Here is a 72,089-nt window from a genome sequence, read left to right on the forward strand (position 1 = left end):
TAACAGCCTAAAAAAACGCCACAAAAAATATGTTGTCTCTATTTTTAAGGCTAATTTGCTAAAACGTTTTCATTATTACTTTGATATTCATCTGCACAAAAGTAGAAAAAGTCATAAAGACTGAATAACAGTGCTATTCAGTCATTCTTTCTGATTCATGCATGCGTGTATTCATTATTTAAAGGGCACATATGAAAAATTAACCTTTTAAGTGCTTGTGCACATATATTTGGCTATCTTGAGTGCCTACCAACACACCAACTGTGAAATAAGACAACTCAGTGTGATGGAAAATATTATTTGATCATGTATTATCATGTGATTCATATGTGATGATTCCTATATAATTATGCATTTGGCACAAAAGTAGAAAAAGTCATAAAGACTGAATAACAGTGCTATTCAGTCATTCTTTCTGATTCATGCATGCGTGTATTCATTATTTAAAGGGCACGTATGAAAAATTAACCTTTTAAGTGCTTGTGCACATATATTTGGCTATCTTGAGTGCCTACCAACACACCAACTGTGAAATAAGACAACTCAGTGTGATGGAAAATATTATTTGATCATGTATTATCATGTGATTCATATGTGATGATTCCTATATAATTATGTTAATCCTTTCCATCATATAATCCTATATGAATGGTTTAGTCTGCATACTCTGTCTCTGTATATTGTGTGAACAAATGATTGTGTTGTGACCTGCAGGGGTCGTGAAGAGGGATTAGGCTTTTGTTTTCTTGCAAATGGTGTCTGTCCTTTGAAGCGTCCTGGCATATGCAGGAATGTTCATCACCAAATGGAGCAGGGAGTGCGTGAACAAGATCACAGAGCACCACCTCCCTGGGGAGGGGGTTGAAGTTTAGACATAAGGAGTAGTCAGTCTACCCCTTTAGAGCTTTCGCTTTCGAGCATTAGCCCTCACACAGCTGTGTGTCCTTTTGTGTGTCCTATTTTCGTTATTAAATGACTCTCTTAATCACGTGTGACTTGCTGTTTGTTCCAAATTCCACCACATCAGTCAGCATTTTAGTGGGCTGCCTATGTCAGAAAACATGAACTAAAACAAGCTGTTCAGATTTGGCTTCCCTTTCTACCCCAAAAGGGAGCCATTCGCTTTATGCCACCCCCGGTCTCAGTTTCTTGATAACTTGATAACTACCTTTTTGCACAATTTATTTTCTCACACATGCCAGGTCCCCTATGATGTTGGAGGTAAGGGCCAACCCAGTTAGCAATTTTCCTCTCGCCATGATGTGGACCACGCTCTGACACAAATGAGAAAGTGAATGACAGCCCAAATCTGGCCTATGTGTGAACTACCAGGTCTGTATCTGTAACACAGCCAACTTCCATGAGGAGTAAGCCAAATGTAAATGCCCTCTTTGTGGCTCACACAGTGATGCAGTCTAGGCCATACACAGGTATATGCCGTATACTCACTAAGAAAGCTCCAGGATTCCTGAATTCCCACTTAACAGTGTGCGAGGACGCACATTTTAAATTTGTGACAGAACTTGCACATCGGTGATTTTCTTTCGCAAATGCCAGGTAGAGTACAACTACAGTAAACTAAGTTCTGTGGATGCTGTGACGCTGCTTCGTGTTTTTGAATCTGTTTCGCCCCAACACCACTGCTTAGACGTACTAGCTGTTGCTTGCTCTTTAGCTGTTTATCATTTTTTTTACCTTGGACATAGCTACATTCTACTTGGAAACTGGCAACTTCCACCAGTCAGCGAAAACTACCATATCATCATAAACTATATCTACAGAACTACCAAAAAAATAAGTAACTTTAACATTTAGCTTTTCCATCATGGCTTCCGTTCTCCTTCAGTGCACTGAGTGCAATATGTTTAGTTATTCTTCTTCTGCTGTGAGCGAGTTTTATTTGTGAGAAGTGTAGATTAATTGCTGGTCTGATGGTGAAGATTGTGAGGCTAGAAGTATGCATCCAGACCTTAGAAAGTGTTAGACCTATCAAGGAACTAGAAGTACAGTCTCTGGATGTCTTAGGGGAAGTTAGCTCTCAACCCCAGCACTACAGCCTTTGCAGCGGGGTGAATGGGTGATGTTATGCTGAAATAGCCAAGCTTCGGCTGGTTTATGGGAGCTCTACACATCCCCAATTCTCATGTCCAACAGGTCTGCCCCATTCAGTGAGGCACCCATTGAGAGCATTTACATTTACATTTACAGCATTTAGCAGACGCTCTTATCCAGAGCGACTTACAAAAGTGCTTGGTCATTTACTCATAGAATAAATCATAGTACAGTACAGTAAGGTAGAGTCCAACATACCAATGAACTAGAATACTGTAGAAATACAGGGATCAGTGCTGATACCTAGAAGTACAAAATACATAAGGTCTATCTTAAACAATGATAAGTGCAATAAACAATAAGTGCTAGAGTTTGTTAAACAACATCAGTGTAATAAACAATACCCTACAATAAGTACAAATTTAGTCAGTCAATATGGGAGCAGGGTCAATTGTCCTTTAAATATTCCACAAATAGATGGGTATTCAGTCTGCGTTTGAAGACTGCAAGGAACTCTGCTGTCCAGAAAGCAAGTGGGAGTTCATTCCACCATCTTGGATCCAGGACAGAAAATAGTCTCGATGCTTGTCTTCCATGAGACCTGAAGTAAGGTATTTCAAGCCGACCTGTACTTGAGGTTTGAAGTACTCAAGGTATGGATTGGGCTTTGACCACTGACCTCATGTATGAAGGGGCTGGTATATTTTTGGCTTTGTATGCAAGCATCAAGATTTTAAATCTGATGCATGCAGCTCCTGGAAGTCAATGAAGGGAGTGCAGCATTGGCGTAACGTGCGAACTTCGAAAGATTGAAGATCAGTTGTGCTGCTTCATTCTGGACAAGTTGTAGAAGTTTGATGGCTCTTGGAGGAAGACCAGCAAGTAGCGAGTTGCAGTAGTCTAGCTTTGAGATCACAAGAGACTTGCACAAGCACCTGGGCAGCTTCCTGTGAGAGAATGTTACCAAGGAGAACTCGGCAAGACTGGGTTGGATTTGAAACATGAGTTGAGAACAACAACTGGCAAGCGTTCCGTGACAGAACCCCATCCCAATGGGCGCGGCTCCCGATGCGTCCGTCCAATGAACGCGAACCTCTGGGCGCTGTGTATACGTAAACACAAAAAACACACAGCACGCCAGTGCCCGGCGCCCACCCAGTACCAGGAGGGCCAGGGGCCGCCAACAAGGGAGACCTCGCTGAGAGAGGGAGAAATGCAGCTTCCCTGCCTCTCTCGGGGCAGTCCAGTACGCTCCACACAACATTGCGCCTAGAAACACAAAAAGGCGCAAACAAACACACGATAGCGCCAACACACAAACATAAGGCACTGTGACGTGACACCTGCCATCCCCGCAGGCGCCTTGAGGTGCCCGTAGCCTCAACGGACACGCGGGGGTGCACGTCCGCCCCGGTTCCAGACATGCTACCTCCCCTAATGGTCCTCCTTTCTCCCGCAGCGGTGCAGGGGGTGTTGATGCACCTCCCGCGAGGAAGTCCGTTTTTTGCCGCAGAAGCGTGCGTCCTGTGGCGGTCCGTTATTCTGCAACGTGTGGTGGCCCGAGTGCCGCAGGGCAAGGGGCAGGACGCACAGACTCTTTTCAACATGGACGAACATTTAATTGAAACATAAAGATGGTGGCACTCACATGTGTTACAAACAATGAACGCAACACGGTTACCACTGAACAAACACGATTACATTTAACAACGGCAAGAAAAACATTTAACGTTCACACATTACGCCAACAATAACCGACAACACTGCACACAACGACAAGAGTTTAAATACACAAAGACTAACACAAGGCAGGTGTGTGCAGGTGTGGCTACGAACATGACCCTCCTAGTGCATGTGGCTGGCCAAACCACGTGCCTCGCAGGAGGCGAGCGTTCTGTGACACATGATAAATGAAATCCTAACAGATCATAGATTTAATTTACTTTGCATAACAGAAACCTGGATCAAGCCAAAGGAGTATATAGCTTTAAATGAAGCGTTTCCTTCAGGCTACAGCTATGTACATCACCCTCGTCTAACTGGCCTTGGAGACGGCATTGCAGTTATTTATACTGACACATTAGGCATAAACCAGAAAGCTGGTTATGATTTCAAGTCCTTTGAAATTATTTTTACTAACATAAATGATGTAGCCAGCATTAAGAAGCCCAGCCAGTCTCTTCCACTAATTGGCATCTACAGGCCACCAGGACCCTGCTCAGAATTTTTTAAGGAATTTGCCATTTCCTTTCTAATCTAGTCACTCTAGTAGAAAGAGCTGTTATTGTAGGTGATTTCAACATTCACTTTGATAGTGCCCAAGTCCTTCTGAGACTGGCCTTTACTTCTATATTAGAATCAGTTGGTGTGTATAAGAGAACCCACACGCTCTGGTGGACATACGCTTGACGGGTCTCTGACACATGCACACCATTGGGACAAGACTAGGCCCTCTAGAAAATTGGACTAGACATTAATTGCTTATTTTTTTTATCTTTTATTTATTTTTCTCTTATAATTGTTATTATTGTGGTGTCCGTTGTCAGCCACAGAAGGATGCCCCCCTCCCTTTGAGTCCTGGTTCCTCTGAAGGTTTCTTCTTCATGCTCTAGGGAGTTTTTCTTTGCAACTGTTGCCCTTGGCTTGCTCACTGGAGGCTTAGACTTGGACATTTGTAAAGCTGCTTTGTGACAACATCTGTTTCAAAAAGCGCTATATAAATAAATTTGGATTTTTTTCCCCTTGAGTCCTGCATCACAGGCCTCCATGGCAACATCTCCTGCACCAGTGGGTAGAGAAGGCATGGCCTCAGGGCAGGTCTCGCTGATCTGGAATGACTGCAGGTCAGCTGCGGACATTAAAGCGCGGCAGGCTCATTCTTCCTTCAGCACGGACTCATGCCAAGTCTCTTTCTGTAGCTGGTCGTGAATTGCTAAGCTATACCATGCTGAGAGAGTACACCCCAACATGCACGCTTGCGCTCAAACACATGTTCACACACACAAGGGGCAGGGGCAATAATGTGGTGCTCTGGGAAGATCGATTCAGAGGAATGGCTTTAACTCTTGTTTGCATTCCCTGATAATTTGAATATGTGGTTTATCAGATAGTGGGGGAATATGTGTAAAATGTTTGTTTTACCACTGGGATTGATAAGACAAAAAACAAAGTACAGATGTTTTTGAAAACAAAGAGACTAGGATTTAATTTGAGAAAAGAGAAAAAGAAAAAAAAAACATTAGGTGCAAGAGCACTGTACTGTACTGTTTAGCAAAAAACAGCAAATATGTTTTCTAATGAAATGCAGATCAATACATTTACAATATTTTAGCTGACAATTTTTTATCCAAAGCAACAGTTATGTCTGCCTACAACTTGAGCGATAAGGACCTTGTTCGGGGCCAAAACAATGTCAACCTGGCAGTGGTGGAGACTAAACTGGCTACCCTCTGATTACTAATCAAGTTCCATAACCACTGAGCTACCACTGTCCTACAGCTCTCTGTTGATTGCACTTCTTTTCATTTAGTCTACAATCTATAGTTTGTGTGTGTGTCTGTGTGTGAGAAAGAATGAGAGGACACAGGTGATGGATTAGAAGAAAGATAGAGAATGCCACTGAGACATGAGAGAATACTCCTGATAGAGAATGCCACTGATAAGAGAAACAAGGTAAAAACATGGCAGTGTTCACCTCTTTAGTGTTCGCTTCACCTTACCCAGAACTCTGTTGAAAAATGCCTTTTACAAAAGGTTCTGATACCTTTTGATCATGCCCAACCTCCACAGTTCCTGCCCCTTCCTCCAATTTGCTGCAATTCTACCATTTGGACCGAAGGAAAATACATCAGTTGGCTCTCAGGGAAATGTCCAAGGAAAGCAGATCATGTTCACTCAGGTAAGCAGGTGGAGAGCACGGGGACATTTGAAGGGATGAGACAGCTTGTATTCGTTCCTGATGTTGCTGCAGCTCTTCTGTCGCACCTGTTTGCTCCCAAACCCAGAGACATGTCCTTTTTTTCTGGGGTTACAAAAAATGCTAGTTTTTTTCATGGCCTCTCAAGGAGAAAATTCTGTTCTTGCTGGATGTTTAGTGAGTGTTTCGGAAGACTTCTATCTGTGCACTTTTTTGAGATACAGTTTGTTCAGCAGACTCACTGTCCCAGGGGCTTGTGATCATCTTGTGCTTTTCCTTTTCATTCTCTAACTAAAGTTCTGGAAGTGAGAAGTGCTTCTTTTTTATTTGTACACAAAGCTACTTGTCTGGCAGGCTTGTCTATGGCTTTGTAGACTGACAGAGCAGAAAGTTCTTTGTTGTTTGATTCAAAGGCATATTAATAGGGCAAGATCTCGGAGCACTGCAGCTGGACTGTTCCTCCATCATGCGCTGTTAACGACTGCCATCTGCTTCACTGAGCATCTCAGTAAAACACACCTGATGATCTCCCTGTCTTGCACCTCCGATCAATACCCTCACGCCTCATTCCTCCGATCGATACCTGGCGGTTTGTCACCTTGTTTTTTATTTCTGCCCGAGTTGAAGCGAAACCTGGGTGGCTCAGCCCTGGGTCCTAAGGAGTGTAAATGCCTTGCCCAGGCCAAACCCTGGGCTTCAATCTGATGTCTAATGAGTCAATTAGCACTGAGGGCCATCCAGATGGCATGTGTTTGAATTGTTTGTGAGAGAGAGGCTGGCACGACACTGAAGGACACTGGAAAGGAAATGGAACATGACAAAGGAAAACACTGAGAGATATGTGTCCTTCTGCTCTTCTGTTAACATGGATAAAGATCCTGCATCAGGGTCCTGATAATAGGCACACCCTGTAGGGGACTGGATAGGTTCGATTTTGTCTTGGGGGGCGGGGGGGGCTGTGAACTGAACTGCACAGGTCTATTATTGGTGCATGATAAAGGCTCTCTGTACAATTTGAAGCTCACTGAGCACTGAGCAAATCCATCCCTGGGTGGAAGTAAAGCAGTAAAGTTTACCAGTGCTTACAGTCTTGAACATAGTTTAATATACATAATTTTTATATTCTAAAATTGTATGCATTTTTTTTTTTTTAGTGATTTATCAAGATCCTATTTATCAAGTTTATGGCATAGGTCATCTCTCCACCATCTCTTCACTATTCACCATTCACGCTCTTCACCATTTTGTACATCCACCTCGAAATAATACATTTCACAGCAGACTACTAGCAGCTCCATTGATGTGAGTCTTGGCAACTGAACATTATTAGTAATGGTAGTAGACAATGCCTAACCATACCTATGGCCTGCTTGGCTACTGCACAGTTAAACCACACCCCCAGGTACAAACAACCGCAGATGGCAGATCCCAGTGCCAGGACTGACCTTCATGCTAGAAGCAGAACTTTCACCAGATCTGAAATGGATACGACTCAGACTTTTAATTGATTCCCAGAGAACACACATTAAGTACGCTAGAGCCTTAATCAGGTACCCTGGCCCAGGTGCACCTGAAGTAGCTTTCACCTTCTGTTTGTGTGCGTGTGTATGTGGGGTACATATGTACACTGTAGGTGAAAGGTTGAGCCAGGATGGAGTCCTAATTCCATGGCGCTAATGGCCCTGCTCTGTGATAGTCAGTAATTATCTGTATTGTTTGCCACATTGGCGAATGTTAGAGAGCACATTACATCCCCTCTTAGCTGGGTTTTAGCGGACAGAGAGGACTGCAAGCATAGCCCTAATTACACATCCCTAGAGAGGGAGGGGCAGTACAGAAATGAGCAGGACTGGCAAAGAGAAATATGGAGGTTGTGGAGTGGGAAATGGGGAATGAAAGAGAAAGAATGAGACAGACAAGCAGAGACAGGAAATTAATCAAGTATGATTTCCCCCCGCCACACTTGCTTCTGCATATACCTGTGCACTCTGAAGAGAGCATACAAAGCAGGCATGGAACAAGAATTAAAGAACACAATCTACATAAAAAGCAACACAGCTTTCGCTTTCTTTCTTTCTTTCTCTCTGTCTCTCTCTCTCTCTCTCTCTCTTTGTCTGATTGGCTCTGCTCAACTGCAGTATGATCTGACTGAGGCCGACAATGCTAATGAAGTTCGCATTAGAGTGACTACTTGATGAACAGCATACAAACAACACGCGGAGCTATTATGTGGGTGGCTGTTGATGAACTCACTTCGAGGTCTAAGAAGACACGTTCTCCAGCACCTCGCTTCTGTTCCTCGTTCGCGGTCTGCTTGTTTTTTTTTTGTGGTATATTGTATATAAGGCTTTACAGTGCAGTGATGATGGGCGCACGAGTGCTTTGTGAAGGTGGTTACGCAAGGCATTGACCTAGACAAACGCGTGCTGAATCGATTCCTTTTTGGCCTTGCTATTGGAAACACGAATGTTAAACAACTCTTATCAGCCCTTTCGCCATTATAAGCTTGGTTCGTTTCAGGCCCCCTTTCACACACGCACGCTCAGACTCACACACACGGGGAAAAAGCCCTGTGAGAGTTGTATGCCTTCTATTAACTATGTGTGCATTTACATTGTGTGCACCATTGCTGTTAGCTGCTGAGGACGCTTGCTGTATTTTATTGTGCACACACCGTTGATATTACTTATTTTGGTGCTTTGCTGGCAAAGTTTAAAACTGAGAATGTAGTCACCCCGGTCTTATCTTTATATGTAATATCTGATAAAAGTAGCTCCTGAAGTAGGCCTTCGGCTTCATGCTGTGTGGACAGCGAAAAAAGCGGAAAGAAAACGAAAAAAAAGGAAGAGCCTAAAAATATATTAAGTATATTATTCGCACAGACGATTAGAGCAATGCAACACTGTATGTATCCACGGTTTTGTTGAGACAGCATTTATAGCCAGGATATTGCCATTACCTTGTTTCTACGTCATTTGTTGTGGAGGCCCTTCTACTATCCAACAATAGAACAGCGCTGATTTCGAGAGGCATGTGCGATTATTAGGAATAAAGAGTGTTGCTTGATCGACAATGACACCCGAGTCTCCGGTCACAAAACCCCCGCTTTCGTTCGCGTAATAAAGAGACGGACAAAGCTGGGCCGCCCCTTTGCCTGGGAAGCGCGAATCATCGGGGAGGGCAATTAAACGTCTCGTACAGTAAATTCTCAGAACCGTCAGAATCACTTCAGCGAGCAGCGGACTCGTTAACCGGGTCCCATACGGGTTTGACCGCGAAGGAGCGCCGTGTATGCGGCTGGCTTTGCTTGTATGGCGAGGCTGACGGGCTGTCAACACCCCCGACACCGAAGGAAAACTACCAGCTGAGTGCGCATGAATGGGGTTAATCAAGACGAACAGTCTCAAACGGAAAGTGATATGTGCAACTCCTAAGTCCTAAAGGTGTGTGTGTGTGTGTGTGTATGTATACCTGTCCTGTAAGGGTCTTCAAATGACCTACAAACACTTTTGTCTATATATAACATGTAGTGCCAGAAGGTTTTTAAAGCTTGGTTAATGGCTCACACTATTTGAGAAGTACCCCTTAATTTAAAAAAGACTTAAATTAATGAATACATTGATATTCATTAAATAAAAATCAGAGTGCCAGGTCATATTTTATTTAAGGTCTACAGAACATCTTAATGTGAGAAACATTTTTAGTGCACATATGCTAAAATTTTAATAATAAACATTGTCTCAGCATTATGGCTTTAATTATTCATCTTAGTGCACCTGAATGTGCAACACACATTAAATGTGTGTGAGTTAAATGTGAACATTCATCATATTCGCTCATCTGCTCTTTATTTATTTTTCCACAGTGAATAGCAAGATTGTATATAGTGATCTGAACAACTCATAAACTTACCCATTCACTTTTAAAAGCCTTCCCACACTAATATAACAAGAAAATTGTCATAAACCTCTGAGGAGGGGAACATAGTCCCCGTCATAAAGAGAGCACAGCAGACTGTTCTTGCTAAGGAAGCTGAGGGATTTCAACCTGAAATTTCAACAGGCTCTGATGATCCAGTTCTTCGCTGTAATCCTATCTGTAGTCCATCCTCACCTCCTCCAAAACCATTTGGTATGGCTTCTCCACCTCACAGGAAGGAGTCAAACTCCAGCGCATAATCAGGCCTACGGAGAGAATTCTCAGATGTAACCTGCCAACACTTCAAGACACATACAAGAGCAGAGTCAAGAAGAGTGCTGGCATAATCCTAGCTGACACATCTCACCACAGACACCACCTCTTCCTGTCAGGCAAAAGACTCGTGACCATTAAGGCCAGCACAACCGGTTACAAGGGCACCCTTTGCCCAGGGCATTCATTAACCTCATTAAGCTCATTAAGCACAGTGTATGCCTTGAACTTTAGCCCATATCCTTCACCCCCTTCATTGTAGCACTAGTGAAATGTAAAAAAGTACATTCCACACAGTAATATACTGAATATACTCTATATAATACTATTATATTTCTCTCCAGATATTGCTTATATGTACAAATTTGATATTGCTTTTTAAACCTCTGTTTAGTTTGACTTTGAATTTAAAATGGCTCAGTTTTTATCTTATATTCTAGTTTATTCTCTGTACTCTCGGTATATCTTTATAAGTCCAGTAATGTTACCTTCACTATCATTTGGACTGTGCACCAAAACAAATTTATTGTATGTAACATACCTGGCAAATAAAACACATTCTGATTTTTTTATGACATGTCTTCATATTTAAGATGTATTTAACAATTTACATATTAGTAAAATGCGGCATCATTTGTAAGTGTATTAGTCTTTCAGACCAAAATATGTTCCGTAGTGACCCAAGCTTGGTTTATTAAGTTGATTCCATGTCATAAATAAGGAGGCGTGATTTGGGTCTCACAAAATTTCTGTCTTCTAAAAGAAACTGTAGATCTGCAACACATCTGCAACAGCCACATGCACACAACAAAGCCATACTTTGCCTATGTCACATGGCATGAATCAGATTAGAGAAGCAGTTTGCCAGGTTTGGGGGATTTTCACACATCATTTGGCCTTGGTCGCTACGGGCATCAACATGGGTGTGTAGAGATGTGAACACTTCTTTTCTACTGACTTCATTAATGTGTATGATAAGGTGCCTCAGATTCTGCAAGCTGGAGTTGTATTCTCCCCATAACCGCCCGTAAGAAAAGTCTCAGAAAATGTTTTAGCTCTGTCCTCTAACATTTGACACCAGTTTTAATTCACTTCAGAATATGAACATTGTCAGAGAGGCTTACCAAGGCTTTGAACACAGTATTTGGCAGACATCCTTGACCAGAGCGACTTACAAAAATACTCTGTAGCCTCTCAAATGCAAACCTTCATGTGACAATAGATAGATCAGTGTTCAAAGCCCTGAGTATAGAAAAAAGGGTGGTGAAAGATTTTTTGAGTGCATATTTAAGTGCTTAGTGACTCAGTCAAGGGGTCTGAAGACAGCTGGTGTCTCAGCTGTATGGACAGTCAGTTCATTCCACTGCCTGGGTGCCAACACAGAGAAGATTCTTGTGTTTTGAAGGATGGCTGTAGATTTAATCACAGCAGACCAGCTCATCTTGAATGCAAGAAATATATATGTTACAACTGTGTTTTGTACTTGCATGATGGACAAGGGGGGGGGGGGGGGGGGGGGGGGGTGGTGTAAACATGATGTAGATGTATTCTAAAATCCTAAAACATTAAAGAAATTCCATAAAAATATCTAAAATATGTATTTTATCAAAATTTGCATGCCGCATATCAATGGTTCTTAGCAAAAGTTTTACTTGGCCAGTAGTGTGTTAGCTAAATATGATCCAAATAGGTAGTCTAGTATAAATGCTTAGAGGAGACTTTAATTTTGTATGTGTTCTGTGGTGGTGGTAGCTGGTGGTAGCCATCAAGTAAAATGCTAAGAGTTTGCTTTTATTGTTAAATAAACAGCCTTGGATGCTAAACTGGATGCTTTTCTCAGAACACAGGAGAGACCTAACGGTTTGGCTGTTCCATCCACTGAAAAAATGCCAGAGACAGCAATTTGGACTTGAAGTGTAGTCTGGATTATTTTTCTGAGTGCAAGTCACTCGAACTTCACCTGAGTGAGTGCATGTCTTAAGGGCACTTCCCTAATAGACACCTAAAAATAACAAGTAAACAAGGAAATTGTCAGTTTTTATTAATTATACATTAAGCCTGTCTGCCTGAAATAACTGTATTACATGTATAAATGAGAGAGGAGCTTAAACGTTAACAAGTTAACGTTTCTGCTTTTTAACTATACCAGCAATAACAATACAAGTGGTGATATTTAATTTAATAGGGTACCAACACAGCTGCCTTGAAATCTGCAGAGTGGCTTGTCAAAAGGAAGAGAAATGAAGCTTCGGTATCTTCAGAGGTATCAGCCTAGAGCGCGATGCACAAGGCCAGGATTCGGCAGGCCCGACAGAGGAAACTGAGCCAATACAACACGGCTAGTTTCATTGCAATAGGGCAAAATCTGATGCAGTGATTAATGTTCACCAGAGGGTGGCACCTAGATCATTAACCAGCAATCCCCTGGTACATGTATGTGCAGGCATCAGAGCATTCAAATGGAGAATGCTGGATGGACCTTTATCAGCTCATTTGGTCTACTGGGCTGATGTCCTGGCCATGCTCATGGTCTTTAGGCTCAAGAACATTCTGACTTCCACCGAGAATAATAATAATAATTGTTATTATTAAACATTGGTACACAAGAATCTCTTAATTCTGTCATTATTTATCACGTGTTTCTTTTTGATTATGCAAAAATGTGTAGGGTGGTTTTTGGGGTTTTTTGAGAGAAAGGTAGATGTTTATTAGAAGTAACATTGCTGAAGGATAAAAGTGGATTCCCTTTTCTCCTTCTTGAGAGACCAACCAAAGTTCTGACTGTTATATGGTACTTAGAACACCATGTTTTGATAAGTCAGTGCCACTGGGTAATGGAAAAGCACTCAGCAATAGAGAAGGAATTTATTTTGAGAATTTCCAGAAATCACAGGAATACAATACACACAGAGAAAAAAGGTCTTATAATTTCTGTATGATTGAACAATACAACCTCTAAAAATATCATGCCCAAATCCAGAGAATCAGAAATATGTGAAATAAAATAATGGCAGATTTGAAATGAAATAATGATCATGAGAGCAGAGTGTCATCTTTTCATTTGAATGTATTAACAGTGTGGTGCAACTGAACAGCAGAGCATCTGGGTTTTTTTTTGTTTTTTGTTTTACTCTGGAGCACACTGGATTGGACATACTTTAAGTGAAGAGTGTCACCCTTGGTTCAAGGTGAACCATATAGAAATTCCATACCTTTTTGAGCATAACCCAAAATGGCAAAAAGTTTGAACTCTCAAATCTATAAACTTTAAATAAATAAACAAGCCTCACAAATGTTTTATTAGTATCATTTTTATTCATTTACATATGTAATTCATTCATATAAACAATTCACAATTAAATCATCATTAATTGATCCAGCAGACACATTTTACATATACAATAATGCATCATACACAGTTCCTTTCAGATACTTTGTGACGTGTCACAGTAGTCAAAACAGTCTCTGCATATAGATACCAACTGCCACTATAACAAAGCTGTGCTCAAAAAACCTTCAGCAGCAGCAACCACAAGACCATAAGTGACAGCGAGAAATCTGGCCTGGAGGCCACGCTGATGCAGATTAAGCACATGTAAATATCCAGCGCTATATCAGAGCTGACAGCTTCCACTCTGTAAGCAAATACGCCATGGCAACCGTTGACTTTACTCTTATTACACAGGCGTATATGAGGAAATTTTAGTGCGAGTTAGCAAATTAACACTTTATTAATCGAACGGGCAGTGGTACTGTTAGTTCATGCAATTTCCACGAACCTGCATGCACTCTGTAACCCACGGTGACATTGGAAACGTCGAGAGATTAAAAACTGTTACCCATGTGATGCAATTTCATGCTAGTTAAGAACATGTATGTAAATCAAATTTGGACAGCTCTGTGATGGCTTTTTGTGAAGGCTCCATACAGTATGCTGCATTCAGACCTTAAGATAGACTTGTCTTCAAAGCTTGCACGCTCAGTTTCTAAGGCGCTACAGTGCATGGGGCTCATGCAAACATAACTGAGGACATCAGAGCACATGATGTATTGGTAATTGAGCTTCTCCTCCATCCTGTCTAATTGAACTTTTTATGATAGTAAGCTGGACCACATATACTCTTGCTGCTTCTGGCTATCGGCCGTTCCAAGAGCGCTTGTGTGCTGTGTACATACAGATCCTGGAAGAACGATCCGGTGAGCACAGCAAATGTAGCTAGCTATTTTAATTATTCTCTTAAATTATTCACTTACAATCATATCATGTACCTGGAAATAATTCTTTACAGGCTAGAGATAGTCATACACCTATACCTAAAGATGCTGCTATATTAATGATCAGGACAGAAAGAAATGAGGAGAACAAGGTTATCTTAACCAAACAGCATTATTTGATGTCTTTAAGATCAGATATGTGATGTCAGTGCTAGATGAATGGATTCTGCCACATAGTCAAGATTACGGCTGTTAATGGCACTCACGTTTAGACAGCCCTCTGGGAGCAGGTAAACGTGTCTCTTCCTCGCCAGAAATGCAACCTGTTGAACTAACGGACAAGTGAATTAAATGGTTAGTAACATGCACTCATCTATCAGCCTTGTGAATTTAATTTATTTTAGCAATCATCATCTTCCCACAAGATGAGTGAAATCCATATACATAATTTTTGTAATCTAAAACCCAGTCAATTCTGTTTTATAAAGTCAGTCGGTCGGTCGGTCGATAGAATTAATTCTTTCAGTGCAATTATTTTTCATTTTCCATTTAGTTATCAGTGTCATATGGATTTCAAATGTTTGATAGCGCATATGGTGCAGAGTTCAAAACCTCACCATCTGCACATGCACCAAGACTTCAGTAAAAGCGGAAAATCTTTCCTAGTACATGACAAGAAGTTTTACAGGGGCTGGCGGGTTTGCATTAAAAATTCATTTAAAAATGCAGAAAAAGCACTGAATAAATCCTCTAGGTGGTAAAGATTTACATATAATGGCCCATCCAAGAACACTTTTTATCTGAAGAAAGGGATGACCTCTAGGGGTTCATTTAAATGTCACAAACAATCCACAACATTTGGATGGAGCATTAGTTAAGCATGCTAATCTGAGAAGTGACCTTTGATCATTATGGATTAGGCCTTTTATCTCCACGTTTGTGAAGTAACTGAGACTGAATTTTAGTTGAGTCAAATACAGATGCTCTGTGTAGCCTGTAAGTGAGCTAGCTAGCTCATTTAACATCCAGCCAATTCCTGCACACAGCTCAAAATTCAAAGAAGCATCATCCTGTGGGTTCATTTTTTTGCAGATCACTAGGATTGTTGATGGTTAGCACATCACTGGGGGACACAACGGAACTGCCAGCAGGCATTCCTTATGCAAGCTTACGTTGTATTTATTTCCTCTGCTGCTAACCACCTGTTCCAGGTTTGGGGCTTGGCCCTTACCGGTCAGTCCGATGCAGCAGTAGAGTCCCCTGGACTTTACCAGGTGTTCCCAGGTGCCCCCGAGAAGACGCAACTTCTCACGAAGGCGTTCCCGCATCACCATGCATCTCTCCGCAATGCCCTTCAGCCCGTCCAGCCTGAAGAGGCATGTTTGAAATGACTAACTCAATAATGCATGAAGCTATTTCCACAAGGGAATGGTCACTGCTGTAAGAAAGTGTGGATTTATGGGATATTAGGCACTAATGCAAACATTGTTATGCTTGCTATACTATTGTTATGCTTTATTAGTAGGAATAACCTGTCAACTTGAAATAATAGTGCCTCATGATTAATAAAAAAGTACTGGCTAATTCAGGGGGAAAAATATATATAATCCAGATTAAGCGATTGATTTACCATTCAACTAGGTGTGCAGGATTGCTTAGTACAGTTGTGACTACTCTGGCCCCTTCTAATGGTGGGTGGGCCCAGAGTGCTTGAACAAGCTTCTCTGCTTGGGATTGGACAGCCAGCAGATTGTCATTTTCTTTTAAAACACAAAGGAGGTGGCCCACTCTCTCTCCTGAGGTAAAGTGAGAAAACACAGTATAAGAGGAATGAAAATGCAGCCATAAAGGGCCAATGTTCTTTGCAAAGCACCACTGTGGAAACACCACTCAGTGCCACTAAATGACTCCCTGAGGCTAGGCCGCATCCCAGCCTTGGGGAGTGTGCTACGCGCGTGAGTGCTCGTACCGTAGAGGCCGAAGTTATGGGAGAAGGACTGGGCACAGAGGAGCTCCAGCCCCTGAGCCACGGCATATCTCAGAGGCCAGGCGTCCTCCTCCGGCTCACCGCTGCACAACCCCTGGGCACGCAGCAGGAAGAATGGGAGAAGCCGGCGAGTCTGCGACAGCATGGCGGGGGGCAGGGCACCGGGATGAAATGACAATTAAATCAGATGCCACCTGATAATACATTCATAAACCCACGTCCGATAGCGGAGGGCCTCGACTCGAGTGCTGGGGGCCAAGCGTTGTATGCAGCCTTTTCTGTTTCCTGCTGAAACACACCCCATTCATCTCATCAGTTAATTATGTGTGACAAACCAGGGAGTAACTATGTAGGACAATGACTCAACTCTAATGCAGCTAAAGGCACCTGTCTTACACTAGGAAGAGGTTCAAGAGCATTATAACAGCCATTAACAGCTTGTGTGACATTTGACAGATCTGACAGCATATACAGTAGTACAGTAAACTATTAATTTATTCATAATGACATTCATAATGGAATGATTTTCCCTTTATATTTTAATACTGTTAATCTCTACAGTAGATATTCATTGGCTACCCAAAGCATTCTGACAAAAATGTTTTCTGTTATATGGGATGACACTTGCATTTTGAATACTGAATGCATTGCCGAATGCTACGATTTTTCTAAAGCTAAAATAACTGATAGTATTTTTTATTTCATTTTTCAATAGTTGGACCTTTATATAAGTATGCTATCAGAGGAAATGACACTGTGAGACAGTACCCCCAGGACTTCCACCACGTGCTTCCATTCGCCCTGTGAGAGATCAGATCCGGTGGGCCAGTGTCCCACAACGGAGAGGACCACCACACTTTGTTCTGGAGCTTTCTCCAAGTCCTCCATCATCTTCCCCACACACACACCTCGTTGCTCGCCATCCCAGTAGTGGTAGCACTGAACATCTCCGACACCTGCTGCCTTAAAGATCCAAGATAATGATTCTGTAAAAGAAAAAATGATAGTCAAAGATGCCTGCTGGTATGAAATGAAACATGACCATAACCCCACTGAGGGAGCTGTTTCACTACCATTAGTGCTGTGCCTGAACAACAGATTTTCACTTAACTGCCTTATGTCATACTGACATTTGGAAATAACTTTTTTTTTTTGCATTATTTGTGACGCTCTGTTCCTTTTGGTTATTAAAAACAGTGTGATTCTAATATATACTGTTGTCAGATGTACAAAAAGCCTCAAGTGAATTTCAACAAAATGCCAATATTTTATATGTGCTAATAGCATCCTAACATCACAGCGATTACAGACACATATCCTGTGGGTGTTTTGATTAATCAAATGATCCAACAAACCTAAATGACTTTGGACAAAACAGCACAGGATAGTCTTTAACTATGACACATTAAGGCTTCACCAACGTGCTGTGAATATACTACAATCACAATATGTAGCAATTTAATCACAATGTAGTGTTTATTGTGCTGTCTTTATAAGGAGTCAACCTCAAACGCCTGCCTCGCCCCCACTAGTGGTCCACACCCACCGTCAAACGGAGATGGGAGGAGGACAGGGCCTCGCCATGATGAGCCATCGCCATATCTGCATTTCAGCAGCTCCGCCCCCAGGCGCACTGCTCCAGAGCCGCCCACCACCTGCACGCCTATGACCTGCAGGGAAAACCAGCATGAGCACCAGACTCCAACTCACTCGCAAACTCTCCACCCACCTTCCACTGCCAGCAAGCATGCCAGCCATCTGGTGAACATTTCATACACATCCTTTTCCTATATCTCTCTAGAAGTACCACACATTGGTTCGATTTCAGTGAGAGCTTTGGTAAGATTAATCGCCACAGTTGCATATGAGGGTTTGACACGCTTTGTCATTCATCACATTGCAGCCTGCAAGCGGACAAGTAATCTTTGAACTAAGATTCATGATCACAATCCTTGGTCCACATTTCAGGAAACAAGGACCTCAGCTGTGTGCAGAATCCAGCCATCAGATTTAAAAATGATTATAATAATCTGGGAAGGAAAGTGAGCCCTGAGTGAGCTCTGTTCTTCTGGTTCTGGTTTTTTGCTGTTTTTTTTCCCCCTCTCTCTACAGCTCCTTGTTTCACTCTCTCCTTTGTAGGCTTTAGGTCATATCCTACACAACAGAGTTTATGGTTGCAAACACTGTCTCATTGTTATTATTACATTTTTAAATCAGATGGTGGTGAATGGATCTCTTTGATAAACCAAAACCTAAAACCCTCTTCCACAACTCTAATACTCACTTACCCTCAACACAAAATGTATTGGTAGACTCCATGCAAAAAAAGCTCATTCCTTCCCAGGTCATTAAAAGGTTGAATGATCACATGACAACAAAAGCATGAGGTATTGAGTAGCAGGTCAGAAAAACAATGACCTCAGATATACAGTATTTTCCATGTACAATATGAAACAACAAATATTTTTTCTTGCCTATCCTTAAAATGCCCTTTGTATAATCTCTAAATTTATATTCATATTTACATATCCTTGGATTAGGAATTCAGAGATCCTTTAATCATCTGGTCACAGAAACTTGGAATGGTTTGCATAATTCTGTACATTTAAGATATTCCTTTGAACTGAAAATGACAAATTTGTTGCAGGTGTTCTCCTGGTTTCCTTGTCTCCTGGCATGAGGTCTTAACCTGAACCATCTGAATGAAGCAATCCAGGCTGATTAATAGAAAACTTTTAAACCTCTTGTCATTTCATAAATACATTAAATTAAAGATCACATTTTCTTAAAGAAAGAAATGAAAAGAAAAGGACCGCATGTTTCACAGTGTTTCAGATAACTGATCTAAATGGCGATAAACTACTGCTGCACGCTCATTTGAACATTGCAGGAGTGATGACGCTCTCATCATTTTTCAGAACAACTCAGACATGTGCAGACGAGATGGATACAAAAGGCTTTACTGACGTCAAGGTTAGTCACATTCCTGATAATCCAAAACAATGGTGCATAAGGACAGAAACTGAGAGACAAAGTGAAAGCTTTGTTCTAAACACGACAAAGGCTCTCCAGAAACAATGCTTAGTATGCACAGTTGACATGACAATAAGATAACACCAATGAGGCCGATTGAAATTGCAAATACCTCCCAAAGAGATGTTTTATAGGAACTGCTTAAATATAGTTACTTAAACAAGCACATGGGGTGATAATCAGTACTCTGGAGATGATGATCTCTGAGGGTGCCCCAAAGTGTTCTGGGAATTGGAGTCCTGAGAAAGCAGGATGCAGGGAGTATTTTGATCACGTGGACTTAACCAACAAGCAAGAAATATTAGAAGTAGAAACATGGGTCACAGAAGCTAGTGCTACCAGAATTCCATCAAGCCATAGCTAAATATTGCTTTCAAGTTGAAAACTGAAATTAAAATGTTCATTTATTCACCCAGTAACCGGAGAACATGATGAAATTTCCCTGTTTTTGTGCTTACATTTGTATGAGACTGGGGAATGGTAAAATGTGTGCACTTTTGTTTACATTTACATTAGAAGCAAGCATTTCAAGTTTTTAAAACTCCATGAGAAGAGAAAATTATTCAAATATTCCTTCAAATCTTTAGTGGGTTGTGACAAAGTGGTGTAACATCTGCATTTACAGTGTTTACAGAACTGCTTTCTTGTCACTGAAGTTCTTCCTGTTCTCTGCTTAAACGAATTCTGTGCCCTTTACGGCTGAGTGGGTGTTGGCTTTTTTTTTTATTTAAATGATGCATCTAAACTTTTTTGATGCATCTAAATTTTGATTAGCTGAAATATTCCTTTTATCTTTTGGTTTGCGACGTCTTGGTTAAAGAATAGCTTTTAAAAAACGGGCATCGTTCTAACGAATGTTGGAATAGGAGGTTTAATTGTAGGTTTATTACAGCACTGTCCCCGAAGGACAGGACTGAAACACTGGCGTTCCAGTGCCCTCTACCTCTCCCGTTATCAAAGTCTGAACGACGAATGGCTTGCTTAGTACACGAACGAAACAGACAGAAAGAAAAGCGATTTCACTGTGGTGTTTTGAATCGGTCATGCATTTACATGATATGAGGGCATGAAGGTCATTCCTGGCAGAGCCACTATTCGTAATTCAAAAAGAAGTTTTAAAAGACGGATATCAAACGTTCCATTTTAGGAGCTCTAGCTGTCATCGTAATGTTTTATGGTGAACGTGAACTTGAATTTCAGAACGATAATTGAATGCACCGAGTGTAAATGTTTGCATTCAGCTGCCCTTAGCTTACAGCTCATCGACATTTAGTGCCATTGTCGCGGACGCGCCCCCCACCCCCCAGCCCAACAAAGCACGGGTCATATATACTTTTCGTTTCTGGCGTGTTATCAGTGTGTTCAGCTGGAGAACCACCGCAAATGATGCGCCATATCATATATTAACTAGCGCATTTAAGCAACAGGGTAATATATCAAGTAGACAGACTGCACCTACTGGATGACGCGTGATTAGGAGAAACGAGAACGGACAGTCACCCTATTTTCCAGAATTGCGCGGCTGTCTTTGCCTAAGGCCAGTTCCGACGCTCTCCTGGTGAAATGTGGGAGCCCCAGCGAAGGCAGATACTCGGGGTTAAGGGTCGGGTCGGAGTTCATCTGCTGTTTGATTTTCCGGATAAGAGGAAGCAGCGCGGAACGACCACCCTCGCCGACATACTCTGAATATAATTAGAAGTGCACACAAAATAAGTCAGAGGTTATTCGTTGCAATGATGTTTATGATTTTCATGTTCATACTTGTTCATTATATACATATTGAATTTAGTTTCTCAACATTTCACCTGTGCAACTTGTGATAAATTGTGCGTGACCCTGCACCTCCCGTTAATACTCACCCTTCCCCGCTAGGAAAACCTTGTCGCGGTGGGAGTCTCGATTGAAATCTGAGAAAAGTTTCGCCCCTGTGTTCGGATCAGCCACGGGGATGTGGCTAAACACCGAATATGAAGACATTTCGTCATGCGATCGGTTCTCTGACGGTTTTGCTTAACTCTACTTAAACCGCTCGCTCAGTCTCTAAACAGGTGTGTTTACTCTCTGTTGCTAGGATATCAGCCGAGGCGGAAGCGCGATACTTGGCAACAAGTGGCTTGCCCCCAAATGATAAGACATTTTATATCATCGTGTAAACTGGTTTCAGCTCATTTTTTGTAGGCCTGTTGCAATTACTTGCGGTTATACATAGTATGCAGTGACCCTTTGCCATCTTAAAATAAAAACAAACATTCGAAACCGCTGTACATTAAAATTTGTTTATTGTTGATTACTTTAGAATTATAGTCTCAATCTAATGTATATCTAAATTTCTGGCTTTTTGAGTTTTATTTTACATATAGGCATACTGATTTATATTTGTTTTAAAATATAGTGTAATTACAGAATAAACAATACAGAGTATACAACGATTTAACCCAAGTTAATCAGGTAGATAATGAGGTAGATAATCATTCATTCATTAGATATTCTGGTTTGTTTGAAATTTGGAACGTATTCATTCCAGCAACTGATTGCGTTGCCAAACGCTTCTCGTCGGAATCTGATCAGAATAAAAGGAATGCAGAAAATCTGATTATAGTACCATATAGTAGTTTTTGTTTATACAGGCAAACGTTCTCTCCACCCCTTTTTCTCTGCATTACTGATCATCTCCTTGAAGTCTAAAAAGTAAACAAACGCACCTTTTTGTACCTTTATACTTTTTTTTTTTTTTTTTCCAGTTCTGCTTTCAATCACGTTCACACAGGCAAGGAACACATTCATGCAAGTTAAATGTCACATCAATAGCATGTCCAAACCCTGCAAATCGGGTGTGAGGCATTCATTCTGATTTCTAAACAGCCTGTCAGTTTCATCCACAATGGTGCCCAGAAGAAGGGGAGGAGGTTCCAACTGGGCTTAGACTGTTAGCACGTCAGTGCTGAAGCCCCCTTCATCCTCCTCGTCCTCCTCTGTGATTTCTGTAGGATTCACTATGAAGGCAAGGACATGATGTAAGTACACGATGCAATTACCGATGACAGACAGTGCGATGGGAAATCACGTTTCTGACACACAGCCCTCACATGCTATATGTTGAGCCGAGATGAATACCGGCCCTTTGCCCGAACACAGTTTGAAGGTGACCGGTGGAATCAGCTCCAAGCCGGGGAAACTGACCTGCAACGCCATAGAAAGTGGGTCTGAGTTTGTGAATCTGTCGTGTTCTAATCTTTGCCACGGCTCGCCGGTTTAAGGCGGCACCTGATCAGCGGCGAGGCTCACCATGGGCATACAGTGCCGCAGCGTGGCGATGGGCACCGGTCTGGATCCGCCGGCGGCGTCGGACGCGGACACGACGTGCATCTCGTCGGCCGCCTCCGCGCTCAGGCATATCTACGGGGGCAGCAGGCGACAGTGATATGCAGTTCAAACACCGTTTACCGTAGAACGAGGTGAGCTCGCCCCAAAAGCAGCCGTCTGTTGAGCCACAGTGCCACCTGGTGGGAGTTAACCTCGAATAATCCCCTAAACGCTTAGTGGTGTGGGGAAGAGAAGCCGTGGCGCTCTGCGTTCTCGGGGTCCCAGTAAACTCGCAGCCGAGTCAATTACCCACACCGTTGGCACACACGAGCAGTGCCAGTGATTTATTCAGTATGTGCAGTGAACACATCTATTTACTTAAGTAGAGAGAACATGCGGAGATGAATATGATCAGCTCTGGCTTCCTGACTGATACCCACTCTCACCCCACCCCCACACATTCCATCTTGAACGCACACCTAATCTAAAATCCTTCATTTGGACAAGATGCTTTCATGTACCTGACCTTTCTTGACGAGCTCGAGGTTAATGGATAAAACTCATTCATCTGATCAAGGAGGCTGCAGAATGCACAGAGAAGCAGCCGTATCTATTTAGATTGTTCTTGTTCATCAGTCGTGAACTAAAAAGATGGTGGCAGGGGCCTCACCTGAGTTAATTTCAATAACTGCATATGGCAGAGCATGCAGTTTTAAGCAGGCAACTGTGTTCTGTGCACATTAGGACCACGCAGCTAATCATAATTAACGGACCGATATGCTTTATCAAGAAACATTGCAAATAATTAATTTCCTTCAGAGTTGCAGACTTAAGTAACTTAAGAGTTACTTAAGCATTGCTTATGCTCACTAACCATTCTTGGCTGAATTATGTTTTTCCAGGTTTTTGCTGAGTTGTTGATGATGACAAGCCATGCCTCAAGATCTTTTACAGAGTGTGCTGAAACATTTTCTGACATGCCCACTGCAATTGTTAAATAATAATTACAGTATTTCCTCCAAACAATAACTGTTTCCTTTTGTTTAAAGTTATGCAACTTTGCCTCAAATAACACTTGCTAGTTGTCTCTGGCCAATTCTCGTTCTTTTCAGCTTTGAACTGTGGGAATCCACGAGTGAGTTGTCTTACTGTTTTGACGAAGAACTGATTCTCCAGAAGATCATCCTCTGCCTCAAACACAGTCACGGACTGGGCGGCACTGAGCTCACAGCCTAGCAAGCAGGCAAACATGTAAACAGTTACAAAGCACAAAGATGAAATTGTGTTATCCTGAGAAATACAACAGAGGAAGAGCACAGACCCTACCCCAGTGTACAAAGACTTTATCAGAAATTGATGAAGAGCTGGTCAGATCCGACAGGCTGATTGAAGTTCTCAATACATCCTCAGCAGAGTCAGTCATTTCAGCCAGGCCAACGGGTAGACAAACAAAATGACAAGGAGATGCGTCTGCATGTTTAGGTTATAGTTATAAAAGATGTAATTTTGCTGCAAAAGCCCAGTAGGAAAATCGCATTATCTCTAAGCAACAGAGCAGTGCATCTTTCAGAAATCATGGGTTCAAACTAAATATGGGCTTCACTGATCTAGAAAGGGTGGCTTAAGGATCAATATTTTCAGCTGAACGATAAATTTAACCACTGATGATAAAATCATTTTTAGTGCTACAAATGTATACGAGTGATTTGTAAAATATATTTATTTGATTTTAACTTACTGAACAAGGCACAAACCAAACGCGAGAACGCTGTGAGAACGACTTTCTTCGATGGACGTCAGGTGACGTTGGATAAGTCGCATGCGCCTTTGAACGCCTGATAAACTTCGCTGACCGCTAGAGGGCAATGTGCGACTTCTTAGCAAAACGGGTTCCTGACTGTCGGTTTGGTCATTTCAAAACGCTGCTATTCGGGGCTTGAAATAATTTTTTAAAAAGAACTGACTCTGCCATGATAATATAAGTATTCTATTATGTGCCATGCAGGAAGGAACACAACTTTGATGGACAATATGCCAAATACGTTTGCTGGTTTGGATTGGCGACATGTTGATAATGGGGTAAATAAAATAACGTCGTTCAACTTAAATTGTGTTGAGACGGAAGACGTATTTATCTCCATCAGGTTTCTTTCACGCATTTTCATGAAAGGTATTAAATCACGCACGCACACACACACAACGTCTATCATATTTAACAAAACAGATAACTTGTGGAGAGCCATGTGCACTGAACTGTTTCACCCAACTGCTGTCTGCCTAGAGAACTCAATGACCCAAAAATATTACTCACACAGCCGCATCCTATATCTCAGGGCTGTGAACCTGAAAACAGTGGCACTGATGGATATCTGCGGTCACGTAGGTCTCCTTAGATTACGTAATCACAATTCAGATCGCCAAAGCCTAGCTACGTTTATTCAATCAAACGCTTTAAATGATCGCTAAAAGTAGATCTCAGCCAAATGGAAAGGGGAAAAACTGTTTTATTGTGTTTATCCTAGAATGAACAAATATCTTCCATTGGGCCCATGTGTTATAAATACCAAATAGGCAACATTTTCGTTACTTCCTGTTTTTTTTTAATGTAAAAACAAATAAATAAAATCACCATGGTTTTGTTTTTGTTATAGTGATGTTCATAAAATTTGTGTCTATGCATTGAGTAAAAATGTGTTCTAATTTGTTCCCAAAACAGTTTCATACAAATCTTATAGTTTATGTACATATTCACCCCTAAATTGACTGTCGTATATCTCACTTTTTTCATATAAGTTTTAGTTGCTCTTTTTAAAAGTTGTTCTGCAAAAGATGCAGAAGCAGTAGCACTTGACTGTGTTTCTGTGCAAAACTGTTCAGGAGCCTTGGACACTGTCATGCATTAAAAGTTCATCTGGGTTTAATAGGCCCTGGTTCTGGCCACTCAAGGAAGTTTACTGTTTTTTACTGTTTACTTCTCATTTGTATATTGCTTTAGTTATGGGCCTTTGTGATGCTGAAAGATGAGACTCCCTTTCTGCTTTCAGATTCTTAAAAGTCTAGCATTTCGTTTCTTTTTTCTTTTCCAAAATGCATTTCAAACATACGTACTAAACATTTTTGCCCTTTATCTTAATAGGATTTCTACTCACTTGTCGGTTAGAAAAATCCCCATTGCCTAACGCTGCGACACACTGACTTCTGCCTCAATGCCAGAGCTGGTGCCTTCTGAACACGGGTACATGCTATACTAACGCTGCTGGCCTGGTCTCAGCATTTGGGATTTATGTCCTCTTTGGTGATGCACTTTGGAGGAACAAGTTCTAGGCAGGATGAGGGTGATGACATTTACTTTTCACTTCTTAATAACAGTTTGCACAGTGTTGTGAGGCCTGGTAAAGTGCCAAGGAGTGTTTTTAAAAAAGGTTGTTTGCAGAAGAACTGATGCATTTTTGAAGAACTGCTGAATGAACTCCCCATAAACATGGTTAATAGGTAATGCGCTTGCAAGTGTACTATTTTAGGCTTTTTCAAAGTAACTTGTAAATCCAGTTTTAAATCAGTTTCAAGCTCCTTTGAAGGTTGAAATAGTCCCACTGGTATTAGAGTGATTATATCAAAGTCTGGTGCTATAATTGTTTTTCTTAATTTTTGATTGTGTCTTTGCTGTTTGACAGTTGTGGGATATGTAGAAGAATAGTCTAATAAGTTAACATTATGTAGTACTGTACATTCTAAGTAAGGAAACGAAAAGTGAAAGTTTTGGAAGAGAGTGCTTTTAATAACCACTGTAAAATCTGTTGTTTTTTTAAGAGTGGAACAGTTTTGCATACTTGGACATTGAGGCGAATGATTTCGATTGTTTTCGTTTGTGAGGTGGAGTGACAGATTGTCTTTGTGATGGGGTGACTAACACCGTGTGGACAAGTGTTACTTAACACAACCTTTTTTTTCAACCTTTCTTCCTCTTTCATGTTGATCCTCAAATATCTACGAAACTTTGCTTAATCATTTTGGCAAGTGGCATGAGGTCATATAATTGTCAAGATTCTTTCTGACTGTAATGATGCTATAGGCTACGTTACTGGACGGAAGACGTCTACCTCCCTAGTCAGAGCCCAAGTTGAATTCGTAACCTCCAGATGACATCCTGTAGGTAGCTGACCAGCACCCAGGTTTCAGTTTAGCCGGGTGGCTGTCGCGGGGCGGCATTCTTGCAAGCATTGTTTAGGAGGGTGAGTCCAACCGTCTACAATGTTGCTTTCCAGATAGCCGACCCATCCAGCCGGCTCTATGACTTTTTATCTAGACTTTTAAAAGAATTCTCCCCATTCTCATCTGTAGCGAGTTCCAGGAAGATGCACACACGACTCGTGCTATACCCGTTATCTGCTCCTATGTGTGGTTATCTGGTCTTCAACACCCAGGGAAACACTTTATTTGAATAGTACCAAAAAGAGGTTTTGTAAGTTAAATAGTTCAAGGACACATGGAGTAATATTTTGTGCAATAAGATGGAGCTGGTTCTGTTTTTCTGTTGTTTACTGGGTGACATCTCAAGTCAGAATTGAGGATAAACATACAGTGGTTTCGCTCTGGGTTGCTGTTTTTGATCTTTTTAGGGGAATAACGCTGATTCTATTATTTTAAAGTAACCTCCATAGATCTGTTTTTGGTTGAGTTTCCAGATACAGATTTTTTTTTTTTTACCCTAGAGTAAATGCCATTGTAAACAGACAATTGCAATTGAAAAGATCTTTTGAGACCAGGATTAAGTTAAGTCTGTATGGGGAAATGATCATAGGAGTATTAGGTTTAGTTTCAGTTAAATCATACCAGACCTAGTGGTGAGAATAATTTTTTTTTGACAGCATTTTCTAATCAGGAAAAATCTTTGTTTTCTGTCTGCTTGATTCTTGGTCACTGCACACTGACAAATGTCTCCTACTTGACTTTGTCTGTCGAGAATCTCTCATTTTACTCAGCATTTGACCATTATCTGATATACTATACTAGCAAATGTCTCCTTCTCGCCTTCTCTGCTTTGGTTATGTTTTATTGTTGTGGTTTGAAATGTAGGTGGTTTTTGAGATTGCCATCTCCAGTCATAACTGTCTGTCTGAGGTGAAATGGGATTCAGGAGAGCTTAATTTAGATGCAAGGGGAGTGGTGTTTAAAAAAACAAAATACAATACCAGTTTAGTCAGATTGCTACAGAGGCCTGTCTGACAACCTTAACATATGTTTTGTTTGTTTATTTATATGTTTTGGACTCTCATCTTCCCTGTTGAGGTTTTGAGATGGTTTCTCCAGCTTCCCTTGGCGGTGTTTGTCGAGGAGTAAAAACAGGCCTAAGCCGATAGTAATCAAACTGGAGGCAGGGTGTTGTGGGTAATTGTTTCCATCCATTGGGCTTAGAGAGATAAGACTGTTGTATCCTGGGCAGTTCCAGCGCCACACTCTGCATTCTGGGCTGGTAGAGACTGTTCTACTGTGAACAAATGCATAGCCACATCTTAAAACCAAATGTTCACTTCCTATCATTTAAACAGGCCAGTGTGAATTTTTTGGTAGTCCAGTCATAATTCTTTTCCACAAATCTATTTCATACCCTATCTGCACCTTGGACTGTATACAGAGAGTTGAAGCATTTTTGATTTTGATTACAGCCCACTGTCTGGGACTAGTCATTTTTTGTTTGTTTGTTTGTTTTTAAATACATTCACACAGATTCACATATGAATCTTGCAATTATTTTCTGTTAATTTATTTATAGAGCTTTGTAATGAATGACATTAATTGATCACATATTAATCACCATTTTGGCCATTGTAATTTCTCAATTCACAAACGGTCACGGTTCACGCAATCCACTTTATTCTTCACTTCCTGCATCAGAATGGAGAATTTTTGGTTCCAAAGCAGCCCTGCTCAGAACTGTAATGAGACCCTGAACTTTTCATTAGGTGCTCTGGAACCGGTCCGGATTATCTCAAAACACACAATAACAGGTATTCACACAGACCAGTCAAATCACCTGCCTGTGTGAACACTACATTATGAGTGAGTCTCTGTATTACTGGGGCCTTTCTTCTGGACTCACAATAAGACTAGTTTTAATATCTCTACTGATGGTGGAGTTAAGATTATGCTAAAGCCAGGGTTACACTTTTAGTTGCAATAATCACAGTGACTGGTTTCAAATAATATTTATAAAATCTGCCATGGTGACATTTCACAGAGAGTTTAGTGTCTTTTTGAGCTAACAGCGCAGCTCTGCTTTTTCCCTTCGTTTTTTTCTTTTTGAGCATTCAGTCTTGGCTGTTCCACATATATTAGAAGAAAATCCTATTAAATAAGGAATTGTGCACAGAGCTCAAAAAGCATTGATGATAGCAAGTGATGTTGCCAGTTGATTTCTCTAGAAGCAGAGCAGTCATTAATTCATCATCCTGTATCAAAGGACTACAGAAAGATGACACCAGTAAGTGTTTGTTGTTATTTCAATCACTTTTCTTATTTTCCTGTTTTGCCAGTTTTTGCTTTCATCAATGATAATGAAAGCCTTTGCAGTTATACATGATAATGAAGCACAAGTTTGCTATATTTGGAAAGGTGAGTATGTTCAGTTAATCTTCATGTTTTTTTTTTTTCTTGACCCATTTATTGTCAAAATTAATTTTACCTTGTGAATTTTATTAGAACAGGAACTTATTTTAACAAAAGTGTAATACAGAACAATATTGTGCGTCATGCCCTATACACTGGGTGTGTTTCAGAAGATGAAAGTTCGTCAGTCTTTTGCCACCAAAGAAATAAAAAAGAAAACAGGTATCTAGCAGCACTGAAGGTGAATAAAAGAATCAGGAGAATGAGGTGATTCTTGTGTTCAGATTTCCGCATGTGAGCCCAGGGTAAGAACAAAGTCTGAGCTTGATGAGAATATGGCCACCCCAAAAATATGGCAGTATAAGGGTTCGAGTCCTGGGCACTTCAAACAGCGATAAGGTTTGGACTTGACAGACCGAACAAAACACATTAGCTACCATGAAATACACACCACCGAACAGAAGGTAACCTATGCGACATGAATACCTGTATCGTTTCTGATAGTCTTTTACACATTCACAGGTAAGACAGGCAACAAAAATAAATTAAAAAATAATTTAACATAAGTATAAAATTTGGTTTAAACTGCCACTTTTTTATATTGAAAACCAGAGGCTACATCCATTGTGCTTAAAGTTTGCTGTAGGTGCGTTCTCTTACTAAAAGAAAACATTCGTATATGTGTAGTTTCACTAACTTAGAGTGCCATGGGAGGAAGGGGGGGGAAACTTTTTTTTTTTTTGCTAACTTTGAGTCCTTTAGAGATCTCAAGGTTTGGTTCACTGGGGAACCAGACGCCTCATCCCTTCCTCTCCGCTCCAGCCGGGTCTCCGGCTGCTCGTTCACGGCCGCCGTCTGTCACTTGGACTCCGCAGACCTGTCCTGAGGTGGAGCGGTCCAGTCCTTTCTTAGCAGAGCCCGAAGGCCGAGTGCATCAGCAATCTAAGCGCACTCTCTGCTCTCGTCAGCTCCTGGGAGTCTGCAAGTCCTCTTTGTGCATGCCGCCGTATGATTAGCTTTCCTCATTTTGTTTATCTTGCTTGTCTTGTTTATTTCATTGTACTAATTTCGGGAGGTTCCCCCCTTGTGGCTCTGCGTTTGTAGCGATGGTCCTCGGACCACTGGAAGTTTAGCTTTTCTCGGCTGAAATGAGTCTCTCTCTCTCTCTCTGTCGTCCAGGCAAGCCGAGGAGTCTTACTCATCCTGCTCCTGTAGAGTGGAACTAGGGAAAGAAGAAAATAGTCTTGGTTAGAAGCACTGCCAGACGCTCTTACTATTCCCTGATTATTTCTAATATGTATCTTGAGCCTGGAAATGTTTCAAGTATTTCAAGTGTTTGGATCTTTCATAATTCACAAAGCACTTCACATACAAATGGATCATACACAGCACGCAAGCTGACATTCTGGTATTGTACTGCTGTTGGTTAAACTATCTGTAACTCTTTTACATTTAAACTGGAACACTGTGTTTTAGCCCAAATATTTCCTGAGGCTTTGTTGTCTCTGCATTCATGACCCTTGGCCTCATAGCAGTACTGTGATACTGCATCAGTGTGCAATATACTCACTTTACATTTTTACACTTTTAATTGCAAAACTGAACATTTTGGAAAAAAAACATTAAATTTAATATAATCTATAAAATTATTTTATTAATTATGAAATGCCCATACATACAAAATAAAAGTACGTATTTATTTTAATAAATTGTAGCTTGGTCATAATTAATTATTTTATTTTAATTATTTTAGTTGAAAGATTAAATGATTTGTATGAATTTATATTATACGGAGGAATCAGTTGAAGTTTGACACTGATAAATACTGAAGTACTGTTGCACAGATCTAAGCATAGCAATAATATCACTACAAACATGTTATCTTAAGATAGAAAAAAATATAGGACCAAGACAAGGTTAGTAGTTAGAATTTTCTGGATTAATTGAAATAGTATCACTACGATACTCAATGTGGTCAAAGAAAAAGACTATATATAAATACTTTCTCTTACCCAATTTAACTCACTCATCTTAAATTGATATGACTGCACACCTCTCTCCTTCTTCTTCTCTTGCTCTCTCTCTCTCCCTCTCCCTCTCTCTGTCTCCCTCTCTCTCTCTCACACACACACACATACTTACACACGCTTATAAACACAAAATGTCCTGTGTCAGAAAATCTAAAATCCATGCTCTCATAGTTTAAGTATCCATACATTTAAGGCCAATTTTCTCATCAGGATGTTGGCTGGCTTGCTGCACTTGGCGAGGCGGTATAGTGAGAGATGACTTGGATATACCAGAACAAGAAGAAAAGCACACGTGGCACTTTGCAGACCCACTCTTCAGCCAACCTCAAATCTGTCAATGCATTAAGCATCGCGGCCATGCTTTATTAGTTCTGCCACTGCATTTGTAGCTGCCACAGTGTGTGACAGATCCTTTTCATTGGTATTTTTAAATGAAAATGATTTGATTTTGTGGCTCAGAGAAAGCTATCCCCTTGTCAAAAAAAAAAAAAAAAAAGCCAATAATATTATTTTCTTTCCCTGAGAAAAAAAGATGATGGCACAAATATAAACTCTCAACTCTGTCGTCCTGGGAGAACATCCCATCCTCCGTCTTTCTCTCATGATATCCTGTCGCTCATCTTTTGCTCCCTCACGCAAGCCCCCACCTCTTCTTCCTCATTTCTCCCACTGTCGCTCCAAATGCCCGGGATTCCGATCCTATCTCGGATACTGTACATGTCTCCACTGGAACATATAAACAGTGCCCAGCGCTCATGTCCTGTCTGAGGGGGGGGGAAAGGCTGCGTGGGGGAAGTGGAGGGAGGGAGGGGGAAATAAGATGAAAAATGTTCTGGGAGAGCCCGGCCCGACCCAGAGGAGCGCACGAGAGGCAGACCGGGTCATGAGTGCCATCAAAGACTTTTCTTTTCTTTCTTTGTTGTTGTCCATCCTGTCGTTTCCCCCGGGATCCGATAAGAAGGGTCACATCAGGCAGCCCAGTTAGTGTTACCGCCACCTCAACGTCTTCCGAATGATCGCGCCACATTAAAACGTACAGTAAAAACGTAGTTTTAGATGCACAGGTTCTTAAGTACCTCTGGTGTTACTTTAGTGTGCGGAGCGTTTTGTTACACCACCTGTGGAAATAAAAGCCTTTTACATAAAGAAAAGTATTCCCAAAGAACTCTACCAATGGACAACAATATTTGTTCTATGGTGCAAGCCAAACTCACCCAGCAGCACATATAAATGGTTATGTAAAGATCATTTAACCTTTGCTATAGTACATATATAGCCAAGGCAAATGTAGTTTTCTTTTTGTCTTGTGTAATCATCTACAAATTTTGGTGCTTCATAATTTGTATCCAACAATACCTTGCCTAGGCCTTGACTGTAATTTCACTAGCTGGATGTGCCCATAATACAAGCAGCTAAATGCACTGCTTGTGCTCTGAGTCCTTGTTACTGCTGTGGAGTTTGAGTAATAGTCTACTCTTAGATTCGCCTGCATTGGAGAACTCCACTGCAAACTACACCAATTAATTCATCATTTTGAATGCTGTATATTTTGTTAAAAACAGCTTGTCCTTAGCGAAAGTAAATGGTTTGGTCAGCAATTTCATTTTTTAGTTTACTCTACAAATACTCGTCTATGTGCTTCTGCTGTTTTTGGTAAAAATGGTCCAGTCAGATGTCAGGCTTAAAAAATAGTTGATTTCAGTGATTGATGGTCTGAAAATATTTTTAATCAAGCCTCTTTTTACTGCCATGCTCAGAAAGGCAACCTGGAACACGTAAATCGTTTCTTCACATTAGCATCCTGCTAACTCAATCTGAGTCCCCCCTCCCAGCTCTGCTCTGGACTGGTTTTTATATAAGCTATTCATTACTGGAGAAAAGGCCTGAAGGTTACCTGATGCCACCACACTTAATGGACCCGTTATGAGTTATGACTTTTGAAACATGAAAATGCTGCATGATTTTGCCACCCTTTCTCTGTCACCTCTCTGTTTGTCTTTTATCTTTTATCACAAGTCACCTGCGACTGAACCACGTTAACTGTGTTTTTTTTTTTTTTTTACTGCTGTGTTCATCATAACTTCCGAGGTGTTTACCTCCACTCGCCTCTGTATCTGATCGGATTACATTGACTCTGCAATTAGTGTTTCATTCATGTGTGTTTACCAGAGTATCTCTGGAGCACGCCGTCTGGGCCCCAGCCCCGTACTGACATCACACACAACCAAAAGACCTGGAAAGGACATTTTTACACTCTTGTGTGTGATCCTTTGAGCAGATATATGTTGCTCGGCTACTGTTAGCCAGCTTGTAGCCAGACACATTGGAAGGTGACATGGCAAGAGCAATAGCCTTTTCCCAGAGTTGCATCCCATCCTCACATTTGATTCAAGAACAATCTTTCCCAAACACCTTCACCTTTGTCTGCATCATGTTAACTGAAATTTTCATTACACATAATCCATCCCATTATAATCATATGTTTTAAATTTGTAGTCTTCTTGATGTAAGTTTCAAATTATTAGTCGGGGGTGGGGGTATTGCCATGTAAACACTTTTATGTCGCATCATGCATTACTGTAGTGCCTCACTTTGCAGTTAGAATTTGCTGTCTGGCCATTACGCGTGTCTCATTTGGAGGCGCATGCCGAAACATTTTGAAATGCCGTTAGGACATCCTCCTTATCTCAGTGCTGTGTTTGCACGGATCTGTGCTCCAGGCCCTAATACAATGCCTATAGGCCCTGATTAGCTGCACATTTCCATGTGAATGGGCTCTTGTGTCCTAGGTGTTCCAGAATGAGGAGTGAAGTCTAGGTGAAAGGGTGGGAATAGGAACAGAGTTGGAGAACAGAGTGAACAGAAATCTCCCCCTCTCTCTCCTTGCCATTCTTGTTCACTCTCTTAGCGACGCACACACACACACACACACACACACACACACACACACACACACACACACACACACACACACACACACACACACACAGCCTGTGTGTTTGCATTTTTGTGGACTACATTTAATGCATCTCTACAGAACAGCTGGTTTTGCAGCCATGCTGAAATGCAACAAACATGCAAAAAATGCCCACCATGTCTACGCCTAAAGTTTCACCAGCAGAAACAGTCCCCCTCGGTCACTACAACATGTGGGCTTGCGGATCTGCCCTACTCCTTTGAGGCTCCGTGATTTACTACGTCCAGTCTTCACTGCATACCTATGATGGTGGCTGAGGTGCACACCATTGTAGGTATGTAGTTCAATGCTCGTCAGCTGCTGGACCTGAGGGAGGTGTGAAGTCACCGCTGTGCCAGATCGGTGGCAAGCTGGCAACCTGCCTGATTTGAGCCACGTTTCGTAAAGCCTGTCGCAGGCCTGTTTGACATTTTGTACCACACGTTTTTGCATGGAATGTTAGGTGCTCCGTTCCACATCAAAATGTTTCTGTTAGGCGTTAGTGCTGTCGACTGCGTTTAATTTTGTTATGTTGATGAGCTTGCTCATACGATGAGAGGTGAGCAGGTCATGTCCAGTGCTGCCGCTGCCCGGAGAATCATGAGTGCCCTTGGCTTACTGCATTAGTGCAGTGGGCTCGGCTTCATGCTGAACCCATTGGCCTCATTTGCATTTAATTAGTTATATTTTCATAACTGAGCCAATACATATAGGCTTTCACTTAGTCTGTATGTGTGTGTGTGTGTGTGTGTGTGTGTGTGTGTGTGTGTGTATGTGTGTGTGTTTGTGTGTGTTTGGGAGGGTGGGCTGTGGGTGTGTGTGTTTAGGTATATAATAGAGGGAGACTTACGTGCTGCCCTGTGGGAAATTCTAGGGTTGCAGCCATAAACATCTTTAGCCTTCTAATAAACCCTTCACTTTGACATGCACAGTAACTACCAATGTCTTTCTACATCACCAGTGGGCTGTTTGACCCCATACCTGAGGTTTTCACCTGGCAATCCATCAGTGGAGGTCAATGACATCTAAACTATTCTCTGCCATTCCTTCTGAGACACTGAGTGTGATTTTGTGCAATACATTGCAAAAGCTGAGTATGACTATCATTTCAAAATTTCCCTGAAATTAATTGAACATATGAAATAAGGAGCCTACGGTAAGACTGGAGTGTAGGTTTAGGGCTGGCCTGTGCACTGACTTGTCTTTCTGTCTCAGAGGTTCAGTTTGTCAACTCAATGTTCTTGTGTATTGTCCTCATTCCCTCTTTAGCCTGGGCACTTGCTATCAGGGGCGCTCAGCTGTACTAAATGTGTGAATGAATGTTTGCACAATCGTATCGGTTAACGACTGCTGGATTCAGCTCACATGGCATGTCAGTCCAAGACATACGCCCCTCATTCACTTCTTTGAGCAAGGTGGACCTGCTTTGAGGGTCATTTCTCACTCCGTCCATGCCCTGCCACAACAACCAATCAGAGGCCAGAACACTAACATGGGGGCGTCAGTCGAGACGGCAGAATAACATCTCTGTCCTCTGTTTTGCTCATGCCAGCCTCAAAATAACCGTTAAAGAGTTTGGTTCAGACTTCCAGGCCTATGCCAGATTTCAATCCACCACTTGCGATTGCAATTTGGCAGTTTTTACGGAAGCCATGACAGCAGCAGCAAGTGTAGCAGCAAGGAGCCGTTGCCCCAAATCCAGCAAACATCTCTGCAGGGCCTGCGTTGGCTTGAGCAAATGTCAGAGTAAAGTGGGATTTATCTGATTTTCATCTTAACGAAATCATCCGTTTCCAGAAGCACGCAATGGGAGCAGTGGGACTTCTCTGCCTCCGGTGCCAAACAAGCCCTTCTAACGGAACTTTGGTAACAGTTGAATCCACCCTGATCCAAATTTTAGGACAGAAGGCAGACAATGGCATCTGTACTGTGCAGCTGAGTTTGGGCAAATATTTCCACCGCTCAGTTTGTGCCAGGCCAAATCCCAAGGTACCAGGTTGCTCCATTTATACTGTGCAGCATACTGAAACCAGACACGCCTGAGCCCAGCTGTGTTTTGCGTATGTCTCTGTGTCTGCCCGTCCTCTGTCTGTCATGTGAATGTGAAAATCTGCACACGTGATCATTTGCACATGATCAATGCAGAACACCGGGGCATCGTGCATTTGTTTGCGAGCGCGAGCATCGAAAAGAGGAAACTTCTAAACCGCCCACTGTTGCCACCGCATGCGATGAAGGACAGTGTAGCGAGGTGTGGGACGGGCCTACATTGAAAACAAGACAGCCCTCAGAGAACATGGCTGTGAGATGAGGGAGAAAAAAATGCAGAGCGGCTAAGGTTGATGACAAATCATACAACACAGGAGGTTTTTATTAACGTAGCCAAAGACGGGTTTTATGTGAGAATGTCCCTGGCCCCTAAACACCCCAGGGGCCGGTGCCGGCCCCCAGCAGTGAGCCTGTCATGTGAGAGCGGGTACAGCAGGCTGGAAGGTCTTCGAGTCCGGCACCAGCTCAGTCACCGTTAGATGTGAAAGGAGCCACGTGCGAGGCAACTCCAGACGATGAGCCATCTGTGAGCCCGCAGCGAGGAGCAAATGAAGAGAGAGTGAGTGGAACGGCAGTTTTGTTGTCCGTGAAAGCGATACCAACATGAATCAGCTGTGGTATAATGAGAATGTAAACCAAGTACATTTGCTTCTTTGCCAGCCTCGTAGTAGCCATAATCAATCAGGATATTGCCATAGAGCATTTATTCAAAGTCTAAATTTAGGGGTTTTGGAATGTCTTAGGTATGGAGATACTGAGGCTTTTCATTCTCGACTCCAGACCCTCTTCTGAATCTGCTCTCTCTGTCTCTTCCTTTGGCTTCTGTGTAGTAGCTTCTGTGTCTTATCGTCTAATCAGTCTTCAGGCGAGTCTGTAGTAGTCTGTGTGGCAAGCCTAATGGTCACATGGGTAGCGCCACGTGCTAGGGTGCCCTTCCCCCTACTCCACACCCTCATTCACAAGAATTTCTGTTTTAGGATGAAGCCCTGTAAAGTTCCTTAATTAGCACAGGTCACAACCTGCCACTGTGTCTAATCTGATATATTTCTGTGCTACTTTTCTCTTGAAGATGCCAATTAGATTAAAGGGAGATTTCTCAAAGTAATTGTAATTTAATGGGTTGAGGAAAGATTGACTAAAAATGTACTTTTTGGGTTGAAGGTTCTTCAAAGTGAACGCTGCAGCTGAACCACAGTGAGTGGTTCCAAACCTGTCGGTCTGGCATTCTCGTCCATGTATATGTGACTGTAGTGGCAGACATGCCTGTATGTTGATGTGGGTATCGGGCACATACCCAAATCTCTGCCTAGGAAAAGAATTCCTCCTGTTGTCATCGTGTGCACCGCTGCTTTTCAGGCATGTCCCTCTATCTCCCCACCGTCACGGGTATGGTGTCTACTCACTCATCTGGAGAGACCGCATTTAATCCTGCCCCCAGCTCCCCACCCCTGACCTGCTGAAGTACATCTGCCAGTTTGACCTTTTCGCATTACTGAGACGTCTGCCGTACATCTGACCCGGTTCCGCTTGTATAAACTAGTCCTGCACACTTTGTTACTTTTCTTTTCCCATGAAAGAGTTTCATGCTCACACTTCTGCCACTGCTGAGGTTAGTGCGATCACTGCTTTGCCGCTGTTTGAACTCTCGCTCAGTCACTCGTCACAGGCATGGTTCTCTCTAGCTCTCACGTACTCCCAGAGCAGATCTGACAGTCCCAGCACAGGCCTGGCACTCTCAGCACAGACCTGACACTCCCAGCACAGGCCTGACTCTCCCAGCAATAGAGACACTCCCCGCACAGTCCTGACACTCCCAACACAGGCTTGGCACTCCCAGCACAGACCTGACATTCCCAGCACAGGCCTGACACTCCCAGCACAGACCTGACACTCCCAGCACAGGCCTGACTCTCCCAGCAACAGAGACACTCCCAGCACAGTCCTGACACTCCCAACACAGGCTTGGCACTCCCAGCACAGACCTGACATTCCCAGCACAGGCCTGACACTCCCAGCACAGACCTGACAGTCCCAGCGCAGACCTGGCACTCCCAGCACAGCCACTCTCAACAGGCCACACGAATCTGTACCTGTCTGTCCCTGAAGTTTTGTTTTGTTCCTTGTTACAGCCTCGTTCTCCTGTTACACGGCGTTACTGCAGGCACCACTGTGGAGTTTCAAATGGTGTTTCACTTTGTTTTGGTTTTTAATGGGTTTTAATGGTTTTATAATGTGTGCTCTCTCTCCCTCTCTGTTCTTCTGTTCCACAGCTACTGTTACAGGGGCGCTGAGGCCAGCTTTGGAGCCGGAATGAACATTTGCTGCCATGCTTGTGTGCCAGGCACACAATGCAGCGTGTGGCGGAGGTGACTACGCACTTGTGGTGTGCGCGCCTTATTTCTGAATGCAGATGGCTGCCGCGGCTCCACTTAGAGAAGCTCTTGACTCTGCAGCCTCACTGTTTCATTCTTCTCCTGCTAAGCAAAATATTCAGGCCCCCTTAAAGTGGCAATACACTGCATGGTGTCTGTTTAGCACACATAACAGCATGACATCGTGACAGCTGGACGTGTTGACTACTACATTTTCAGCTGCATCACATGACTCCACTTTCTAGTCGAGTTAATTCGTTACGTTGGTCGGCTGCATGACAGGACGGAATAAACATTTTGAACTGACAGTTGGACAGAACTGACCCTCCCAGTTACAACCAGTTCCAGGATGCACATCTAGGGTAGGTTGTTTAAAGTCTTGCACTCAAGCCTTTATTGATTTCATCCTGTAGCCCCAGACCTAAGTGATTTCAACCAAAATATAAACCTTGAGCAACAGCGATGAGAAATTGACCAACACATGGATAAGGAATAATGTCCCAGATAGGCCTGCCCTGCACAGGATTTGACTATGTGACATTATAGTGACACAGTGTCTTTTGAAAGGATCTCCTTGCTCCATACTGAATCAATATCCTGAAATAAGGCATTACCTCATTGCTTATGCTCTTCATGTCTCTTTAACATCTCTCTTTCTCTCTCTCTCTCTCTCTCTCTCTCTCTCTCTCTCTGTCTCTCGCCTACTGCACAGAGCATGATGTAACAATCAGCGCATGGCATGTGTATTGATGCACAGCATATGGCTTCATGCACATGTTCATGAGAGGCCAAAAAGGATAACTTTTCAAGCATTACCAATCCTTTCACCTTTCCGTGCTTCCTTCTCTTTCCGCTCATGGTAGAAGTATGTATTTTGTAAAGTAGTCAAGCTCGTCAGCTCTCAAATTGACTGGAGAATCACTGTCGTGCCGCCCACTGTGATTGCACTAAGAAATATGAGCAAGTATGGAAAACCAAAAGCTTCAATTTGATTAGCAGAAAAGACCTAAAATAACACCAGCCGTCCTGGATTGGAAAATGGGGAACAAATAGAAGCAGCCTATTGTTCAGCTTGATGGGAAGTGTTCGTGCTCCACAAAGCATCATGGGATGTCTGCCTGCTCCACAAAAGACTGCCCTGCCACTCTGTCATTTTGTAGCCACTTCAATGACCCAAGCGCCCTCCATGTTCCATGGCGTGGCCCACAGGAGTGCTGCTGTGTGGCGCGCATGTCTGCCAGATACGTTGGTTGACAGTGGTGGCTGGTGCGTGTGATGCTATCTGTTCTGTAGGGAAACATAGCCCACCACAGATACAGCAAATGAAAGCCAGCCAGAGGAGATAACGACCCATTCTGGCCTCCTGTCAACCTCACTGTGCACTGAGCCTCAGACTCTCGCAGTGATCAAGAACATGTTTGTCATGTCAGGGCCTGGGCAAAGCAGGCGTGCAGATGTCAGCGTAAAGAAGTGCTGAGCTCTTTCCCAGCATGTCATAAATGGCAGTAAAGATGCCACCAGTCCGACACCTTTCTCAGACAAAGCTCAGAAATATGAATGGCGTGTGGCTTGAAGTGACCGATTCCTGATTGCCTGCTGTGCTTATGACATAATTAAGTCCAATTGTAAGATTCTCTTTAACGGATGCTCTTATAAAGACATAACTCCAGTGGATCACTTCACAGTTATTGTTATCCTGTGGAATAACACAGAGAGAAAGCTAAAGTGCTTCAGTACGAATAATTTTGTTGAATGAATGTATGCATGCTCTGTCTGCGATTTGTCCAGATTACCTCAGATGATTACATTCCCACCAGATCCTCTTTTGAACTGTCTAGCTCACAGGCGGTTTTTCGTGTGTAGGCGAAAAATAGTTTGTGTTCGCCCAATCAGCAGGGAAATAACTGGACAGGTTCCAGCCAAAACAGTCCTTTCAGTTCAGTATGTAAATTAGGTGGAAGAGTCGAATGTATTTACAAGAATGTCACTGCCCATATAAAGTACAAAGCAGCGTGCCTTTAAAAAGAAGCCGACTGTCTGCACATTCTTCCTGAAGTTTATTTTTTAGTGTATCAAGTAGAATTCCAAAACTTGAACAAATGAACCACGATCTTGTCCCGTGTAAATAAGCATGATGTCTAAGCCAGTCACTTTCCCATTCAGGTTCTGAAAGCACATTTCTATTACCAGTCCGGTTTGGCTGCGAGAGAGGGAAAGGGATAAAAAAAAATGCAGCCGGTTCCTCCTGTGTTATGCCGTGGAGTCCGATGAGACAGGGAATGTTAATCTTGGACAGGCAGTGTTTCAACGGAAAAATCTCTGAAATAAACCTGCGACGTGTAAACGACACTGCTTTGATTCTAATTTAGTTTCTTGTTCAGCGTAAGTGTGTGTTTAATAGTGTTACTCATTACAAACAAATAGTAATTCAGAGCCATCTATGCTGAAGACGTTGGCTTGATCACTTTGCTGCTTGCCAAAACGACACGCAGAGATACGTTTAGCCGAAGTCCCTAGCTCTGTTTAGTTGGTAAACAGCTTCTCTGCAGTAAAGGAAGCGGTGCTACGCAGTGATAACGTTTATCAGCTGTCGGGAGGGTCCATGAGACTCCGGAGTGGCACCCACAAACTCAAAAAACACCGCCGAGACCACCGTGCGCACACTACTTGAGACCCGTCGGTCCCATGAGTTAGCCGTAAACGCTAATCAGTTGATTTTTCCCATAAAGTATTAGAGATATACAGAGGCGAACTGTGTATTTGCAACGTGTAAAATTACCAGTCATACACAGGCTAGTGCAATTGGTACAATCAGTCCTTTTCTTCAAGTTGGCAATTTTATTCCCCAAATACTTTTTTTGGGGTCTGCATTTAAATAATCATTCTTCCTCCTCAGGGCACAAAAACAGCCTTTAAAAAATGCCCTTCCATATACTGTTAATCAGTGCACTGCCGAAGCTATTATGAATGACGCAGATGGAGCTCCAAACCATCTATAACTCAGCAGTGCGGTAATTGCTATTGTTTGTTTGTTTGTTTTCGCTAGTACCTCGGAGCTTACTGTTTAAAAGCGACCCATCAGCAGGAACACAGAGGCCTGCGCGTGACGCTCGCCTCCCCGCCACACACTTCGAGTAGCACGTGGCCCCAGACGTGACCCTGACCCAACTGATTATGACCGGCACACAGGCCTTTCGTCTATTTGATTAGGCGCCCACCCAGTACAGTTACCCAACGCCAAATCCATTAATACGATAGATGTTGGCTCAGTGCAGCAGCAAACTGCCTTTTAGCGGGCTTTAAATGAAGGCCCTCGCAGGGCCCTCAGCTGCGATTGGATTAGATTCTGGGCGCTCACACCCGATAGGGCCCATGGGTTCGCGAACTGTAACATTATGGAATAATATGATTCATTTGTCAAAAAGGAGGCAAACTGACACCAGCGAAATCACCCTCAACTCGCCTTAACCGTCAGCAGCTCTACAGGTCAGCTCCCATTAGCTCTTCTTTATTTGCTATATTCTTCCTTTCTTCTTTTTTTCCTTTGTCTTTCGTTTTTCTCTCTCGTTGGAAAACATTACCTCACTGCAACTCGTGGCATCGTATACTGTGGTCATTAAATCTGCCTAGTTATCAACAGTTATCAAATACTCTCCAAACGTTTCTACAAATGAGTTTGCCATTTGCCAGCATGGAAAAGAAGGGGAATTTGTGGATCCTGGATGCTTGCTGACATATCCACCTAATGTGACGGTCAGATTTTAAAAAATGTTAAAACCTATAATCAATTCTGTTTGAGAACAATATGCAAAATACTGGCAAGGCATCATCATGATAAATGAATGTTTACAGGGTCAAAGTTCACAACTGGGCTAGTCAGTTCTGAGAGGTGAAATTTTTTATGAGGCTTCACAATAAATGTTGATTATAAATGTTGAATAACTATGAAATTTTCTTAAGATTAATATGATTAGTGTTTTTCCTTAAGGATCATTCAATTTAATAAAAGTGAATTTTTTATTTTTTTTTTTTTACTTTGAGTCTCAGGTATGTGTACTAAATAAAAAAGCTATATTTTCTTCACCTCCAGCACGAGTGTGAATGTACGCGTGTGCTTGCACAAATGTGTCTGTACATTCGTGTGTGTGTGTGTGTGTGTGTGTGTGTGTGTGTGTGTGTATGCATGCGCCTGCGCGTCTGGATATTGTTTCCGCTTCATTTCAGGTGGGCGATGTCTCCAGGGCCAACCACAAACCCCTTTTAACAGCTGTGCTAAAGCCTCCCCTTCACCCCTCTACATTCTCTACCATTTCTAAGAACGGCTTTTCCACAAAGCCCTGCTGCTCTCTTTGGTCTGGAGCATTTTCATCATTCCTGAAGGCCCAGGGTTAGTAGGGTCTGTGTGACTCCAGTCTAAATTCGCTCATTTGTTTATTGTGCAAAATAAGGCTTTTGAAGACCTGAACATATTATTTTAAATTCAAATACCTGGGAATGGCCAAGCCGTATTTTTTTTTTACTTTTCAATTGCTTTTCTTTTAAATTATTGTGTCTAGTCCTTTAATAGTAAAAGTTCATTCTCAGCAATGGCTTGTTTGCAAAGCTAATAAAAATGAACAAACTAAAAATGTAAAGTGAATATAACAGGGAATGTCATTTTGAAGTACAGAAAGTAGAAGTATCAGTGTTGACCTTAACTGTTCATATCAGGCATGTTATACATGGGAATCTGAACCTGAAGCTTAGATTCTTTGTTTCTTAAAAACAGTGTTGAAATGGCAGAGGCTTGTCAAGTAACAGAATAATAATACTAATACTATAATTGTTGTTGTTGTTGTTTTTGTTACCTATAGCATTAACAGCAAAAATAATAATAACAATAAATTCATGTAGTATATAGATGGATGAAACATGCTGTCAAAAGTTGGTACCTGGTGTGATCTCGTATTTGGGAGATGGTAAGATTTATACTGAGACTAATATTGTTTCCTGCTTGCTTATCATTCTGCTTGGGTAAGATTCTTTTTAAAAAATAATCACTGTAATGTTTTACTGGAGAGCAAAACTCCAGCCACGGTGTGTCACGAGAGCTATTCTATGTGAGTGGCTCACTGCACAGCGGCTGTTCCGGTGAGAAGCTTCAGCCTCAGAGGGTAGCGGCAGGCTTCCACAGGAACATGTGTCTCCGACCGCACTTGGTGTAGTACATGACCATAAACACGGGGGATTATGAATTTAGGGCATTGTGGGCATCCTTTCTCTATGCAAACTTCACTAAGTGTTTTCACATGCTGCTATAAACCATACCATAATAAGTAATCATTTCTTTGTTAAGCGGCCCACAAATTCAGTCACTCCGAGGAATCTCATACCAACCTGCCCCATAGCCCCCCCCTTCCTTTACGGTGTTCACCTCACTGAGCTCTTTCTACAAACAACCATAATTTTATCTGGACATGCTCATTGCTTCAGGTCAAGTTGTATATACTGTCCTATATGTGACAGCAGCCATGTATAGACGTCATGTAAAAACTGAAGGTAACAGAGAACCAGACGATTCATCATGCAGGAAGTGAAATTTATGACTCTTTAATCTGTGCTATGTGCTGGTATTATCAAAAGCTTTATATCTAAATCTTGAAAGTCAGCAAGACCAAATAAAACTGCTGTAGGTTATCAAAGCCAAAATGCTGCTTTTTTTAATTAATGGAAAAGGATTACACTTCTGTTTACTAGGGGCTCCAGAGTGATGATAAAAAAAAAATCCATTTCACTCACAACTCTGTCTCCGTTTCGGAGAAGTCGCTGAAGTGCGTGCTCCCATTGGAGTGCGGCGGCCTCGGCGACGGCTCCTCGCTCTTGTAGCTGCTCTGGCTACTTCCTAGACTGTCGTCCGCGTCTGTCCGCGAGCCCGGCTCGGGCTTCGTCTCCGCCGCGCAGTGAGCCGGCCGGACAGCTCCGGCCATGCCCGCCTCCGAAGAGCCCAGAAAGCAAGGGCATCGGGTTCTAAGCTCCTTATAGAGGGAGTTCATGTGTCGTGCGCGAAACCACGGACAGCCCAGGATGCTCTTGAAGGCGGCCCGGAATTCCGGGCTCCGGCAGTAGATGATGGGGTTCAGGCCCGAGTTGATGTAGCCTAGCCAGTTGAGCAGGCGGAAGACGTCCTGCTCGATCAGCTTGCGGTCGAAGACGTTTATGATGTTGGCCACAAAGAAGGGCAGCCAGCAGAGGGTGAAGCAGCCCATGATGATGCCCAGCGTCTTCAGGGCCTTGTGCTCTTTCACGACGATTAGCCTGGAGGGCCGACGGCGCGAACCTTTCCTCCGCGTGGGGAAGGGGGCGCCGCTGTTGCACGTGGCCGGCAGGTTGTTGTTGCCGCAGAATGGGGGCACGGCTTGGTCGGGCCCGTAGTCGTTCTGGAAGCGCTGGCGGCTCTTGTCTATGAGCTGCACCTGTCTGGAGGCGATAAGGAAGACCTTGGCATAGACGAAGAGCATGATGAGCAGCGGGATGTAGAAGGAAATGACGGAGGAAGTGATGGCGAAGGGCATGTTGGTGATGAAGTCGCAGCACTTCTCGCCCTTCTTGCACACCGTTGGCTCGTCGAGGGAGTTGAGCTCGTCGAGGGAGATGCGCCATTGGTCGCTCATGATGGGCACGAAGGAGGTGAGTGAGGACACCACCCACAGCACGCAGACAATCAGCCGTGCCCGCCACTTGTTCAGCAGCACCTTGTGACGGAGCGGCCTCGTGATGGCGATGTAGCGGTCCACGGCGATCGCGCACAGCGTCCCGATGCTGGCGGTCACGCACAGCACGTCCACCGACGTCCACAGCGAGCAAGCGCCTTCCCCCAGCTCCCAGTTGCCTGTGACGACGATGGTGGCACCGAGTGGCACCACCAGCACCCCCATTATGAGGTCGGCGCATGCCAGCGACATGATGAAGACGTTGGTCACAGTCTGCAGCTGGGAGGTCCGCGCTATCGCGATGATGACCAGCAAGTTGCCCACAATGATCATGACGATGATGATTGCCACGGGGAACAGAAAAACAGGTCTGTGCGCTTCGTAATGCAAGCTGTTATTGGTGCCATTTATAGTGCAGTTAATCACGCAGAGCACCGTGCTGTTGATGACATTTTCCATGTTTGCAGAAAGCCGTCTCTGCACCGGTTAAAAAGGGCATTCAGACTGAAAGCCGCCCGTCAGGGTTGACACTGAACAAGCACCAGATAGCATTTCTCATATCAATTAAAGCCTCAAAAGTTACTTGAAAGGGAATCCAGATTTGCAGACATAACTTGAGTTTGCATTTGCTACTGAAGTGTCTCCAAACCTTGTAAAACACCATTAGCGATTCCCATTTACATATCCATCATTCATTACAAAGAACACCCCTCTAGTAGCTTGAACCATGGCTGTTTCTTACAAGTACAGGAACTCAGTGCAAGTATCCTGGCACCGGACGTCTTGTAGAGCTGCAGAAAAGAAGGTGTTGATGTATTAGTTTGCTTTGGCTGAGTTCAGTCCTTGGGAGACAGTAGAAGAAGAAGGGAAAAAAATGTTTCTGAGGTCTTCAGCTGTGCAGAAAGTGATTATAAGCAGTGCTCCAGCAGATGTACTCTGTTTGAGTGGGCCAGTACTGCGATGAGTGAAGTGAGAGCACCTTCGTAGACCGAGCTCATAGTACAGCGACACCCCTGCAACGAGCGCACAAGTGAACTGTGCCACTACGCCTCCCTCTCTCCGTCTCTCCCTCTCTCCCTCTCTTATTCCCGCCCACTCTTTCTCTCCCTCCCACCTCAGTCTGTCTCTGTCACACGCTCTCTTTCTCTCTCTCTCTCTCTCTCTCTCTCTCTCTCTCTCTCTCTCTCTCTCTATCTCTTTTTATCTCTCTCAGGCATTGCTTTGCTTGGGGAGGGGTGTTTGTGGTAAGTAATGCCGTGGACCGTATCTGTATATTATACGCAGGCACATTATAACAAATCAGCTACTCCACTAACTCAATATTTTTTAAGAGAACTTTTTAAAAGTGCTTTAAATGATCAGATGCCTTCTGAGTGAACAGATAGATATAATAATCAGTCGCCTCTCTCAAAAACTCAAAAACAGCGGCAGTTAAAATAATCTTGAAAACTGTGCACCCGTCACATAAGGCTGGATTTGTTTCATACCGTATGTACTTAAAGAGCTTTTGAGTTCTAAGATGTTTGATTCCTTTGGTTTTTTTATCTGGAGAGATCAGAGATGATTTTTGCACTATCCCATGACTAGACTGGTCATCCCTTGACTAGACTAGGCTGTTTGCTGATAAAACTGCTGGTACTTTGATCTGCGCTGCACTTTAGGTAACTGCTTAGAAAGTAAATTCAGCAAATTCACATGCTGTAACCAAGAACCTGTCAATAAGACTGTGTTCAGGTCAGTTTGCCAGCAGTGTCTTGTGGATAAAATCACATGCTGCTACTACTAATAGCTCATACACAACCCGTCAGAAGTAGGACACACCTAATCTTTGTTTATTTTTACTATTTCCTGGATTCCTCAAAGGAGCCTTGCTTTGCTTTGATGACACACTCTTTTTTTTTTCGTAATGACGCAGTAATCTATGATAGTTTTTAATTTTTTTTGTACTTTTTTTTGTCAGCCTTAATATGCTGGGTACTTGTAAGGTGAGGTACCAACGTTCTGAATGAAAACTGTTTGCTGAGGGGGGGCAAAATTCAGTTCATTTTCACATTTTATTAAATTTTTTACTTTATATATTTATATATTTTGTAATTGTATTTTTATATGTTTTATATATTTTGGAATTCAGTTAATATATAGGCTATCAATTTTCTTTGTTTATATTTGTCTTATAAGCAACTTTAAGCATTAACCATGAGATTAAAATACCTTTCAGACTACGAAAACATACATTCAGTCAGGTGTGTCCAGACTTTTGACTGGCACTGTATGTACCCAAAACTACAACAAGCATAACAATGATCTAGATTTTTCTGTACATTCTTCCGACACAGTAATGCTATATTGCAGAGTAAGGACCTAAAGTGAAGATTTAAAAAAAAAAAAAAAAGAAAAAAAAAAGATGTGTTAGTATTTACAGACACATTCTGAGGTCCACTCAACTCTTTGATCCTGTTTGGTCATTAATCAGATATGACACTCTGATCTGATGTGAGATTACAGTGTATTATGGTGGTTGCCCTGTTACTGAGCAGCTTCACAACCACATTCCTCTCTTTAGTAAGTGTCGCCCACACTAAAAACAATGCAAAGGCAGCTCTGTCCCTGCCCCTCGCTCATAGCACTAAAAATAATAGATACTTATCTGACTTGCAACTCACGCCAACAATCAGGAAGAACAATCGAGACGAAACTCAACCGTGCCACTGGCCTGCCCGCTCCTCTGGGCACAGCTCTCTAAGCGAGCTGTCATCATGTATTTCCTTCCTTTCTGACTTAGCAACTCTCTCTCTGTCACACGCATAAACACTCACTCACTCACTCACACGCAGTTGTATAGGACCTGAAACCCTGGTCCCTTTTCACAGGCTGGGAAGAGTTGTTGCAGCAGTGCTAAACCTCAAATCCTTGTCCTGATGAAATCTGGTTTATGGAGTCAGGCGGTAGTGTCTGTTTGGGTACATGGTGGTGGGTGGTGGTGAACTCTTCTGAATGTAGTGGCAAAGAGGGGTTTGTGCAAACGTGAAAATGTCACGGTGAGATTTCTTATGCCTCGGTTATGGAGTAATTCCGAATGTGATATGCCCAGAACTGATGAATGAAAGATTTTAAATGGTCAATATGGGCTGTTGCGTCATGGTAACAACCACATTTATGCAAAATACATCTGCGAAGTAGTTCAGCTCATGCTGTTTTGATACTTAAAATCCTTCTCCAACAACTAAAAGTCGGCTTTTAAATAAATGCAGTAATTACTCTCTGACTGTGAACTTATGGATTTAGGAGTTATCAGTTGTGAACTTATTTTCACATGTGAAATTAGAAATATTTTTACCACTGCTAGCAAATTATGCCATAAAATTAAAAGTGCATGTATTAATACAGTCCTTGTTCAAAGATTTAGTACGAAGGGTTACAGTTAGTACAGTCAGTCTCTTACACAAACTAGAAAAAAAGTGAAAGACTAAAAGTGACATTTGTGGCAAACAATTAATTTGTTGCCCTAATAGCTATGAAACAAACTGGAAATTGGCTAGCGAACACTTCTGCAGTTGCGGGCCTTGTAGCACCGCCTCCAGGGCCTGTTTGGCAACAGTGAGTACATTACATCATCTATTACTTATGTGCTTGGTTTGGACCTTTGAGCAACGAGTGCACTGCACCCAGATCTGACTGTGTACAAAGAGATGACGAGTTCCAATCTCTTTCATTCTCTGTCCTGTCATAATTTCTTCTAAATGTAGATATGCATAATCATCAATTAATGGACTTACATAATGGACTGTACATCACAGTATAGGTTGAATATAGTGTGATTGCAAAGTTCTCGACTAATTTAACCTCAAGCTTTGCAATGCCTGTCATGTAGTTCCTTTTGACAAATATGTTTTTTAACACCATATACCTAGTTTATTGGAATTCTGTCCTGGATTTGCCTTTTAACCACCGTTTCATTTCTTAAGTTTATTTTGGGATTAGAGTTTAGCAAGTCAACCCTCTGATGTATTAAGCAAAAAGACACTTTTGTCTCATACGCACATTGCACAGAAATGTATTTTTGCTCCCTGGTTTGTGGTTTGCATGAACAAACATGAACACAATTATGCAACACTTCCTTTTCTTCTTGACTTTTATTAAATGAAGATGGCCGCGCTCCATCTAGTGCTCTTCTCGAACAGCAGCAGGTACGGTTGTTTTTAGCAGTGACAATGCCTACCAGATGCTCTCGTCGTGATTGATCACTCTTTCACTACACTCCAAAGGAATTTTGGCCCAGGCTTCCAAGCAGAGGAAGAATGGTGCATTTCAGTGCCAGCCCAGGCGTCGCAGTGAAGTTTGGGTCGGCTCTTTGGCTGAGTCACTGGGAGATCTCCGCTTTTCTCAAGCTATTGAATTCTGCCAGATTCTTTTTTTCTGTTTCAATCCCATTGTGCCTTAAAAATGGATTCATGCAAAATTCTTTTCATGCTATGAATTCCTGACATTCTTTTGATACTATAAGCCGTAAAGAAGTTGTGAAGTGTAGGTGTTGGTTTCAGACGTAACTAACAGACACTATGCATGGAATGCTCATTTCTATTTTTGATTTTGTTGTATTATAAACACAGCAGTTTTTTTATAAACACATTTTCTGTGTGCAGTAACACATCCAATCAATGTGTTGGTTATTCTGTGACCTTAGTGTTTATTTTATAAAAAAGTGGGGGGGGGGATGGGACACTTTAATAAATATTGTCTGATCAAGGCATGTGAGCTCTGTAAAACCCCTATAGAATCAACAAGGGAAGTAAGCATTGTTATGATCATTTTACATCCTTTACCTAGACTATGAAATATATTATATGCCATTTTCAGTATTTTATAGGTCTAGTTTGTAAGTCCATTAGTGACCTGGGTAATAGTGTATTAGAACAGTGGACTGTGTCAATATTAAAAGAAGCATCTGGGCTTGTCATGGCTTTAATTGGACTGAACACTAAAAGCCAGACATGACTTGCATTTTTCTCTAACTGTTCTTTCTCTCTCTCATTTCAGTAAAATATAACAGAATGCCTTTTTCTAGCAGCTGGATTTTTCAAAGCTATCACAGATTCATGATATCTGGTGATATTTAACATTTATTAATAAAATAAATGACACTGGTTTGTATACTAAAATAATGCTTTAAAACCTGACAGCTAGTTTGGCTTGGGTCATTTTGTTTTCAGATCAAAACATAAAATTGTTAAAATTATTTCAAGGGCAACCTTACACAGTAATGAGAATTTAACTGGATGTAAACCAGACTTCTGCAGAGTAAATATTTTTTATTTACATTGTATGTGTGTTGTTTTGTGAAACAGGAAATCCTTATGTCACAACTCAAGGGTTCCTGTCTGTCTTTAGGTATTCCTTTATACTGCTTTGAAGGAGTTGGAAGCCTTGTTATTCCCATGCACATATTTCTATGTATTTATAACCCATGTGTGTGTGTGTGTGTGTGTGTGTGTGTGTGTGTGTGTGTGTGTGTGTGGGTGGATGGGTGGGTGTGTGGGTGTCTGTGTCTTATGTATAGAGTTAATGTTGCCAGTAGACACAGCAGCCACTAGTATTGGGGTTGACAGGCTTGGCAGGTGGTTATTAGTCTATGCGTGAGAAGGTGGCATGGCTGGCATGGTGCTGGTCCAGAGGGCACTGGAGGAGAATTGCATAGCTGGACGTGTTGATGGGCAGTGGGCCCCTGAGCGGATGGGGTGGGGGGGGGCTGTCCTGTTAGCCCCAAGTGAGGCTCTGTTTCCCATGCAGAGTGCAGGGAGGGATCCTCTTAGTTCACATGGGAAGTGTAGGAATGAAGCAGCTAGATTGCAGATTGAAGGTCAGCTGTATGGAGCTATGAACAGAAAGTGATTCAATTCAGAATTAAACTTGAGTCTTGGTCACTCAAGCGAGGCGGAACGGACGTCTAATGTGGAATGTGGCATTAGGTTTTTGAAGATCGTTGCTTCCATGATTGGCAGCTAGGGGCGATCTTATTTGATAAGAACGAACAACTCCTACCCCTACTAAGAGTGTAGGGCGCTTAGAAATCTCCCCACAAGACACAAGGGTGTTATTAAAATCACAGTCTCGCTCTTTAATCCTATTTTCTTAGTACTTTCTTAAATTTGACTAGAAAGGGGCGGAAGAAGGCCTGTTGAGAATCTATTTTTGAAACCATGAACAAATATACATCGATAAGAGTCAGTGGCTGCCTGCAGTGTGGCAGTTCACAATGATGAGCCGTAACGCTCTTAATGCTCTTGAACCATCACATTAAACCTTGTCAAAAGTAAGGACAGGTGAACTTCACTATCTTATAAATAGGTTCTTTACGGTTTACCCTCTCATCTGTTTGCTTAAACACCATTGTGTTTTGAACAACCTGTTCCTTCGTCTTAGTTCTTTGAACAACACTTGTGCTTCCTACACACACCTGTTGTGCCAGTGGTATGTGTAGGTTTCAAAAGAGCTAGACCTGCTTGGCAGTTGTCATAAGATGTTTCTCTCATGCTAATCCCAGAGATGTGTTTACCCTATTCTTTCTTCTTATCTGAATTGTAGATGAAAAACCCCTTCTGAAAATCTAGTAAACTGAATTTACAAAGCAAACAATATCCAAAGGAATACTGACCCAAGTCAAAAGCAAGATAATCCAAGAAGGAAATTTAAACCATTTCATAATAATAATAATAGTAGTAGTAATAATAATTTATATAGCACTTTTTAAAACAAGGTTTGCAATAATCTTCAGAAAAGTAATTTATTGGACATATAATAAAATAGAAAATAACAATTAGTAAAGCAAAGTGAAAATAAAAGATAAAATAGAAAAAAAAATAATTACAGGAGCAGAAAACAGTGTAACTTTAATGTAAATTCTTAAAGACTTTAATTTAAATTCTTGTAATTAACCTGGAAATCACAGGGTGATTAAGAGCTAATTGAACCAGGTAGGTCTGTTCCCTCCTCTTTAATGTGTCTAGATCATCAAGGCTCCTTGGGTCACTTGGAAAGGAACTCCAAAGCTTAAAGCTATACGAAGAAAATACTGACTTGCCGTTCTGTATTCAGGTAGATAGTATCACCTGTCTAAGAGCTCTTCCAGGAACATACAGTACTTATTTAGTTCAGTGAGCAATAATGTAACTGGACCATGACTGCATTTGGAAGTCTTTAAAATATCATAAAGCCAAATCTAAACGATAATAGGCAAAAGACAGATAAATCTATGCTAGGTGGGATGTTTTAAGGCCATTTGCATGTAGCATTTCTAAATCCCCCATTAACATTTCCTCAATACAGTGTTACCCTTGTGTGTATCATTTAATTACTTCCATCAGAAATTGAGCTGTTTCTTAGGTTATTATAGAGAAAGTTACAACCATAGTAAAAAGTGAATATCTATTCCTCGTGAATCAAAAGGCACTGTAGTAAGCGGAACGTCAATCAAGAAAGATTGGTTCTATTAGACCAGTGTTTGAAAATGACTGTTCCTCTGATAAGCATTTCCAAGCATGATTTTAAAAAAAAGTTGTTAATTGCATTAAAACTAAAAAAATCAAATGCAGTTAAATAATGCATGTGTGAATGTATCTATGTATGCATGTCTGTATGTGCACACATTACTTTGGATCACTTCATCGCCCATTTCAAGACCAAGCAAGAGTCACACCTAAACTGCACTTGAAAGCTTGAATAGGAATATTTCTCAGACTGTGTATGGTGAAGTGAACTTTTATAGATGACACTGACAAAATTAAGGGGGTAGATCGCTGGAACTCCAAACTAAAGTGTGTTAGTCTTGGCTCAAGCAATGTTATATTAGGGAGATTGAATTATGTCAGTTCCAGGTCAGCCCCCTTGTGTAGTAAAGAAGAAATCCAGATCTGAAGAACCTTACAGTTATGAGCCTTACATGCTCCTAGTTCCACTTAGCACAGGTTGTATATATTGGGTATCTGCAACAGAAATCATCTTAGAAATCGATTTCATCGTATTATATTAATTTAATGAAGTCTTCTAACCCTTGAAAGTCTAAACCTTGCCTGAGCAGAGATCATATTAAAACAAATAAATGAATAAGTCCTTGCTAACAGTGACAGTGAGGAGTTCTGCAGTATTTCCATGAGGGCGGGAACCTCACACAGCTTTGTTGAATTAAAACAAACATAATTCTTTGTATGTGTAAATTGTACTGATTAAGAGTTACATTTGAATTAATTGGCCTGAATATTAAAGTAAATTCATACTGGTTGTGTGTGTAAGGGTGGGTATTTACACCGAAATGTGCATGTGACATTGGAATCAATTTCAAAGCTGTATGTATTTAATTCTGGTTATTAAAGTGAATAGATGAGTCATCTGAGATGATGTGATGGTTGTTCATTTCCATATCCGCTAACACCCCACCCCACCCCACTCTGTGTCTCTACCCATTTTCAAGCCAAAACATTTCCCCTATGTTTTCCCTGAGCAGTCATGGTCAGAAACAGCTGGCCATCTCTTGGCAAGACAACTGGGTTCGTTCACATTTTTTGGTCACCGTGGAATAATGGCAACAATCATTTTTCTTCAGTAAACAGGGAAATCTATGTTGCCAAGTTAAAAATTGAGAACTTTTGATCAGAATCACGGCTGAGATTCATGCCTTTGGAGTTTGTACTAATGAAATATTTTAACAGTGAGTGCCAAAAGACCAGTGCTACACACTGAAGATGATCCTGTGAGGACCTTCATGGACTAACATGCTAACACCCCCCCCCATTCAGCTTGGTCCCTGTTTGACGATTTTGGGGGCAAGCTGAATGTGTTGGGAAATGCCACTTCAGAGTGTTCACACAATCCCCATGACGACTCAGGAAAAGCTCCTCATCATTGAGGTTAGGCCAGACTTTGATCTCAGATCACGCAACTGCTCCCCTCAGACTCTGCATTCTCTTCGTGTCTCGTAAACCTTTCTCTGCTCCCTCTTTCCTGACCCATTCCATATCTGTCCCCTTCAGAATTTTCTCAGCATGGTTTTCAGAGAGCATCTAAAGTGGGAATGAGTTTACAAGCTTGTGCCTCTGTCCTTCAAAGGAAGGAAACGCGCCTCTCGGAGTCAGCGTGAAGCTATGGGCCCCAGCTGTGAGTTATGGGGGTGCTCGCGGCGCGGCAGTCCCTCTGTTTACTGCGCGATTTCCATTGCTTTGCCATGGGAACATTTGGCTAATTGCCAGGAAGTGAGCTTCCGAGCGAGTTTGTCGTAGCCCTTGAAAATAAGGGAGGGGTGAGAAAAAAAGCACAGAATGACAGTCGTGGGACTAAGAGGACTCTACGGAGAGTGAAAATTCTCCGTAGTGGTTGTGCATAAGAGGTGCATTACATGGGGCTGGTGAAGAGCTCCGAAGAGAGGAGAACACTGAGGAATGGGGGAGGGACAGTGCACCACTCTGGAAGGATTAAAGTGTGTGAGGACCAGCAGCTACGTGACATGCTGCTTCCATTCACAGGTGCTGTGCTGTTGCAACCTGCACCTGATTTCTGATGGCCCCTCAGCAAGCCAATCTAATCTGACAGCAGGGTCCTGACTAATCTAATCTGACAGTGGGGTCCTCCTTCACTCTGGAACGTGGGACTGTATGTGGCTGTTGTGCAACTGTTCTAAGCTCAGAACAGTGGTAGCTCAGTGGTTTAAGGCACTTGACTTGTTATTTGAAGGTTGCTGGTTCATGCCCTGCCACTGTTGGACCTCTGAGCAAGGCCCTTAACCCTCAATTGCTCAAGTTGTGCTCAGTCATAATTGTAAGTCACTTTGGATAAAATTTGGAGGTAAATCAGATGGGTATGCCTGTAATGCTGCAAGCCTACTGAAAGGCCTCTGTGTGTTTATTGGACAAGACCAGTCAGTCATGGTATGGCACTAAAAAAGTGGAAGATAAAGTTGGCTTAATCTGAAAATTCAATGAATTCTGCAGCCTTATATTAAATGAACCTGGGCGGTTCATTGGTTTTGACAAGTTTATTTGTATTGTATCACTTTAGATCTTACCATATGTTACCCAGGAGTCAGTCAGATAGAGTAACAGAAATTACTTTGGTGTATATTAATCTATGTCAGGCATTAACCTAAAGCTTTCAATGGGAAAAATTATTAAAGACAACATTTCCATATGGCCAAAAAAAATTCGGATTTCTCTCTTCTTCATATCAGGGATGTCGTGACAGGGCTGTTTATGTATAATTTAGCATCGCCCTGTCTCGGTTTGTTTGAAGGGCTTTTTTTTTTTTAACACAGGAAATTCTCCATTAGCATGAGCAGCTAATCAAGAGTGCTGAAGGAAATAGGAAATCTGGAGAGCTAAACACTGAGCCCTTCCTACTCCGCATGAGTGAAGGACACCTCACATTAGGCCTTGCCAATAAAGAGCTTCATTTAATTGTTTCAGCTTGATATAAAGACATCTTACCTAAGCACATATTCAAGGCCTGGCGTATTACAGTGGTGCATTATAAATATAAATAATTTTTATAGTTTCCTGGAATATGATTTGTGTTAACGCTACTATGAGGGACTCCTCAATGCAAAGTGAAGATAAGGCAAAAATGCTTAGAGAAACAGAGCTTATGACGCTTCTCTTGGACTAGAATAGGCATGCTTATAGAACATGATTAGACATGTTTTTTGGGAATATACGCTCCAACAACCTTTGCCCAAAATAAACCTTCACACTACCATCTATAGTTAACACCCAGGAGCTTTGCTATGTTTGGGTGGTTAGCTGGCTTCTCTGCCGATAAAGGATTGTAAACTGAATTATTTTACCCAGATCTGCTTGCCTTTTAAAGAGAGAGGCAAAGTACAAATTTGTGTTTATAGCTACAGCACTTTTCTGCTATGATTGGGAATACAGGACCTTAATGTTCATTCGAGAGGGAACACTGACCACTGTAACTTGGCAAGACATGACATCGTTTCAAAGTGTGCAAACAGCCACACACTGCACCGGGCAATTGTGTAAAATTGTTGTGATGAGTGATGGCCAATCTGCATATGGTCACACTTACATATTCCATCCTGTGTTTGCTTGCAGATAAACTTGAGCCCAAATTCTGAAGATCTGTGAGACACACAAGAGCTGTATATTTATTTTGCCTCAACACTGCCAACAGAGAGAAGACCATCATACAATGGTGGAATATCACCGAGTGGAGTTTGTGCTACAATTCTGTATTTTATTGAGAAAGACCACACTTTTAAATGGATATAACTAACCCTGTCAAAGAAAAAAAAAAAAGTTAATGTGATTTCCTCAGAGGACCTCAAAAGTCTTCAAAGTCCAGATTCATTAGGACATGAAGCAGCTATCTTTCAGAACTTCCCGTAGGTCATTTTTATGTTAACACTGCTGTGTTGAAGGCTGAGGGCAGCAGCCATACCTGGTCTCAATCCCAGGACTTACATGTGGTAAACATGTGCTCCGACCACCAGACTAAAGAGCCAGCTCACTGGCGCTGTAGCCAGTGCACCCATTTAACCTTCCTGAGTGATGGACTCCATCACACTACCCTCTCCTTTGGGGGTGATGGTCCCTCATCCATCCAACTTTCACCCTTGGGCACAGCCACGCCCCTCACCAGTTGTTCAAGCTGGTGCTCCCAATGACCTTACAGTACAGTCCCACTTCTGACACCAGCAAACGCTGGAGTAGCAACCACCACTAGTCTAGAACCCAGGCTTTCCAGCAAACAGGTCCACTGTTCCAGGCAGCAAACGTAACAGTACACCGCCGGGATCTTTAATCCTCCTGAAAGCACAGCTGTCTGCATTTCCTGTTGCTAGTTAAAATGACGAAGCACATGTCATGTTGTATAAGCCACACATTTGTGTAACATAAATGCTAGTTGCAGGGCTCTAAATGCACTTGTTCTTTTAAGGGAGAAACAGAGCAAGAGGGAGAGAAAGAGGGGAAGAACAAAACCCTCGCCCCATCTCCCTGTGTCCATAGAAGCCTCTACCCTTTTTAACACACCCCACCCCCAAAGACACAGTTCGAGCATGTTTTGATGATGCACTAGTTAAATATGTCCATTTAGATCGATAACTGTCACGCACAGCCGAAGTTCCATTACATTTAAGTCTCAAATCCCAAGCTTGTAAGACTTGTTGGCCCTTTTTCGAGATCTTGGGAGACCAAGAAGAGACCCTGCTTGAGATGAGCAGAAATTAGTTTAATTTAAAGAAGAAAAAAATATGGGTTTGTCTTATTCTTGGAGAAGTGATAAGATCACAGAGGATGACAAACACTGGGCATTTTTGGGCTCTGTAACCATCAGGATGAGGGGAAATCGCACTCATTACCTGGAGAGTGGAACCGTATGCAAGTTTGGATTTTGTGTTTTTTCCTTCTGGAAACCTCTATAGAGAAGACTGTGTTCTGGTGAAAACCTCTGTTCCACTGGTGCTCCCTACACACTAAAAGCTTGTCTCATGAGGGAGTGGAGAGTGCTGGTCAGAATGGTATTACTGAATATTGTCTGAATCGCACTGCTAAATGCATAACCAGGCACATATGGTTCCTCTCAGCACGTTAAATAAGCTTGGAGTGGCATTAGGCCGACGCTACGCACCTAAGTCTTATCTGGAGACAGTGCTTATGGAAATGGGACTGGGATTTAAGTGCTACTATTCAAGACTTTAAATGGCGTGTGTGTGTGTGTGTGTGAGTACGTAAGTGTGCATGTGTGTGAGAGAGAGATGAATGAAGACCTTTGTAGTTTAAAGTTTATGTTTTGTAATTGTATATTGTGTGTTTTGTTGGGATGCTTTTCATGGTAAGGGGTTTATGGGATGTGGGTCCTCAGGTGTCGTGTCTGTGTATTTTCACACTGTGCTGTGGTGGTGTGAGGGCTCTTTGCTTGTGTGTGTGAATGTATGAAATATGTAACACTTCCCATTCTAAACAGGTATCTACTATAGGGGTCATAGAATGTATTTCCTCTAATATATTTTCAGATCCACAATTCAAACATGGTAAACATTTTTCATCTCCACCTGCCTCTGAGACCTCTGCCAAGCCCACAAAAGACAAGAAGTTGTTACTTCTGGAATGACAAAAAGGAAAGCCTTATCTGTGGCAAAGTTGAGCTAAAAATCAACAATCAAGCTGCATTTTTAACAACCTTCCAAAGGTTTAGAAATTTGCACTTACTGCACCATGAGTTAGTAGGAGAAACAGCCTATGACTTTACAAAGGAAGCAGCTCCCATAATTGTGAGAACCAGAGTGGAAACCAGAGTTGGAATGTTGCCGAGCCCATTCAGTTCTGTTACTGCTCCCCTTGAAGGGGGGTGTCCCAGATGAGGCCATGCCCATTCCATGCTTCCTCAGTGAAGGAGACTGCAGGTGGGTGTGACCTCAACACCTATCAGCATGTGCATTCAAGAGAAAGTGAGAGGTAAACATAGAGGCAGGCAATATGGCAAAAGTATAATATCATGATGCTTGAAAAATACACACTACGTATTATAATAGTTTTCGAGGGATGCTAAGAAATTGGAACACGGTGTACTAGCTAAACATCCAGTAAGCTGCTTGGTGTGATTTTGTAGTCTTTACTTGACAGTGACATCAGTGAATGTGGTTTGTAGTCTCTCCATATTAAGTCTTAGTCACTTTTTTTTATTTTTATTAAACTTGTAGTTGTTTTAGTACTGATACCCCAATATGCTCTGAAAAGGTTAGGAGGAAGTGATGTATCACAATAGTGACTGAATATAGCTAATATCGGCCATTCTAAAAATAGGTAAAGTGAAACAAAAGGTTAAAGGTGAGGAGGAAAAGGGGATGAGAAATGTTCAAGTGACAAATGGATGGATGAGACGGGAAGATGGCGGGCCAACAGTGGAAAGGTTCTGCGGAACAAATGATCCGGCCTATTGCTGACAGTAATTAGCAGCAGGTGATTCCCTGTACCCTTCACTGCTTCTCCGCTCATCTGCATTCATCATGGTTATGGCTTCCCTTCTCGTATGAGCTCACTGACTTACAGCTGCCCAGACCGAGAAGGCAGGACAGCACTCCGTCACAACAGAACAGCCGCAGCAGTAACGCCAGTTCAGAGGTCAAGAGAGATAGTGATATAGATGGTGTGAAACTATGTAAAATGAGGGGCTGGTTTGAATGAATGGCCAGTCGAAGTTTTAGAAATGGAAAGGTTTTTTTTATTATTCTGTTTGTTTTACCGCCTTATGACGTCAGTTCAGTTTGGCCAGGTATTCTGTGTGGCACAGCGAGCTGGCTGAGACCGAGGAGATTCATTCCGTGAACGCTGACCTCAGCGATAGCGTCAGCGGGTGGAAGAGCTGTGCAGTGGCTCAGACTGCAGGCAACGCATCGCGCCGGCTCCATCTTAAATGATCGCAGACCACGTAAATTGAGGCAGTGCGGTGAAATTGCGTCATGCTTGACAAAAGTGTAAAATCAAAGACGCGGCTAATGCTGCCAGAAGCCTGTTCGCCTCAAGTTTGCATCTTGTTTAGCATGATATAAAATGTATTTACTTCCCCTTCATCTGTTCTAGTTGTTTTCAATAACAATGTCATAACCAAGCCACACTGCAATATTTATGGTGGGTAGGACTGGATAAATGCTTATTTGGTTCTATTGTCAGATGACAATAGTTTCATCCAGCTTTCTGTTGGCCTGGGTCATGCGGCTGTGTCTCGTCTCTCGGACGGTGATAAACCGTGATGTGTTTAACCCCCCCCCCCCCCCCCCCCCCCCCCCCCCGCCAGAAATGTGAGGGCTGCAAAAATGTGATTTCCTTGTGTGATACCTTTGTGAAGTGGAGCTTTTCCAATCGGGAGCGCAGCTGGCTTTGCGATTAAGGTAGTGGTCATTACAGGTCCGCTCGGGGGGATGCAGGTTACCCTGCAGGACAAAGCTTGGCAAACAGGGATGAGGATGGAATTTTGGCAGAGATATGCAAGCATTTTAGGAACTAAAAGAGAACGCGCTTGCAGAGACCGTGGTCCTTTGTTTATGAAGACAGTGGTCTGGTCTGTATTTGTTGCTGGAAATCCTCCCCATCGCTTATAGCAAGCTGATCCTGTGTATGGATAATGAAGGTTTAGCATTGCGCTGTTGAATTGTTCCCATCTTGGTGATATTCTGGTTTGATTACCGACTGAAGCGTGCCACTGATTAAATGTGCCGACGTGTGGTATGCAAGCCGACTTTGAGGTAAAAGAGTGGCACAGTGAAATAGAACACAAGCATGTTCTGTGGACAATTAAAAAAGTAGTTTATTCAGCTACGCATAAATTGTCTGTGCAACCATACTTGGAACTCATTTTGTGAGGAAAAAAAAACCTCTTTTAGAACTCTGAGTGGGAAAGGCTGTGGAATAACATAATAACACTGCAAATTAAAACAGGTGCATAAGTGTACCCTTGCCCCTGTTGTTATGCACCTTCACTCAGAATGAGGTTGAATAAATCTATTCAGGATGTGGGAAAATAGTTACAGCATCATATGTTTAATCCTTTTCAAAATAAATATGTAAATAAATTTTAGATCAATAAAATTGCAACTAAAATGCGATTTTAAAATGCTTATATGATACGATTTCGTGTAGACTAGTTTGTCAAAAAAAAATGCTTTCATGATAAATGCTACATTAAATCTGTTAGAATAGCTTATCAACCCTAATTTATTTATCTTATTTTAATAATAATGTCAAAAAGACCCACTGCACCAGATGAACACATACAAACACAAACAGGCTGCATTGTGTACTAAAAGATGTTTTTGGTAAATTATTCCTAATGGAAGCAGGAAAACACAAGCCTTGAAAGTATAAACAGTGTGCAGAAAATAATACAACGCTAGGCAAAAATAGAAAAAAACAAGTTAAAATAGCAGTAAATAGCTGTCAGCAGAACAGAGCAGCCTGTTAGCAGTAATATTAATGGGTTAGAGATAAGCAGAATATGGACTGTTAGAAGCTGCTCAGTATGAGCATGAATGTGTCCAATGAAGGGGTATAGAGTGAAGTCATTGAAGTTAAGGGATATTGTGTGAGAGTAGCAGAAATTGAGATTCAAATGCACACCAGGCTTCCGACAGGTTACGTAACCCTGTATTATACAAAATGCTGCTTATGGCACACCTGTGGCTCCAAGTGTAAGCTACATCACAGCAACTTTGGTACAACTTTTCAGTATGTAGCCACAGTGCATCTGAAAAGCTACCTGTGCTCTGCAGGAGACTTTAACTATGATGATTAGGTCCTGTTTGAGCTGATGTTTAGTCATTAAATTGTTTCTTTTCGAGATGCTGCTAATATTTACACTGGATTTCTTTAACCAAATCTTTGTTTGGGTATATCAAGGCAAGGCAGAAAAACTAAATTAAATGTTAAATCTATTATTGTTTTTTATTCTTTTTTAAAAATTATTGCATTCTTTTATTGATTATGCTATTAATATTATTGTGCCAAATTGATTAATCATAAAAATAATATATGATCGATGCAGCATAAAAGTTAAAGATACAGTACATGCTCCAGGCACAAACTCAAAAGGGTGGGACACGCGTAACACAGTGACAGGTACTGTCCATCTGAAGAGCCATTTGCTCAACCATTTGGACTCACACTGGCTGTCAAAAAAGTGGGGCACCTCAGGGAGTTCTGCCCAAGCACACAGTAATTTGTTGACTATGTGGGCTACGTATGAATAAATCATTCATAACTCGTGCTTTCACGGAGTACATGCGGATTGTGTAAACAGATGGTAAAGAGCGTTCAGCCTTTAATGTGCCACATGCAGCTCTCCTCGTTCAAAGCCGCAGAGTCCGTCCTAGCGAGGGTCTTCAGCCAACTTCCAAGTATGAGGGAAATGCTGACGACGGACACCTCAACTCCGGCTCCGTGTGAACAGGTTATGGCATTATAACAGGTTTTGACAGTGGTGGGGACAAGAATAATATAAAATAATCTTACAGAGATTTTGGGAATTCCTCTCGGTTTTCAAAGGTTTGAATGTGTTGAAAATTCAACAGCCAGAGAAGGGAATGACCTCTGCAATTTCATTAAAGGAACCTATATAACCCTATATAACCATCTGCTAGATGGTTGATTATAATATTGTAAATTGATTTGATCCTTTCTTGATTCTTGTTTTAAGCGTAACTCCCTTTATAAGGTTTTGTCATTTGACAGTAAACAGAATATGGCTTTAACACTCTGCTCATTTCTGCTTTCTGACCCATCCCTGCAAAATTTAAAGTGCCGTCCGACTTGTCAAAACAACACGGAATGTTTTCATTTGTGTTGTGTTGGAGAGCCCGTCCCCGGTCATTTTTCATATTCCCGGTCATTCTTTTCATATTTCATGTTCTGTAGACATTACGTAGCTCAATGGTGAAAACCATTCAGCGAGAAGGCAGGCGGAGCACAAAAGGTGGATGGATGAAGAGTGGAGAAAAAGCTGTTTACTTTCCAGTCTGCTTCAGAATCTCGACTACACCATGAGAGGAGCTGGATCCAGGACCAAAGTTGTCAATCAGAGATGGCAGCTCCACCCTCATTACCCATGCATACATAACATACGCACACAGACATTCTTTTTGCTACCACCCACCCCCACACTTCCTCTCAAATCCCTTCCTTCTCCTGAATTCCATACTATTTTGCCACTAAGATATGATAATGTGCTGTAATACTTCGGTTATGTTACAGTGACAGAACATGCCTTTATTAGGCAGGACAGAGTCCTCCTTGACTGGCAGGACCAGTAGCAGGCTGTTCACCTCAATGCCTGACTGAAATGTTTCCATGTCCACCCTGCTGAGATGTGAGAACATGAGACTCCTTTGGGTGAAAAGACCAAAGTGAAAGACAGTGTGTGCATGTGTGTGCGTGTTTCTGTGTCTGTCTGTCTGTTTGTGTATTCAATAGAGGAAGAGGGAGGTGGAGTTGTTTTCTGAAGCTTAAGTCAGTCACTAAAGTGCACTTTATGCAGTAGCAGTAAGAACCCTACACCCAAGTACGGACACACACACACACGTGCACACCACCTGCATCACTGTTCTCTAGACATACAAAAATGTGCACACAGCCCCACCCAGTCTCTTGTCAAATGCATTTTCAAATGCATTTATTTATTATTTATTTTAGTAGGTAAGTCTCACTGAGATTGTAATCTCTTCTTCAGTAGGTTCTTTCTCATAATTTCTTGATTGGTATCTGATTAATAATAGTGGTAATTACAGCCTACCATAAGACTGTTATGAAAACTAAATGGCGCCTTCATTCCATCCCTAAACTCGAGCACAGAGAGCTCACATAAGGTAAAGCCAATAGTCCCCACAGGCTTGGAGAAAAGCAGACAAGCAGAGAGACAGACAGGAGGAGAGACAGACAGGCCGAGAGGCAGGCGCACTGGTGTTGGTGACACTACGGGCTATGTAAAGTGCACACACAACCAACATCCCAAATGTGTTAACCTGACACTGTGCGCAGTCATGTGATCCCTGCTCTGCCTATTTGAGGGAGCTGAGGGACAGTTAGGTGTGACAGCAGGACATTTTAAGGTTTCTGTACTTTTCATTCAGTGATACATGAAACACTTTCAGCTGTTTGAGTGTTAGTGCATCTGTGTACCCAACACTATGCCTCTTCTCCTGCTTTTCTTTACCTCTCCATCTCCATGGCAACTGATTGGTTTGTTTGTACCCGGGCCACTCAGTGTCAATGTCGCTGATGTCACTGAAAATCCTTCTTACTACTTGCAAAGTAGTAACATCTTATTTGTTGGTTTAAGTGTGGAAACCGGTATTCTAATGCACAAAGGCTTGGTGTTCAATAATGTTCCGCATATCCTTTGGTGCACACCTACATTAAGAACCTCCAGCATGAGACTGCTTATGGCTGGTTAATTAAACCCATGGTAGGGGAATATTCTGTTCAGCTGGAGGCCCACAGCAAGGTACGGGCGGCTAGCTTTTATCTTGGTCTGCGTAAGAGGTGATTAGCTTGGTGGGCGATGGCTTGTCTGAGCCTACTGAGCTAGGACAACACCCACTACTCTGCTGTGATAATGGTCGTATCAAAGTGTCAGCCAATGGGCATGTGCCACCTCAAACAAGGGTAGGCCTAACTTGTCTATGTGGGCGGGCTCAAATTGTTATGTGAGTGTGTGTGGGTCTGCTTGTCTTTGTGCCCTTTGCTAGGCAGCAATGTTATGAATTTTGGGTCAGGTGTTTTAAGAGAAGGGAGAATAAAAAATGATGGCATGGTTATATAAATAGCAAACATAAAGTGAGTTTCATACTATGAAAGTGTTTCATAATTTCACAATATGAAATAGCTCTACTTTTACAGTCAACTGCACATCCATATTTAGAGTCCATTATTTGGGTCCTAGCCCCATAATAAACACATCAACAATAACAACCCCTGTCTGAGGTTATTAGCAGTTGGTTTGTCAGAGTGGGTTCTTTAGTTTTGAGGAATAGAAAATAAGCCATTTTATTGATTAGCACATATGCAGTGTCCCATTCTCTACTAGATATGCAATACCACACACACACACACACACACACACACACACACACACACACACACCAAAACCAACAGGGTTTATTTTTATATTTTTATTCCACTTATTATAGAATAATGTACATTATTATTTATTATTATAACATATGACATTATTATTTATAATAGTTCAACTATGCAAAGGCAAATAGTAACTGTCACAAATAAGATGCACGTAGATGTCCACTATAGTACACCACTGACGCCCAATGTTCAGTCTCTAAGGGCGCATGCCCTTAACAGTGTGTCCATATCTGCTCTGTGGCTGTCATGGTGACAGGTTCATTCTTCATCATGCCCCTTAGTGCCTGTAGTCCCTGAAAATAACAGGCTTGTCATTTCTTACAAGCATGCATTATCTGAAATACCAGCTTAATCTGATCTGGATCTCAAACTTTGGACCACCGGCCTGTGAGAATTTCATGTTTCTTGTAAGAAATATAAAATAAATACCTGTGTTTAAATATAGAATTTGTTTTCAAATAAAACATTGCAGAGGACATGGCTCATACCACCCAACCTAAAACATATGAGTAGTGTGATCAGGAATGATTGGGGGAGGACACGACCCATATTGTTCCTCCAAAAACCACCCCTGTGCCGGAAGATACCATCAGGTATTTTATACTTAATGTACTTAATGTACCTGGTTGATGTGAAACACCTACAGGAAATTGTCACTTTTGCTCTGAGCACTATTGTCACTCTTGCTCACTATTTTCCTGCTACACCTGAAGCCTGAGTACAAAGCTCATGTTTTAATTTTTGATTTTTGTTGAGACTGGGGATGCAGGTTACACAGATGTTATGAGCTTTTCCACAATCAGTAGTGGTTATTCACTAGACAGCAAGGACTAATGGGCTAGTTTGTATATGACAGTCCAGGGTAGGGACTGTGGTTAATTCCCTTACATGCTTGTCATGCCCTGATCTGATAAGAGCATTCCATCACTGCAGTTATTGTCTTTTTACACGCAACATGGATGAAACTGCAAATGAAATGTGGAGTCTTAGCAGTAATTATATTCTATTGCTATCATTTTATTTTTTAGTAGTTTTTAGTAAATGTAAACGCTTCCCTAAGTATGAGCTTGCAAGCTAGTCACAACATTAACCTGTGGGAACATGCTGATAGCTGCTTAAAACGATGACTTAATAGTTGCTTGAAGTTCCAGTGTTTATTTGAGAATTAAGGGAAATTACTAGCTCAATTTGCACTATTACTTGAGTCCAGCTCTTGTTCATATGGCTTAGAAGCAGCTGACTTAGAGTTTCCCAGGTTAGCCTAAATATAGTATAATAACGGAAAATGTTAACACAACTAATGGAGAATAAAAGCTAGTCGATACCAATTAGCGTGGTCTCATTTACATAATTCCAGCAGTTTAGGTGAAGCTTCCCTTCAGGTCTTGTCATGCCACTCGAGTGTCTTTACCGCTGCTGGTTGGCTCCTAAGGGGCTGTCTATGTCTGAGAGCTGGGCTCTATTGCGCTCTGGCGCCAGCCCTACATGTCATAATAGGCCTTTGGAGTGCTGATTGCAGATTTAAAAAAAAAAAAAGTGGGGGTGTTGGTGGAATGTAGGCAAGGAAAAAGGCTTGCTGGTTATGTAAGGAACGGTGACTGCTTGCTGTATGTTCACAAAGTGGTGGTGCACTCCGCCTACAATACGCTTAACAATGCAACAGTTTTTATGACTCGCAGTTGCATTTGGAGGGGAGCTGATGATGACAGTTTTGAGGCTTTATGGGAAGTTGCACTGTCATTAAAAGCTCTCATTTTCATTCAAGCTCTTTTTTTAAGGACTGAGGATCGATCCTTGAGGTACTCCCTGGAATCGCTTGCATAGTGGCAGCGTTTGAAAATACAGGAATCCTGCTCAGCAAGTTAATGCTTCGATAAGCATCTGCAAAAGGAGAGGCACAGATTGCAAGAGAGACAGTGAGAGAAAAAAGGGAAGCAGGAAAACCGTCTAGTGGGCATACGTGTAGCTTGCAGGAGGGTATACAACAGGGGCACGGCTGTGAAGGTTGTGAGAAGGGAGCGCGAGAGAACGAGGGTACACAGATAGCATCTTCTCTGCCCTCCCAATGCGGAACAGTGATTTTATTTTAAACGCAGGCAGGCGAGCAATGACCTGTTCATTTCTAAGAAATTTAAAATAGGACAGTCGGGTCTCTCATTTGGAGGTCTTGATTATTTTTTAAACTTGATCCATTTCTTTTCTGTGCTCGCCCCTTCTTGTACCAAAACGATCTCCATCCAATGAAATGCAATAATGCATTCTTAAGATACACTGACAAATATTTACAAAATTAGCAAAGATATGCTGGAAGGAACCAAGTCCCGCATATTTATTTTGAAAATCTTTGAAAAAAAAGTGTAATCTTGTATCTTTATGACTTGATTGCTTTTCTCATGAAGTTGGTAAAAGTGGCTTTACAATCCAAATAGCCACCTACATCTGAGTGTAGTCATAGTGCCGGTGGTGATAAGGTGCAGATGTATATTATTGCCAGTGTGCAATTTTTAATATCGGAACCTGCGATCCAGAAACCTGCAGCTTTGCATGTGGTTGCTTAAGCACCCAAAAGTGAAGCTCAATGAAATGAATCACTTTCTGTTCTTTGCAGTGTAAATGGAACATTAGAGTTCATATGAATCAGGCTTGTTCACTGGGTTTTCACTGAACCATTGTGAACTTGGCGCCAGCATGCGTGCAAACAGGACCCATCTCTGGCGAACAGAGCCAGATGCACACACCACTTCTGGTCTATGCAGAACCTATCACAGCATCTTTAGGGTGTCAGTGGCCCGTGTACCAAATTGCTGCCATAATGTTTGTTAACGCAGTGGTTCCATTGTCATTGCTAAATGCCTTAGTGCATTTAACTGCAATGATTTGTAAAAGAGGAAGGTAAACATTTTTGATTACATTCAAGGGCATTAACTGTGCTTAGAGATTTTCCTATCTTCCTGATTCCAAATTACCATGAAATTATTTCTTGCCTTTGATTTCTACACGCACAAACATATACCAGTAATTGTGAATTACTCGCCACATTCATACATTATAATCAGGGTAATAGATTCCCCTGATAGTTTTATCGCAACATTTCAGGTCTTTTTTATTTCTAATTCCTATTTTAATACAAAATCAGGTTATAGAGTGTTAACCATGACCACTTCTCTCCTTTTTGCTCACCGAGGACACAAGTGATATCACCCAGCAGTGACGCACTTGGACACAGAATTGGCTGCAAATGGGGGGGAGGTGGATTACTCAGTGTTCATTAAAGAGCAGGACACCTTCAGCTGATGGCTTACAATGAGATTAAGTGTTAGCGAGACGTTTATCACAGCGGCTAATTGCAGCCTTATCAGTTGGGACACTAATGCTAATTGACTTAGGTCTTTTGACTGACAACCTGTGTCGCTGCCAGCTGAAAATGCTCGAGGGCGTTCCCTTAAGATGACCTCGCTGGGCGAGGGTCCCAGTCAGCTGTGGGTACGTGGCGAATGTGAGAGGTGGCTACATGGCGCACCCACCAAGAACAAAGCTAGAGTTTCACACTAATAAGCACTCAGGGTAACATGATATATGTCGTGCTTTGACACCACACGTCTCTCAATGAAGTTCAAGTTTAAAAGGGGCCCCAGCTGGATTACTTCTGTCACCAGTGGCACGTGGAAAGAAGACACAGTAATGTTCATTCAATATTGCTGCTGCTTCTTTATTTAGTGCCCACTAGCCTCGTGCCACAGAGCTCTGAAGCTGGAAGAAATGGCAGGAAGCAACTGAATAGCTCTGGACATGCCGTTTAGGCCGGCTTGCTTTAGATCCGTGTCTATGTCCCGCAAGCGAACCCCAGTGGCCGCCATTCCAAAGCCCGTGGCGGGTTGCCAGATCTCCAGCCTGATCTGTGTGTATTCCCACTTCCAACTTCTTCACCAATCGTGCGATAAAGCTGTGATTGCAGCCTAAGCTCGTCCGGGAACATGTCCCTTTAAATACACTCTCTTAATGAGGCTAAAAGGTAGGCCAATGGCCATTGAATGGGTTGTGGTGGGCCAAGAGGAAGTTGTTCGTTGAGATATCACACCAATTGCCTTTTCCCTTTCTGCCGTTTCAGCCACCGTTGTGTATCTCACAGACATCCGCTGACTTGTTAGAAGTGGCCTTTGTTTTTCTAGATTTATTTTTCACCTTGAAGTACATCAAGTTATAAAGTGTGTTCCACCAGCGATTTGTCCTTTTCCCGTTCCATGTCTTGGGTTGTAAATTGAGCTGATTTATAGTAGGTGTTATTGTGGGTTACCTGACTATAGACAACCTGTTTTGACTTGTCTGCTATGTTTAAAGATAAAGCAAGCAAAAAAGAAACCAGACTTCAGTTACCATTCGTCTATAATTATTATTTTTCCTGTAAATGTATCAAATTTCCTGTAACATCCCTAAGCTGCAAAGTCAATGGTGCGTTGTTTCTACCAGCTGGTGAGCAAGAAATTCTGTAACAATTCTGCCTGAATTTTTGCCAGCATACCGGCATATTTACATCTTATTCAGGTTGATTTTTTGGTACATTAACCATGGATAAAGTACAGAACAACTATCGTGAGCAGAAACATTCATATAAGCTCTGGGGAAGCATTTTAACGCCACTAATCATTTTGTGGTTATTTGTTTCCTCTTGGTTTCCTTTGGGCCGCACTGACTCCAAATCTGAACATTCTCAGTGTGTCTTATTTGTCATTCTCACAAGGCTTATAGGCAGGTCCCCTCTGACCAACACTGTCAACCCCAAAAATTATGATACAGTTTCGTGCATGTATGCCTGAGTTTGCTTTGTCCATTGTTGGCATGGCAAGCATTGTTGCACCGTAGTGGGCTTTGTCATTCAGGTACTGATGGCCGGATTCATATGGTTGCATGGATACATTTATTTGCCTCTAGTAATACAACGAGAGTTTAAGGTTCACCCCTTGATATACACACCTTTGTTAGTGTAGGGAAAATGTAGGGCTATAATTCTGTGTTTGTTACTGCATTGTATCTTGCAGCTTGGCTGCTATGGTTGCTTTTGCAATAAGGGCCATCTATTTCCATCCAAGTCCATGAGCAGAGACAGAAGCAGTGAGCAGAGAAGTGAAGACAAATATTTGTCTGACAGATGTATTTTTCCATGCTGCGTTAGCACAGAAGCTAAATGGCAGCCAAGCCGCTGAACAGGACACTAAGACATGAACCTAGAGATGGGGAGAGAGAAAGTGTGTGTGTGTGTGTGTGTGTGTGTGTGTGTGTGTGTGTGTGTGTGCGTTGATCATCAGGAGGACAGGGAGGTTCTGTGACGGCAATCAAGAGTAAATAAACAGTGTGTGTCCATGAGAAAATCTGCATGTTTCACGCTTCAATGCAGCTCCGAATTATGCCATAACGACTGGCTTTTTCTCTGAACCCACTTACCTTTGATGAGGTGGCAAGAGGCTTAACTGTTTGCTTTGGCAAGCCGAGCAAATGCCTTTCTACAAACATGCTGAACAAGCCATGGGGGCCGCAGAGGCAACAGCTCCTTCCCAACCGCCTCGCCTCGGGCCGGTGCGTACCCCAAGCCTTCCCCACGCCCGCTTCTCAGCACAGCACTCGACCATCGTGCGAGGCTCGCACGGAGGATACTTGTCATCTGCGGCCGTCACTGGTCCGCAGTTTGTGAAGCGTGTAACGGAAGTCCTGCAGACCCAAGTCTCAGTCAGCACTCGAGACGCACCTGCCGAACTCCCTGCTAAAAGTAGAATCGTGAGATTAATAGCAGAGAGTAGCTACACAGTGTCAAGCTGTGCTAGTCACAAGATGAGCTGAGCTCAAAAAGCACAGCTTTTAGCAAACAGTTAGTTTCCTTTTATTTAATGAGTGTATCATAATGTATCATAATAAAGAATCATCTATAATGAACTCCTTGCCTAATTCTTAAAAACCCATGTCCTAATAACACCTATATCAAGTTATCCTGACTCAGAAACCTTTACCTGTTTTGCTGGACTAATGAATTTTTATGTTGAACAAAAGGACGTTCTGTTAACATTTTCCATATTTAAAGAATGTTTTATTGGGCAGAGGGAATTATTCCTTAAAAGCTTAGAATAATTAAGATGCAGGCCAACATCAATAGAGAACCTGTTATGGTGGTTAAAGCTTTTCGTCTTTTCAGAATGTTAGCATATTCCATGGTCTGTTTAAATGTCTGTATGCCTGTGCTTGAGACTACCTCAACAGTCTTGTATAAATTGCAGACACTTCTTCTTTCCTCATGCCCACTTGTTACAAAGACAAATTTGTGCTGGTGTTTTCTTTTTGGTTTTTTTTGTTTGTTTGTTTTGTTTTTGCTTGTCAGTTTTATTTGTTTGTTGTTTAACTTTACCTCTGTCCCTGAGTGCTGTCTGGTAATTAGGGCTTGTACCTCATAGTATCACAGGGTCTCCTCTTTTGTCTAACAGAGAAATCTTCCTATTCTACAGTCACTACAGTCACGTTTGCACATGGCACTTGAATAGGTTGAATGAAATTATATTTCCTTTCCTTGCCTTGTTAGAGCCAGCAATAGCTCTGTAGTCTAGAAAGCCAGTTCCCATCTTAACCACACATGCAATTACACACACATAAAAATCACCTTAGATCCCTTCATACACACAGTCAGAAAATACCTTATAAGATTTCACTTGTGCAAAACATTATGTAGAAATATTGTACACAACAATTAGGGAACCCACTAGACATGTCTTAACCAATTACTGATTGTGATACTACATTTTTTACATAGTAACACTTTAAATATGCACTAGATCTAGTCGATGATGAACATATATGGTACTGGAAAAGGTAAATGGATCTGAATGAGAGGTAATAGTTTGCTTAGTAACCTGGACGCTTATCTTTGCAGAGAGTGAAAGGCTGTACCTGTCATCTCTTTGCCCTGCTACACTTAACTTACAAGTACACGTACATGCACACATTCGGGATTATGTAAGCAGCCTCCTTCTACACACACACACACACACACACACACACACACAAACACACACACACAATCGG

The 72,089-nt window shown here is 42.1% G+C and overlaps 3 protein-coding genes across 3 annotated transcripts; all 3 read right to left on the minus strand.

Moving 5' to 3' along the window:
- Positions 1 to 14,466: 14,466 nt before the first annotated feature.
- got1l1 (glutamic-oxaloacetic transaminase 1 like 1) lies at positions 14,467 to 21,439 on the minus strand. The gene is made up of 8 exons (XM_027012218.2): positions 21,254 to 21,439; positions 20,895 to 21,076; positions 17,908 to 18,031; positions 17,130 to 17,347; positions 16,344 to 16,494; positions 16,005 to 16,170; positions 15,606 to 15,742; positions 14,467 to 14,705 (listed from the first exon to the last, which is right to left on the minus strand). The coding sequence occupies exons 1-8, from the start codon at positions 21,369 to 21,371 to the stop codon at positions 14,566 to 14,568; spliced, it is 1,236 nt and encodes a 411-aa protein (XP_026868019.2). The 5' UTR covers positions 21,372 to 21,439; the 3' UTR covers positions 14,467 to 14,565.
- A 290-nt stretch (positions 21,440 to 21,729) lies between these two features.
- On the minus strand, positions 21,730 to 24,200 carry npm2a (nucleophosmin/nucleoplasmin, 2a). The gene is made up of 5 exons (XM_027012254.2): positions 24,024 to 24,200; positions 23,847 to 23,929; positions 22,680 to 22,790; positions 22,481 to 22,574; positions 21,730 to 22,387 (listed from the first exon to the last, which is right to left on the minus strand). Exons 1-5 carry the CDS (start codon positions 24,118 to 24,120, stop codon positions 22,314 to 22,316), a joined length of 459 nt encoding a protein of 152 aa, XP_026868055.1. The 5' UTR covers positions 24,121 to 24,200; the 3' UTR covers positions 21,730 to 22,313.
- Positions 24,201 to 28,537: 4,337 nt separating this feature from the next.
- On the minus strand, positions 28,538 to 46,430 carry adrb3a (adrenoceptor beta 3a). The gene is made up of 2 exons (XM_027012187.2): positions 44,489 to 46,430; positions 28,538 to 30,525 (listed from the first exon to the last, which is right to left on the minus strand). Exons 1-2 carry the CDS (start codon positions 45,856 to 45,858, stop codon positions 30,498 to 30,500), a joined length of 1,398 nt encoding a protein of 465 aa, XP_026867988.2. The 5' UTR covers positions 45,859 to 46,430; the 3' UTR covers positions 28,538 to 30,497.
- Positions 46,431 to 72,089: the final 25,659 nt, after the last annotated feature.

The sequence above is a fragment of the Electrophorus electricus genome, chromosome 18 (genome assembly GCF_013358815.1).
Source record: "Electrophorus electricus isolate fEleEle1 chromosome 18, fEleEle1.pri, whole genome shotgun sequence".
In the NCBI taxonomy this organism is placed as follows: Eukaryota; Metazoa; Chordata; class Actinopteri; order Gymnotiformes; family Gymnotidae; genus Electrophorus; species Electrophorus electricus.

What these genes read in the sequence shown, in the direction of transcription:
- got1l1 (XM_027012218.2), bottom strand. Translation starts at nt 21,371, where the DNA reads ATGTCTTCATATTCGGTGTTTAGCCACATCCCCGTGGCTGATCCGAAC. An exon ending in CCATAACTTCGGCCTCTACG is followed by an intron (nt 16,171 to 16,343) that starts GTACGAGCACTC and finishes ACTTTACCTCAG; the next exon opens with GAGAGAGAGTGGGCCACCTC. An exon ending in CCTGCACACCTAGTTGAATG is followed by an intron (nt 15,743 to 16,004) that starts GTAAATCAATCG and finishes ATGCCTCTTCAG; the next exon opens with GCTGGACGGGCTGAAGGGCA.
- npm2a (XM_027012254.2), bottom strand. Translation starts at nt 24,120, where the DNA reads ATGACTGACTCTGCTGAGGATGTATTGAGAACTTCAATCAGCCTGTCG. An exon ending in TAAAGTCTTTGTACACTGGG is followed by an intron (nt 23,930 to 24,023) that starts GTAGGGTCTGTG and finishes CCTGCTTGCTAG; the next exon opens with GCTGTGAGCTCAGTGCCGCC. An exon ending in TGCGGCACTGTATGCCCATG is followed by an intron (nt 22,575 to 22,679) that starts GTGAGCCTCGCC and finishes ATGGCGTTGCAG; the next exon opens with GTCAGTTTCCCCGGCTTGGA.
- adrb3a (XM_027012187.2), bottom strand. Translation starts at nt 45,858, where the DNA reads ATGGAAAATGTCATCAACAGCACGGTGCTCTGCGTGATTAACTGCACT. An exon ending in TCCGAAACGGAGACAGAGTT is followed by an intron (nt 30,526 to 44,488) that starts GTGAGTGAAATG and finishes TTCTTTCCCTAG; the next exon opens with TTCCACTCTACAGGAGCAGG.